Consider the following 71852-nt stretch of genomic DNA (forward strand, 5'->3'; position numbering starts at 1 on the left):
CATGCTTCCTGGCTTAACTTTTCATTGTCTCTCACCTGGTAGAAAAGGCAAGAGAGCTCTCTGGAGTCCCTTTTATTAGGGCATGAATCCCATCCATGAGGGTTCTATTCTAATGACCTAACCATCTCCCAAAGGCTCTATCTCCTAATACCATCACATTTAGGATTAGGATTTCAGCATAGAAATTTTAAGGAGATGCATTCAGTCTCCTTAAATCACTTATCGCTTAAATCACTCATCTAACAGGTGATTTCTCAAAAAATTAAACACAGAGTTACCATATGAAACAACAATTCTACCTCTGGGTATCTTTCCAAAAGAGTTGAAAGCAGAAACAAACAGATATTTGTACATCCATATTCATAGCAGCATTATTCTCAACAGCCAAAAGGTGGAAGTAACTCAAGAGTCCATTGACAGATGAATGGATAAACAAAATGTGGTATATACATACAATGGAATAATATTCTATGCTAAAAAAAAGAAAATTCTGACACATGCTACAACAAAGATGAACTTTCAGGACGTTATGCTAAGTGAAATAATCCAGTCAGACAGAAAAAGGCATACTGAATGAGTACACTCATATGAGGTTTATAAAGTACATACAGTAGTCAAATTAATAGAAACAAAAAGTAGAATGGTGGTTGCCAGGGACTAGAGGAAGGGGAAAATTGGAAGTTAGTATGCAAGAGGTACAGTGTTTCAGTTTTAGAAGACGAAAAATTCTGATGATGGGTAATGCTGGTTGTTGCAAACAATGTGAATGTACTTAATGCCAAAGAACTGAACACTTAAAAAATGACTAAAATGACTTGTTTTAGTTTTGTAAAATATGCTGTTAATATTTTTATAGGGATTGACTTAAACCTGTAGATTGCTTTGTGTACCATAGACATTTTAACAATATTTGTTCTTCCAATCCATGAGCATGGAATGTCTTTCCATTTCTTTGCATCATCTTCAATTTCTTTCATCAATGTTTTAAAGCTTTCAGAATACAGGTCTTTTACCTCTTTAAGTTTACTCCTAGGTATGTTGTGATTTTTGTTTCAATTGTAAATGGGACTGATTTCTTAATTTCTCTTTCTGCTGCTTCATTAATAGTGTATAGAAATGCATCAGATTTCTGTACATTAATTTTGTATCCTGCAACCTTACTGAATTCTTTTTCCAGTTCTAGCAGTTTTTTGTGGAGTCTTTAGGGTTTTCTATATATAATACCATGTCATCTACAAATAGTGAAAATTTTACTTCTTCCCTACTAATGCTGATGCATTTTATTCCTTTCTCTTATCTGATTGCTGTGGCTAGGACTTCCAGTACTATGTTGAATAAAAATGGGGAGAGTGGACATCTTTGTCTTGTTCCTGACCGTAAGGAAAAAGTTCTCAGTTTTTCCCCATTGAGGAAGGTGTTAGCTGTGGGTTTTTCATATAAGGACTTTATTATATTGAGGTAAGTTCCCTCTAAACCTACTTTGTTGAGAATTTTTATCACGGATAGATGTTTTGCTTTGTCAAATGCTTTTTCTTCATCTATTGAAATGATCCTACGGCTTTTATGCTTTCTCTTATTGATGTGATGTAACACGTTCATTGATTTAGGAATATTGAACCTACTCTTGCATCCCAGAAATAAATCCCACCTGATTACAATGAATGAATTTTTTAAATGTATTGTTGGATTCAGTTTGCTAATATTTAGTTGAGGATTTTTGCATCTATGGTCATTCAGATATTCTGGCCTGTACTTCTCTTTTTTTATTGTGTCTTTATCTGGTTTTGGAATCTGGGTAATGCTAGCCTCATAGAAGGAATTTGGAAGTTTTCCTTCCTCTTCTATTTTTTGTGATATGCGTATTTTATCACAAAAAAGAACAGGAGAGAGACAGCAAAGGAGGGAACACAGAACAGAAAAGACAACATGTTGAGACTGAGGCAGAAACTGGAGTTTGCAGATACAAGTCAAGGAACTCCGGGAGCCACCAGAACTAGAAGAAACAAGGAATGATTATTCCTAGAGCCTTTGGAGGGAGTATAGTCATACTGACACCTTCATTTCCGACTTCTGGTCTCCAGAACTGTGAAAAAATAAATTTCTGTATTTTAAGCCACCAGGTTTGTGGTAATTTGTTACAGCAGCCTCAAGAACCCAACACAGTGATGCAGGGATCAAGGCCATCAGCTAAAATTGAGAATGGAAGAGTAAGTGAAGTGGTTTGAAGAAAAAAAAGAGAGGTGAGAGACTGCCCAGAAGTGTGGGGAAGTGAATGGCCTAAGGACATGTAAAATGACTACCTCCAGCATCAGGAGCACACTTTAGGATCATGCACAGGAATTTAAAACTAGATCAGTTTGTGTTTTTCTACTTGGCCTGTTTATCTACACAAGAGTACAGCTAAAGAATCATGGAAACGGGTTTATCCAAAATTATCTTTTCATTGAGACAGCACAAAGTGAAAACAAAGTGAAGGAGTTGATGATATATACAAAGAAGTGACTTTAATGATTATCTTTTTTTTAACTTCCCTAATATCCAAGTACCTGAAATATATTCTGGTGCATCATAGGAACTGAGCAAAGATCTACTTAATGAGTTACTGAATGCCATGATTTTTAACATAGTAGGCTTCTCTGAAATAACCACAACACAAAGAGGATGAGCTCCTATGTGCAACACTTATTTGTCATTTGGCATCAGTTTAATTTCCTCTTATCAGACAGAGGACAAAAATATCAGTTGAAGAAAAATATTCAATCACAGAAGTTATATTGCTATTGTCTCATGATATAATCCTTATGCACTATAAGAGTTTTTATCATTTAATAGCACAATAGGAGACAAAAGCAAAGCAGTAGCATGCCAATTTAATAAGTTACACTGACAAACTTTCTTTAGTACTTATTTTCTGTGAAAAATTCCAACTTAAAAATTTTTTAATGTTCATTTATTTATTTTGAGAGAGAGAGCACAAGTGGGGGAGGGGCAGAGAGAGAGGAGGGAGAGAATCCTAAGCAGACTCTGCACTGACAGCATAGAGCCCAATGTAGGGCTCGAATTCACGGAACTGTGAGATCATGACCCGACCTGAGGTCAAGAGTCAAACTCTTAATCAACTGAGCCAGCCAGGCACCCCTCCAACTTTAAAAGTATAGGTTTGGACATGATGACTATATACAATCTTTTGAAACAGTGAATTATTGAGATCTACTTATGCAGATGCCTAAAATGAAAATATATACAATTTTATCCATATAAAAATGTGATTATTGACCATCATAACTCTTTACATCTTTACATCTTACCTTGTCACATTAGGTTAATTAGGTTGGGACGTAAAAGATAGACCAGAATAGTGGCCAAGGACTGCTACCTCTTACTACAGCCTCTGTAATCAGCTAGTGATAAGAAAAAATAAAATTATTTTTAAGGGTCAGCTTTGTATCAAGTGCCATTCATAAAGTAGGTCTAAGTGATAAAGATAAGGGCCTTTTAGAGTCAGAGACACCTGAGGGGGAAAATGCCATCTTTACCACTTTCAGATGTGAGATTAGGCAAACTATTTAACATCTATGAGTTCCAGTTTCTATTTCTGTAAAATGGGGTTAATTTGTATCCCAAAGAGCTGTTGCAAAGTATTGATTGTATTGCTTGGCCTTTGATAAGTACTGTTTACTTGCAATTTTTATAGTCTCATTAAACTGTTTTTCTATATTGATTATATATTTGTATTGAGGTGTAAATTACATTCAGTAAAATTCACCTTTTTTTAGTGACTAGTTCTATGAACTTTGACAAATAAGTTCTTTGAACTTAAAACCATCACCACAAAATATAAAACATTTTCCCCCAACTCCTAAACTCCCTTCTTGTGAATGCTTGCCTGTCACCACCAGATGCTGGAAACTCTGATTTTTGTCCTTAGAAGCTGGGCATTTTCTAGAACAGCCTATTAATGGAATCACACAACGTGTTGTCTTTTGCCTTTGAGGTAATCTCATTTAATTTGCACATATATTACTATTCTCAGAGAAGGAAAATTACATTCAGAAAGTTAAATAACTTACTCAAAGCTGTAGTTAGAAATTTCGTCCTCGCTTTATTTGTTTCAAGCTGTGTGCTTCTTGTTTGCTACACCATATTGCCTTTTGTTAGCCTACAGCTTACTGAACTTCCACTACCAATTCTGGAATTTATCTTCATATTCAGCCATTATTCCTCTACCTTCCCATAAACAGAGACTTGGAAAACTGAGGACCCAGAGGACATCAAGGCCAAAAGAGGAGTCCTGAGCAAATGGCTTCCAGGTTCTGCTGTGCTGACATTCAGAGACATCGCCATTTTATCTTAATACAGTTTACCATTCAGTTCTTGAATGTACACACACAGTATGGGGAGCATGTTACATGTACTCTCTCATTTAATTCCTACAATAGTCTGCAAAGCTATCGTTAATTCTGTGCACAGATGAGGAAGCTAAGAAAGGTCAAGCAGCAGCTATGTTAGGGGAGCCTGGATTTACAGGCAGGTGCATCTCCCTTCAACATCTGGGCTTTGTTTACCAGGCCTTCTGCCACACACTATGGAAGCTGCCGTTTATTACTAGACACTGTGCTGGGCAGTGTTATACACACCATGTCATTTAATTCTGATGAAAGCCCTGAACATAAATGGTATCAGCTCATTTCATATAGGAGGAAATTGATGCTCAAAGGGTTTAAGTGATCTGTTCAAGGTCACATAACTACCAAGGAGTCAAAATCCCATTTTAGGGGTGCCTGGGTGGCTTCTTCATTCAAGTGTCCAACTTCAGCTCAGGTCTTGATCTCACCATTCATAAGTTTGAGCACCACATCAGGCTCTGCACTGATAGCTTCAGAACCTCTGTCTCCCTCTCTCTATCCCCCCCACTCAAAAATAAATAAACACTCATTTAAAAAGTTAAAAAAAAAAAACAGTATTCCATTCTAAGTCCATGCCACTGTTGACTATTCCATGGAACCCTGTGTCAGAGAAACAGCAGGGAAAAGATGGAAAGGAAGAATGTAACTACGTGTGCTCCTTGTATAGCTCAACATAATGAGCTTCACTAAGTGTTTCTCTGTTAAATAGGAAGAAAATATATGCAAATAAACTAAGATCTTAATATTAAAAGTTAATAATATCGCTTCTTGGCCTTTTGGCTAAGATCAAGTGTAATATTAAAAGTTAATATTTCTGGGGGCGCCTGGGTGGCGCAGTCGGTTGAGCGTACGACTTCAGCCAGGTCACGATCTCGCGGTCAGGGAGTTCGAGCCCCGCGTCAGGCTCTGGGCTGATGGCTCAGAGCCTGGAGCCTGTTTCCGACTCTGTGTCTCCCTCTCTCTCTGCCCCTCCCCCGTTCATGCTCTGTCTCTCTCTGTCCCAAAAATAAATAAACGTTGAAAAAAAAATTTAAAAAAAAGTTAATATTTCTGTAGTGCTTCCATTGCACAAGGTACTATTCTAAGTATTTTACATATATTGACACATTTACATTTCTAAAAACCTTAAAAGGTAGTCACTAGTATGATTCCTATTTTACAGATAGAAACTTCTAACATTTGAACCCCACATCTAATTCTAGAGTCTATGCACTTAAAGCATTCTACAGTACTAAGATTCTTTTGAATGGTACTTTCCCTAAGTGTTAGAAGCAATGACCACTAAATTTTCATTTAAAGTAGGGTTTCCTTTTAAATGGCTATCATTTGGTTGTGAGATTATAATCAAGGCTAAACACTAAGTATATTCATACTGCATGTAGCTGTTAAAAAAGATAAGGTAAATCCATTTCTCTCAACATAAAATAGAGTATCAAGGGAAGAAAAACCAAACTGCCCAAGGAAGTATATAATACTGTTCAATCAATACTCATATATGTTTTTCTATGGGTATACATGCATGTGTCTGTTTGTGTGTAAATGCTTAGTATATTCTGTAAGAAAATGGACCTTAATAACATTAGTTGCTTCTAAGGAGAAGGAAAGGCACCATGACCACAACATGGTGAAACAGCTTCAGCCTCATTTCTAATGTTTCAGTATACACAAAAAGCAGGTATTCATGTCTGATTGAAAATTTATTGAAAATATTGTTTACTTATATTCTTTGTTTTCTTCACATTGATAAATGTCTCTCTCTTGCGCTCTCTCTCTCTCTCTCTCATGTATATATATATATACATGTATAGAAAATATATTTGTAATTCATATTACATAAATATAAATTATAGCATGTGTACGTATCACATTAAGCCATTTTAGGAAAAAATCTGGTTTGATATGAATTTATTTGCACATACTCTCAGAAGTACGTATTTTTTAAAGAAAAATAATTATATATTAATAAATTCACTCTACCCCTGTCATACATGGAGATAGCTGCTATTCAACTAAAAATTAAACATTATTTCTTGAATTATATTATGAATCTAGGTTTTAAGGATACTTGATTGTTTTTATTAAGAGCTTTTATATAAAGATTTCTTTAAGGTATTTGTATACCTACCAATAATCTTCTTTAAATTCTTAATCCTAGCACATTCCTAAAGTATTTCTCATTCAAATCCTCTCAACCAGTTTATCTCCCTTTAACAAAATTAGTCAATACCAAAAGAAACTATGTTGCTTTCTTATTGGGACTATGCTATCTCTGGGCTGTTTTCTTCAAGCTATCCTGCGGGTTGAGGCTCTCTGTTCAGACTTGTCTAACTAGTTTCATTTCAACTATTTGTAATTTGTTTTAATTTCTTTCAGCCATAGACCTCTAATACATCTAGAGGTGACATGCAGTTGATTAGAAAGTCAAGTTCAGTGGGTGCAGACCTGCAAGACCAAATTCTTCCTCTTACAGATGATGTATCGGTAAGTTCAGTTTTGTTTAGCAAATGGCTTATTTGCTCTACTGTCTGTCAGTGTCTAGATTCCCTATTATGTCAGGGCACTGCCTGTGAGATGTCCTCAGTGCATTCAATCTGTATGGATCTTGTGAGATTTCTGGAATTATTATAACATCTGGATTAATTAATCTCTGTAATTGAAATCAGTATCTTTGTATTAAAAATCATTCTTAGCATTATTTCATGTTGCCAGGTTCAATAGTTGGGATTTTAGAAGAAGTTAATGAAGAACTGTATTATATTATGTTCTGATGGAGTCTGGTTTGGGGACCTGTGGAAGGTGTTCCTTTGTTTTACAGAAAGCCTTCTTTAAGTAATCTGACTAAATTTATCTTCTACAGCATTTTCTGTTTGGTACTTTTTCTTATACCTTATAGTCAGTCCTGGGAACTAATAGGATTGGGAGGTCCATAGCTACAGAGATACCTGCCTTCTCATAGAAATCCTAGGATTCCTGTGGGAAGAAGGGAAACAGGAGACCCAAACCTGTCTATTCCCTAAAACTCTCCCATTAAATACTAAAGAAAAAAAACTGAATTCTTTCATTTTATTTCCCAAAAGGGTATTTGCCACATGCAAAGGAGAGGAAAAAATAAGATTCCTTGGAATAACTTTATATGGAATTAAAACCATGATTTTAAACATCCATGATGACAATAATACTTCACGATTGCTTTGATTTATGCCACTTTCAAAGTATTTTTACATATGCCATTCATTTAATAGGACACCCTTGTGAGATCAGAATAGGTATCGTTACTCCCTTTTTGAAATGAGGAATTTGAGGGAAACAGAAGTTAAGGGGCTTCTTTGGATCTATGGAGCTGTATGATGACAGAGTCCAAGAGCTGCCATCTACAACTTCCAAGTCCAGTATTCCCAGCCTGTCTGGGTGGCAAGGATTCTACCTGGGAAATTTCAGAGAGATCAGCCACTAAGGAAATCAGGAAATTCAGAGATCAGCTGCTGAGTTAGTGAACTCCACTGGGCTTCCTTCCCCACTAATAAAATACACATTTATATCAGTCCTATAGTGAATTGCTAAAGGGTCTCTGAGATCCTTGGGCAGCGTCTACAAGGTTTCACACATAAGCAGCACTCCATAAATATTTGTTGAACAAATGAATGAGTACACAAATGGAAATGTCTAGCATAATATTTTCCTTATTCATTAAAATTCATTGAATTTGAAAATGCCTATTTCATGTTTATGGAAGGCATGATATTGTAAAGCAGTAAGTAGTTCCAACTTTTCATATTGCACATCCCCAAAATTATTCTCTTTAAAATATCACGATTATAGACACCAAAAGTCCTCTTTTCTAATGAATATTTGTGGCTTTACAGAAAGTTTTTGGCTTCAGGGAAAAAAATTAGGAGTAATATTGGGGGTCAGTGCTATTGTTCGAGATAGCCATCACATTTGGTAAAGAAAGGAGAAGGTGGGAAACTGAATGTGTATGGTTTCTTTGAGATAACTTCATGGAACACTCACCCAGGATTTGGTAGATTTTCAGGAGATGGCAGGTCACATTAATAGGCAGGCTTAAGGATTAAAGAAAAGCAAATGCTTAATTACTACTATGACACCCTACATTCCACATATAGTACTTCTACAATATGTTTTATAGCCATGCTCACCATTCTTCTCTATTAACAAGAAATATAATGTGGACTCCTTCTCAAACTTTATTTGATCCATATCTTTGCTGTTTCTGCTACATTGAACTTTGGCTACTTCTCTATGTTTCATGACCATCTTCACTGTATTTCAGAGATAGTCCTTAGTGCTCAGACTTTGCTGTGAATACCCATCTTCATTTGCCTTTAGCAATATCCATACCCCTACTCCTTCCTATACGTGTATTAATTGGGTGATTCATTCACTTAAAAATCTCATTATTTTTCATATAAAAGATAAAATATCAAATGACTCATCATATCAACAAACAGGTTACTGTCTTGTTCCCAGAAGTCTGGCATCGTTCTCTTCTTACAGCTCATTATTTTCAATATTGCTTATTAATAAATGTAAAAATTACGTTCTTTCTCTTCATTATCATCCTTAAAAACATTTTTTAATGTTTATTTAATTTTGAGAGAGAGAGAGAGAGAGAGAGAGAGAGAGAGAGAGAGAGAGAGACACAGAATCTAAAGGAGGCTCCAGGCTCTGAGCTGTCAGCACAGAGCCCAACACAAGGCTCAAACCCTCATGAACCATAAGATCATGACCTGAGCTGAAGTCAGATGTTTAACTGACTGAGCCACCCAGGCGCCCCTTCATTATCATCTTTTAGAGAAAAAGGTAGTCCTGGGCAAATCTTTATAAATTTTGATGATTTAAAGTTTAATTTCATTTTGAATACTCATGTCAATCAACTTGTTAATTTGCCAAATTTATTCTCTAATTTATTCAAAAACTATATCTTCAGGGTTAAAACCAAAATAACAAAGTAAAACCTTCATGTTACTTACTGATCACTAAATTGTGTGTAAATTAGTAACTAAATTTTACTGTTTTGTTAGTTTTCAACAACTCATAGTGCCATATGCATGCTATATTATATTAGTTCATTCATTCTCACAATCCTACAATTAGATGCCATTATTATCTCCACTGTATAGATAAAAGTTAATTGGCCCTACATTACAGGCTAAGAGAGCCAGAATCTGAACTTAACTATTAGGATATCCTGCTTTTCTTTCTTTGATAATTTTCAAGAGAAAACAACTTTTTGTTTTTTCATACAAAAACTGAGTAAGAGGGGTGCCTGGGTGGCTCAGTTGGTTAAATGTCCAACTTCAGCTCAGGCCATGATCTCACAGTTCATGAGTTTGAGCCCCGCATTGGGCTCTGTGCTGACAGCTCAGAGCCTGGAGCCTGCTTCAATTTCTCTGTGTGTATGTGTGTGTGTCTATCTCTGCCCCTCCCCGACTTGCTCTCTGTGTCTCTCTCAAAAAGAAACATTAAAAAAAAATTTTTTTAAACTGAGTATGAAATTCATAGTGCTAAAAATGATTCACTGAGTTGGGTTTTTTCTGTAGTCAATAAATTGAAATATGTATTCATATCATTAAGATTAAAGGCTAGTATCTTCTTTGTTTTGCTTTCCTACTTTTCCACTTGTGTGGCATATAGGGAATAAAACACTTATGGATAAAAATAGGCATTCTGGCAGATATGTATATAAAGTACTTGGAAACCAAGATGTTAAGAATTTATGATCAGGTAAGTGTAGGAATCCTTACTGGGTGGTAGTTTATTTGTAATTATTATAATAACATCTGCCATTTATTATCTATTTACAAAATGTGAATCATTTTGCATACATTGTCTCATTCATTATTTACAGTCCTCATACAAGTTAGCCTATTTTAAAGGAAAAAAAAAAAGCTACCCAAGATCAGAGTTAGTGACTTTAACTCAAGCTGTACATGCCATCCTATATTCCCAATTCATTAACAGCTGGGGCTGTGAAACATCTTGGGCAATGACAAGAAACTGACCTACTGGGGATATAGAAATAAGATAGGCAACATTTGAATAATATACTGTGAAAGGCTTCACGTTCATTATCACAGTGGTCTGGTTACAAATGGGACAGACAGCCTTAAAGTCAGACAGTTAAGGACTTCCTTTCCCTTATCTCTGGTACCTGTGTTGTTTGCCTCTCTGATTCTTAGTTTCCTCCTTAGTGAGTCGGTGATAAGGTAACAACGCCTACTCCACAAAGCTGTGTCAACAATTACATGAGATAAGTCACATGAAAACTCCTGAGCCAGAGTAGGAATTTGATATGTGCTAGAGCCTTTCATTTACTCACTTTATTGCCTCACGTCTCTGGGTACTATTTATTATCACCACTTTACAAGTGGAAAAACTGAAATTCAGAGAGGTTTCAAAAACATCTCAAGATATATGTCAAAAAATTAAATGCAAGGACTGAGGCCAAACACTTCTGATCCTAAAAGGCAGAGGATGCCTGGAGAGGATTTGTCTGGGCAGGTAAAGACTTAAAGGAAAATTTTTAAATATTTTTCTCAGAAAAACTCCCTGTGTTTTCCTTTACTAAACCACTAAACTCCTTTCCTATGTCACTACTCATACTTATGATACCAGCTGTGTCGGTTTTTGTCAAAGCAATTCTCCAACATCAGCTGGGTATCAATTCAATTTTGACATTAACTGGAGTTAGCACAGACACCACAGGTTAAGGGCTTGGTCCATAAGACTTCCCCTGCCCCCATTTCAGACAGAAATCCCAAGTCCAGGTTGTTGTTACCTGTGTTCTTAACGACTGGCTATAAATTGGAGCTTCCCACAACTCCCTCCTTTATTTTAATATGCTAGGGTGGCTCACAGAATTCAAGAAAACAGTTTACCTAGTAGATGATCAATTTATTCCAAATGATATTAAAGGATATGAATGAACAGCCAAATGAAGAGATACATATGATGAGGTTCAGAAGGGTCCCCAGTACAGGAGATTTTGTCCTTGTAGAGTTGGTGGTATACCACCCTCCCAGGACAGAGATGCCCAGCACCAACTCAGAAGCTCTCCGAACCCCATACTATTGGGATTTTCATGGAGGCTTCATCGCATAGACATGATAAATTCTGAATGCAATCTTCAGCTTCTCTCCCATTCCCAGAGGTTTATATGGAGGGGTTGGTTGGGAGGGAGAAGGGGAATGAAGCTGAAATTCCAAGCTTGTAACTATAGCTTGGTCTTTCTGGTGACTAGTCCCTATCCTGAAGCTATGTAGGAGCCCACCCAGAGTTACCCCATTGGAACAAAAGACATTGCTATCACCCAGGAAATTCCAAGGGATCTAAGAGCTCTGTGTCAGGAACCAAGGTTAAAGACCAAACAGAACAAATGATGTTCCTGGTGCTCTTATCACTTAGGAAATTATAAGGGATTTAGGAACTCTGTGCCAAGAACTGGGACCAGAGATCAATATATACTTTTTCTATTATATCAAAATTTTTAATGCTCATTTTTGTTACCTTAATGGAAATTTATTATTTGTGTAATTTTAAATATTTATAGAAAAGAAGTTTATAATACTTCATTATTTTCAATCACATGGCACAGATTGAGACAAAAACACTATGGGTTGTACCACGAATTACATAAGGGTAGAATCCATGTTTTATTCATCCACGCCTTTCTAAGCTTTGAATGATGCCTTAAAACAAAATAGAGGCTCAATAAAATATTGTGAAAAAAGAAAGATGGGTGGATAGGTGGACAGATGGACGGATAGTTGACAAAAGGACAAAGGAGGAATAACACTGTAATAGCTAATCAATTCTTAGAAGTAGTTTGTTAGGGCATATTTATGGTATACAAGGCTCTGACCAAGGCATTTGAATACAATTTATTTTTCACACATGCATAGCATCCCAGTGTGGACCTTTGCCTCTTATCTGATACACATTTTACAAACCTTAATAGGTGGGACTGCATCTTATGCCAAAACATGTCAGGACTATACCAAACACACACATATAACACACACAAACACACGTGCACATACACCACATAATGTTTGGTGCTATCTTTTCTATAAAGTATAACATTCCATAATAAGTTTCTGTTTTGTTACTCAATCCCTTATTCCCACATTAATATTGTACTTATAAAACAGCATCTGCATTTTATTGTCACTCTGGGCCAGCCACAGTGGAACATATTTTTTGTGGATTAATACTGCATTAAAAATATTTGGGGTATTTACTAATACCCCTCCTATATAAGCTCTTTCCTGTAGGGCCACTCCAAGATGATCCTAAAATCTAAAATACTACTGGTCTCAATTACCTACCATAAAATTCTCCTAGTAAAATGCCCATTGTCTCAGCATGGCTGATTTCTATCAAGTGTGTAATAATAATAACAACAAAAATCGTGATACTATTTACTATGGGCTGGTCACTTTACATGAATTAATGTACTTAGTGCTTATATAAATCCAATGAGGTAGGTATTAATCATTTCCATTTTCCAAATGGGAAGACTAAGACACAAAAGGGCCAAATACCTTGCTTCATATTGCAGAGCCACCAAATGACAGAGCTAGGACTTGAGCTCAGGTAGTCTGGCTCCAGAGACTCGTTTCTTATCATTTAATGCTATACCACTCTCAATTAGAAGTTAGCTCAATGATGGTGCATTAATTTAAACTAACATGTGACTGTGCTCTACCCCTAATCCAAAGTCTAAGTTCAAAACTATTTAAGAAAGGCTTTGCAGCTATAAGCTAGCACCGTGAACCTTCATTTTGCTGTTATCTGAAGATGGAAGAGAGTTAAATGCCTAACCTCTCAGAATACAGCCAAGAAATCCCTCTTACTAAATCAGGACAGAACGATCTAGAAGGGACAAGAATCTGAAATTGATTTCACTCATTAGGGTTGGGTAGTTGCTAAAGACAGAGCTACAAGGCTTTAGAGTAAATCCAGCTTAGCAAGCCAGACATGACTAAGCAGTGAGTAACTGTGCAGGGAAGTGGCAGGAGGTGGGAGTTTCCCTCCATGGGGATGAGGTATCCATGGGGAATCTAGGAAAGGTGTTCTCAATCCCTTTAGCTTATGCTTTCCTCTTACAGCCTTAAAATTCTCATTCATGCTCCTTTTTTGCCCGTGTGCCCAATTTCCATCCCTGGGACCAGAGTAAAGACATTCCCTTAGATAGGTGAAGAACTAGTCTTCTCTTCTCTGGGTCCTAATTTTCCTTTCCTGAGACCTCTGAATTCAGCTCAGCTTGAATAATTTCAACATTTTCCACAGAAACTTTTCTTTGCTCTGGACTCACAATGGTATTTTATTCAATTCTGCCCCTCGCCCCATTGTCCCTCCCATATCTGGGAGTTAAACACTGAAGGAATATAAAAAGTTTTCTTCGTTTCTTCTTTTTTAACCTCCTGACAAGCATTCCATGGAGCATCACAGTGGCATAAATATATCTAGAGCTATGTTTTCAAAGCTGTGTTCTGTAGAACATCAGAATCCCACAGGATATGAGTAGATATGGTGTTTTTTAAAAAAACGTATATTTGAGGGGGACCTGGGTGACTCAGTCAGTTGAGTGGCCAACTTCGACTCAGGTCATGATATCCTGGTTTGTGAGTTTGAGCTCCACATCAGGCTCACTGCTCTCAGCCTGTCAGCTCATAGCCTGCTTAGGATCCTCTGTCCTCCTCTCTCTGTCCCTCCCCCACTTGCACTCTCCCAAAAATAAATATTGAAAAGGAAAGAAAGAAAGAAAGAAAGAAAGAAAGAAAGAAAGAAAGAAGGAAGGAAGGAAGGAAGGAAGGAAGGAAGGAAGGAAGGAAGGAAGGAAGGAAACGTAATTTAAAAAACCTTTATTTCAGTCCAATTCAATAAATAGTATTCAAGATTCTGCTAAGAATCAGATAATGTATGAGGCACTGGGGTTGTATCAGTGAAAAGAATATATACAAAACCAAGACAGAAATATTGTTCACATTTATTTCCACTTAAAACCAGATTCTGAGACTTCTAGAAGTGAGGGTCCTCTCTAATTTTATTTAACCCATTTTTTTCAAACCTGTTTGAATATGGAAAACCTCCTTTCCCCCACCACCTGGGAACATTTTTGGAGAAATGTCTCAATGCTATATATGATGTTTTCACTATCTTCAAGATCTTGCCCACTTTGGGGTAAAAGGATATTTATACACATTTCAGGAAATAAAATATATAGAGAACTTGTAGGAGTATGAAAAAAAGTGTCAAATTAGATAAAAGCCTTCAACGTTTACAGACAACCCCCAATATGGTTATCATATCTATCCCTACCTCCCCTCTGCCCACTCCAGGTGACCTCTGCCACTGTTATAGGAGATTCTACGGGGAGGGAGAGAAGGGAATCCTAACTTTTTCAGAGTTCATCAAAGTGTAAAGCCAATAGAAAGGAAGATGTGAAAGCAAAATAAATTTCAGACTTAACCACAATGAGGGTGGGTGGCCTCTCTGATCAAACAACCTCTACTTTCACTTCCTAAAACTCTTCACTTGCCTTTCATGCCGCTTGAAATACCACCCATTATTCATCTGAGTTCATAGGAAACCTGTTCTAAAAAAAATGTAAAAATCACTCTCAGAAAGAAGTTTGATATCACAGAGAAAAATGGGCTTTTGAGTCACAGAAGCCCAAGTTAGGTTCTAGTTCTGCATACTGGCTTCATGAATGGAGCAAGTTAGTCACCTATGAAGCAAAGATACATAATTCTACTGACAAGCATGTTTGGAGGATGAGATATGACGATATACCAACAACTCCTACAAAGTCAGCATTTACTACCTAGTAGCTCTTGTTGTCACTCTTAGTATTAAATGGTCACCCTAAAATAGCCACTGTGGAAGACAGTATGGAGGTTCCTTAAATACAAGCATCCTATGATCCAATAATTCCACTATAGGATATTTACCCAAAACATACAAAAACACTAAATTCAAAGGGATACATGCACCTCTATGTTTACTGCAGCATTATTTACAATAGACAAATTATGTAAGTGGCCCAAGTGTCCTTTGATAGATGAAAAGATAAAGAAGAGGTGGGGGTGCCTGGGTGGCTCTGCCAGTTAAGTGTCCAACTATTGATTTTGGCTCAGGTCATGATCTCACAGTTGGTGAGATTGAGCTCCATGTCAAGTTCCACACTGACAGCCTGGAGCCTGTTTGGGATTCTGTCTCCCTCTCTCTATGCCCCTCCCTTGCTCTCTCTCTTTCTCTCTCTCTCTCTTTCTCTTTCTTTCAAAATAAATAAACTTTAAAAATAAAAAAAGAGGTGGTATACACACACACACACACACACACACACACACACACACATACATACAATGGTATATTATTCCACCATAGAAAAGAATGAAAACTTGCCATTTGCAACAAGGATGGAGCTAGAAAGAATCATGCTAAGCAAAATAAGTCAGGGAAGGACAAATACCATACAATTTCATTCATATGTGGAATTTAAGAAACAAAAGAGCAAAAAAAGAGAGACAGATAAACCAAGAAACAGACTTTTAACTATAGAGAACAAACTGCTGGTTACCAGAGAGGAGGTTGGTGGGGGATGGGTGAACAGGTGAAGGGGATTGAGCACATTTACCATGATAAGCACTTAGTAATGTGGAAGTGCTGAATTACTATATACTATGCCTGAAACTAATATACCACTATATGTTAATTATACTGGAACTATAATAAAACACTTAATTAAAAAATTAAATTAAATTAAATTAAATAATTAAACAAAATAGTCCCAGAGTACCCAAACAAATATTCACATGTCAGAGTATATTAGGTTACCACAAAATGTTGCTCTTCTGTAGCAAATATCTGACTTGAGTGACTCAAAGGAAATGACGATTTTCATTGGTAGAAAGACAATTTGGCACTTTGGCTCTAGAACAACTTTCCTCCAGGGATGGGCACCATGCTAGGGAAAGAAGAGCAAAGTTTTTTGCACCAAATGCCTTCTAGGAATTTGATGCACTTAACACCTTTGTTCAGTTACATTAGAAGTTCAGTAAACTTGTAGGTGGCCTGGGAAGCTAACCAATAATTTATTTTTAAATAAGATTGCATGTTTTAAACTTCAAGAAACTATCTTTATGAAGATTTATGGGAACAGAACCTGTCTGCAAATTGGCATTTGAATACTATTCACATGCATTTACATTTGTATAATGATAACATGCATCTACAAGAAAACAGAAGACTGATCCTGAAATTAGAAAATTAGAGTTTATAGATAAAACGATAATGGGCATGTGGTTGACTGTAGAGCAAGCCTAAGTTTCTGCCTTCAGGGAAGGCCTTTCTAGAAAAAGGAAAATCCATGTCGATAAAGAGGTCTATGATGTCTTTTGCTGACTCAAACCTCTTTGAACTCACACATATAAAAGTCCTCAGCTTAGAGTCTGGTTACTGAAGAATATCCCAACTCAGATCATTAACAGTTCAGACTGCCCTATATATTCCTCAAGATGTGTATTTTTCAGTCTGAAAAACTGCAGAAAGCAAAGTCACAAAATTATTCAAATTATCACCATGTTTTCATTGACATCTTTGGAAAAATGATGCCATGCATATGCCCTTTTAAACACTGAATACTCAAACTTAATGAAAGTAAATGAATATGATAAATTTGATTTCATACAGATTATAAATTGTGTTACTCTGAATTAAGTATCATCTGTACTTGCCCTTTCCTTTAAGGAATGCAGAATGCCAAATAGGTCTTAAACAGGGATTACTTTTAGCTGCCTTCTCATTTCAAGTTCCAAGAGTTTATTTTGTATTCCCCCAAATTTTTAGTTGAATAAAATATCCCTTAGTCTTCTTCTAATTGTATATTCAACATAGAAACTTCCTTTTAATGAAATAGTTTTCTACAACCCCCACAAAAATTAGAAATTTTAAATATCACATGCTTTCTCTGAAGGCTATAGAGATTTCTGTCCATTTTCATGAAAGTTATATTTCCAGCTATGATAAAAAAAATTTTTAAATGACCTCTAAGATTCTCATCCCTCAGTGTACACACTCCTGGACACTCAAACACTAATTTAGGTGCTGCTGTGAGGGAATTTTGCAGATATAATTAAGGTCTCAAATAAGTTGGCTTTAAGATAGGGAAATTGTCCTTGGTGGACCTACTCTAATCAGGTGACACCTTTGAAAAGGACTAGGCTCTACCTGGAGAGATATTCAGGATGTAAGAGATTTGTTGGGAGGGTGATTCTCCATTGCTGGCTGTAGAGATGGAATGGGCCACATGCAAAGAATGTGGTGGAATCTATGAGCTGAGAGAGAGACGCCTGTGACAGCCAGCAAGAGAACAGGGACCCCAGTTCAACTTCAAAGAACTGAGCTATGCCTAGAACTTAAGTGAGCTTAGAAAATGATCACAAATGTCAGATGAGATAGCTGCCTCAATCAACACCTTGATTTCAACCTTGTGAGATCCTGAGCAGAAAACTCAGCCATGACATGTACAGAACCGTGAGCTAATAAGTTGGTATTGCTTTAAGCTGCTAACTTTGTGGTAATTTGTTGCACAGCAATAAAAAATTAATACATCAGTGTTTGTTTTCTGATGCAAGTAAAGCAGGAAAAAAAAATGCGTGGGCACAATGGTGCAGTGCATCTCTACTTACAATCAGGCTAGATTCCCAAGGCTTTACTGAGCCTATTTTTCTCCAAATCTGAAGTGATATTATGCAAATCACTAGCAGGACCTCTCCAGAATGGAAAGTCAATGATGCATATTGGCTTTCATGCATCTCTTCATATTATCATATTATTCATAAAAGTTGATACTGAGTTGACAGTTTATTCATACAGGATTAAATAGCTGCAGATTTAGACTATGGCTCCCGAAGCTTTTGTAATGTGGCATTGTACACCTGTTATTCCCCAGAGGTTCTCACAAACGGAGAACCTAACACACCTATTTGTTGGTTGCCATTCCCCCTGCCCAGATGTTCACAGCTCCTGGTATGGGATTTGTAGATATGACTGCCACGGCACTTGAAGCAGTGGGCTATTGGTTGTTGAACAACTCCTCTGCTAAGAGTCCTACCATTCAGTCTGTAACAGTGATGTGATCTTCCTGTCATCTACTTTCTCCATTTGCCCTATTCAGAGAAACTCTGATGAGAAGACAGATTTGAAAGCCCTTAAGTCTCCTTAAGTTCTAGCCTTCCTTCTTTGGTTATCTTATTGATTTTGAATGTCTTGGAAACATACTAAGATTCTCTGAGAAAATGAATGGTCAAATAAATGAAGAATGAATGGAGTGAATAGATGAATATATAAAAAATAAATCAACTTAAGAGAATGCACTCAATGGAGTGGAAGTGTGGCACTGCGGGAAAAACAATGGTGCCCTAGGAGTTAGAAGGCGTGAGTCTGAGATGACCACTAGTTCTGTTACATCAGAGGTCGTTTAATCATCTCTGGGCGTCAGTTTTCTCACCTGGAAAATGTGTTACATTCTACCAAATAGTTTCTAAGTTATCCTTAACTTCTGAATTTAGGTTTTATTTTAAAAAAATTTTTTAATGTTTATTTGTTATTGAGAGACAGAGAGAAACAGAGCGTGAACAGGGGAGGGACAGAGAGAGAGGGAGACACAGAATCCAATGGAGGCTCCAGGCTTTGAGCTGTCAGCACAGAGCCCGACACGGGGCTTGAACTCTCAAACCACGAGATCATGACCTGAGCTGAAGTTGGTCGCCTAACCCACTGAGCCACTCAGACACCCCTGAATTTAGGTTTTAAATCATTCAAGAGGCTAAATAATGTTACACTCCACAGAGCTTCTGTTTGTTGTTATATTCTGGCACCTTAATTCTTGTCCATTGGAAGACACACTGCCTCTCCACAGCCAGCTGTCTAGATTCTTTTTAATCAGCCAATGCATACACTGTCAATATTTTCTATACCCAACAGAATTCAAGCCTCTCAAGCTCCACTAGGTTTATTGGGTAAATGTATTGCTTATGCCAAAGCTATTATCTTCTTAATTATTTAGGTCCATATGACTTGTATCTTTTATGCTTTCATTTACATATAAAATATGTCTATATTCAAAAGAAAAAATTCTTGTAAATCAACCAATATTGATTAAAATTACACTCAGTGCAGGGGCGCCTGGGTGACTCTGTCAGTTAAGCATCTGACTTTTAATTTCAGTTCAGGCCATGACTCATTGTTTGTGAAATTGAGCTTCACATCAGGCTCTATGCTGATAGTGTGGAGCCTGCTTGGGATTTGCTCTTTCTCTCTCTCACTCACACTCTCTGTATATCTCAAAATAAATAAATAAACTTAAAAAAATTAATGAAATAAATAATATAAAAAATAAAATTACACTCAGTGCAAAGCATTGGACTAAATCTTGTAAAGGAAAAATACCTTCTGTCCCCAAAGAGGTTGGTTTAGCAACACACACCCACCCAAAGCTAAATTCTAATGAAAGAGGTAAATAAAGTTGATTATAATGGCAAGTTGTAGAGAAAGAGACTACAAAATGAGTTAGAAGACCAGGACCTTTTTAAACCATTTGACTCTAATCAAGTGTCCTCTCTCTCAGCCTCTGTTATTTCATATATAAAGCTGGCATAATATCTTCCTCTTACGGATTTGTAAAATTCCTACTCTTTACCAGGCACCTTATTAAATCTTAATGATAAAAAGATGAACAATACCAGTCTAGCTCATTGAGGAGTTCACAATTAAATTTAGATTAATATACATGCAAACAAATACTTGACACAATGTCATTAGCACTATTGTTGATAAGAGATGTGGACTGACAGCACAGAGAGCCAGTGCCTCTAGAAATAGAAACCACGAGCAATATTGTACATTCCCAGATCCTGATCTTAATACGTCCCTTCACCCCAAGATAACCTTGATGCATATCCAAGACAAATGTATTCTTGCTGGAAAAGGTAGACCAAAGAAACTTGCTGTTGTCCAAAGGAGAACCAGAAAGCTTGTAACTGTTACAGTGTAAGAGTAACCTGCTGAGTTTTCCTTTTTACAGGACAGTAGGATTTGGCACCCAGAGCAGAAGTTTGAAACCATGGATGATTGCCCTTCTCATTGTGTTATTACTGACAGTGGTGGCAGTGACCATTGCTATTCTGGCCGACTTGTTAGTCTCTGGTAGGTAAAGATTGTGAATTTCACTCAGCTTGATTTCATTTTTCTGCAAACTTTCATTTGTATATATGTAAATGTAATTTTATCTAAAAGTATTTTTGTGCTTTTACCAGCATTTAGAATTTAATTTTTTTCAGTCATTTTATAAAAATAATTATTGAATGCCTATTGTATATGAGTACTTTTCTGGATGACTCAAGGTACAACATTATATAAAGCAGACCAGTTTCCTATCTCCTTGGAGCTCACAAGCTAATATTCTTTTAAGACTACACAAAAGATCAAAAATGGTAACTGAAAGAGGTGCCTGGGTGGCTCAGTAGGTTGAGCAGCTGACTCCTGATTTCCCAGGGTCATGGGATCAAACCCCACGTTGAACTCTGTGCTGAGCGTGGAGCCTGCTTAAGATTCTCCCCTCTTGGGGCAGCTGGGTGACTCAGTCGGTTATGTGTCTGACTTTAGCTCAAGTCATATCTCACAGTTCATGGATTAGAGTCCTGCATCAGGCTCTATGCTGACAGCTCACAGCCTGGAGCCTGTTTTGGATTCTGTGTCTCCCTATCTCTGCCACTCCCCTGTTTATGCTCCGTCTCTCTCTCTCTCTCTCTCAAAAACAAATACTTAAAAAATTTTTAAAAAAAGATTCTCCCTCTCTCTCTGCCCCTATCCCCCACTCACACACTTTCTCTCACTCTAAAAAGATTTAAAAACTAAAAAAAGTAGCAACTTAAATCTACTGGTAATCATAATAAACAACTCTAACCATTCAAGTGAAAAACTATGATAAATTAGTTATTATATTAGTTATTAAAACTGACTCATTTACTCATCATTATGTCCACCAACATTTCAAGGGACAAAGAAAAACACATGTCCAACAAAATAATGAATTTTGAAATAATTGGTAAACTATAAATATGACAAATATTGTTACTTATTTTTAGAGAAAATTTTATCCTTTCCTAAATGATATTCACGTATTTTTTAATTGCCTGATATATTTATAATCACACAAATAATGCATTTCAGAATTCTTTTTAAATTACATGTTTCTCTGCACAGACTGCAAAGCATTAACATTTGTTGACAAATCTCCACAGGGTCACTCACACAGATGTGTTTGATAAAACAACTACCTCAGGCTTCTTACTTGAATGGCCTCACCTATTGTCATCTTCCTCAGACTTGTGGCGGGGGGGGGGGGGGGGGGGGGGGGGGGGGGGGGGGGGCTGGTGAAGACTCTATCACAATCATTAAAGGTTTTAAGAACACACTCCTGGGCTTTTTGTAACAACCCCACCTGTAGTTTATGCTAATGGCAAAAGATTCTCAGGTCATTTCATTTGACTGCCTACAAGCCCCTTAACTAGGAGTATAATGTTTGATAATGATATGGATTGTGCAGATGAGTATCAGGGGGACCAAAAAAAAGCACTACAGAGCCCAGAAACGTACCACCTAGAAGATGTACCATTCTGAGATCCCTCTCTCTTTCCTAGGTCCATAGCTGGGAAACCCATTGTGCCCACTGTGTCCTTCCTAGGCCAGACTCCCTAAGGAGAGATGCTATTCTGTGGCTGCTCCGTTTTTCTATTTTCAACTCTATGTAGGGGCGCCTGGGTGGCTTAGTCAGTTAAGCATCGACTTCAGCTCAGGTCGCGATCTCATGGTTCATGGGTTTGAGCCCTGCCTTGGGCTGTGTGCTAACAGCTCAGAGCCTGGAGCCTGCTTCAGATTCTGTCTCCTTCTCCCACTGCCCCTCCCCTGCTCACGCTCAGTCTCTGTCTCTCAAAAATAAATAAATGTAAAAAAAAATTAACCCTTCGTAAATTTCTTGCCCCCCCACCCCCAGAAGGCCAGACTCCTAAGAATATTAGATTTCTTAGGAGCCCCACTGCTCTGTTTTATCTTTCCCAGCAGCCAAGCAGAGATCTGACTGATTCACCCCACTTACACACTGTTCTTATCTCCCACCTCTGACAGTTTGTTCCCTTTCTTTTCCTGTCTTTCTTACTTTGCCTGGCTCTCCCATTATAAATCAAAATTCACAAGGATGTTCATATACATCTACTTCTAGCAGAGTATAAGGTGGTATACATTTTACCTCAGCAAGACCTAATATAGGAATTAAATGTTTCAGCTTTAGAGCTAGTCTCTCTAGGTTTAAACTCAGGCCAACTCACTAGTTATATCGCATAGAGCAAGTTACTTAACACCTCTGTGCCACACTTTCTTCACCTGTGAAATGGAGGTGACACCAATCTCAGGGAGCTAGAGTGAGAACCAAATGAATTAATACATGTAAAGTGCCCAGAACAGTGTTTGGCAATATAGTAGACACTCAATAAATTCCAGTTATTATTAACATAAAAGTTAATTATTATCTTCATTATATTTATTAAGAAAGTAAATTAGAAAAAAGTCTCAATAATAATTCAAGACTCTATACTAACGCCATTATATCTGTGCCTTAGATCCTGAAATCTAATCATGTACTTTCCTACTTTTCCTTTTTATCACAGGACAGAAAACGGAGTATTATCATGGAACATTTAAAATTTCAGATCTACAAGTCAATAGAAATTCTAGACAAAACAACACATACAACCTTAAGGACTTAAAGGAGATGAGTGAGAATTTGGTAAGTCAAATGTATTCTTTCTGTTTTAAAACAATGTTGAAGGAAGAGATTTGTGGATCATTTCCCTGAATATTTCTCAAAAGACTATTTTCAGACCACTTGCATTAAATCACCTTGAAAATTCCTAGGCCCCATTCCAGACCCACTGAATCAGTGTCTAATGGGATGGGTTGGCAGGGACGGGGGAACAAGGAAATCTCCATCCTGATAAACAGTGATTCTGATAAACCACCCTTTGTGACTCAACCACCTTATCTAAAGGTAAGAGAATTGGGGCATCTAGGTGGCTCAGTTGGTTAAGGGTCTAACTGTTGATTTCAGCTCAAGTCATGGTCCCAAGGTCATGGTATCAAGCTGCATGTTGGGCTTTGCACTGAGCCTGGAGCCTACTTAAGATTTTCTCTCTTTCTCCCTCTGCCCCTCTCTCTTCCTTGCTCTCTCTCTCTCTCTCTCTAAAAAAAAAAAATAAATAAATAAATAATAAAAATCCATAAATGGAAGTGAACAAATGCAGAATGCATTTATGATAGTAATACTGTGTTTGAAAGTGGACTTTTAAATATCAATAAATCATGTATTTCTCAGAGTGAAGGAGCTTCACATGCAAAGACTGAGATAGGTAATGACAGATTACAATCATGAGCACATGCAAGGCCCTTCGCTGGCTGTCATTATTTATTACTCTCATTTTTTCACAAAACGTACTCCCATTCACCTCCCTCAGCAGGCAACCCTTCTTTGTGCCACATGTATTCTTTTGTTTGTATTCATTCCTGTAAAAATGTATTTTGTTGTTTTGTGTGCACATGCTTTTAATTTATTCTTTGTGTTATAAATCATTCATCTTAGTCATTTTGGGCTACTACATCAAACTACCAGATACTGAGTGGCTTGTAATATCAGATATTGATTTCTCAAAGTTCTGGAGGCTGGAGGTCTGAGATCAGGGAACAGCCAGGTCAGATTCTGATAAGGACCCTCTCTCAGGTTGCAGACTGCAGACTTCTCAGTGTATACCCACATAGTGGAGAACAGACCTAAAAAGCTCTCTGGGTCTCATTATAAGGGCACCACCAACCCCACTCATGACCTAATCACCTCTCAAAGGCCCCACCTCCTAACACCATTACATTGAGAGTTAGCATTTCAACATGAATTTGGGGGCAGGAAACAAATATTCAGTCCATGGCATCACTTTTTGTTTCATGCCTTTTTACTCAGAACTTTTTTTAAAGCTCTGTCCATGTTGCTAAATGTACACATAATTCACTGCTATTGGCTACTACAAAATGGTTTATAGTGTGTTTTGCCATATTTTACCTCCTACCTATCATCCCAAGAAATGCTGCACTAAATAGCCTCCTACTTGTCCCCTATAGACCTGTGCAAGTTCTTCTGTGAGCAGAATTACTGGGTCACTGGGTGTGTACCCACTTAATTTAACTAATTAGTGTGGATTGCTCTTCAGAATGGCTGACCCAGTGTACACGCCCATCTGCAGTGCATAAGGATTCCTATGTCCCCACATCTTTGCCAACACTTGGTATTATTTGGCTTGCTGACTTCTGCCAGCCTAATAGGCAATAAGTTATGTCTTTTTGTGATTTAATTTACATTTTTCTAATTACTGAGTTTGTGCATTATTAAATATGCTTGTTAGCCTTTCGAGTTTTCATTTTTATAAATTGCTTGTACCTATCCTTTACCTGTTTTTCGGTTAGAGTCATTTTGTTTTATTAGTGTTATTTTCTAGAAGTTCCTTATATTTTCTAGATATGAACAGTTTGCTGGTTGAGGAAATTATAATCATCCATTCTATCTTCTATTAATTTGGACCATGTTGTCCTTCATGAAATAGAAATCCATAATTCATCAATTTTGTCTTATGTTTGTGTTTTTCAAGTTTTTTTAAAGAAGGTATTCCCTCTTCCAAGTCATAAAAATATTTTACTTTATTTTCTTCTATTAAGTTCAAAATTTTACCTTTTATGTTAAGCCTTCAATGTATCTAAAGTCTACCTTTGTGTGTGATGTTAGGTAGGAACCCAGGTTGTATTCTCCAAATAAGTTTTCCCAATTTAACTAAACAATCTTTCCTCCCAATGGCATGGTTGTTCAGCTCTTTACATTTCTTCACACCTGAATCTTGCAGAAAAGGAAACATGATCTATCTCCTCAAATTGCTTCATATCTCTTTGGAGATATGAGAGTAATGAGCATGAAACTGAACACCATGACATAATTAAGGACTAAATTGTATGCTGAGGACCATAAGGGCAGAAGAACTTCAAAGAAAAGGAAATTCAGCTAGGTTTCCCATGGTCAGGAAAGGCTTTGTATTATTTAGCCTTGTTTAAATGAAACAAGTGTCCTTTTTCCTCCACTCACCACCCAGTTACCTTCAGAAGAAGTACGTGAATGGTTCATGCCTCATCCTGCCACTCCTGTTTATTGTTGCTGAATCCCAATGAATGAAGCCAGATTCTTCTCTCTGCCCTATATGGGTGCTAATTAGACAGCCAAGAAAGACAGGTTGCAGGTCCTGCTCTTCCTCATAATTTGGGATTTACTGATTTGAATGCAAATGGAGATGCAAAAGTAAAATGAGCTCATGCTCAGATACTGCTAAAAAGACTTCAGTAACCAGACACCTGTAATTCATGACACTCCCAAATAGGTAGGTCACTTTCTTCATTATTATAAGTTCGGGTAGGATCACTGTCTGATGTAGTACTTCATTTGAAGAAACATATTTCAGAAATAGCAAGAAATACTTTTAAATTACAGGGTCATTACAGATGTGAAAGTCATAACCTTGTAATTCCATAACAATAGCTAGCATGTACTGAGTGCCAAGCACTATGCTAAAGCACCCTACATGTATTTTAGTTAATCCTCAAAAACAACTTTATGAGGTAACTACAATTACTATCACAATTTTACAGATGAGAAAATCAAGGTACAGAAAAGTTAATTTACTCAAGATCATAGAGCTAGCAAATGTAGCTAGTAAATGATTACATATTCTTAATAAACTTCTGTCATCCATAAGAATAATCTGTGTGACTTTATTTCCCACCTACTATGCACAAAATTCCAGAAATCAAGTAATTATCCCCGGTACATTAGTCTATTTCAATTACACTGTCAACATAGGCCAGTAACCACCGTCTCATTAAAAATGGGAACAGTTGGGAATTTTCTTAGGGATGTCTCCCCATAAAAAAACACTCCCCCTGTGCCCAAGGAGCACTCAGGGACACCAGAAACGGGCTTAAAATGATCCTCCAAATATCCTTAATGCTATGTCTCTAGAACTGTAGAAAAAAAAGAGCTTGGAAACAGAAAGAGATGCAGAGATAAACTAGTTAGAAACACTCTAAAGGAATTAGAAAACAAAAGTGAGAAATTGGGCTCTGATCAACACTGAAGCAGGAAGTGCTTCTACTGAGAAAAATTAGTCGAGATAAATTTAAACCTAGCAAAAGTATTAGTCCCAAAGTTTGGATTTGCAGAAGGTAAAAGAAGTAAAAGATGCTCCATGCTTGGTGTAGGATTGTGGCCCTATGCCTGGAGAGAAGATATTGGATTTGGAAGATTTAAGAAAAAACTAAGCAGACATTATCAAGAAACTTCATGTTCAGAGGTTAGAAAAATTGAATGGAAAGTATGGCCAAGTCCTTTCCTGAGAACACAGACCTACATTTATTTTGAAATTAAAGATTTCAAAGGCATGTTTAAAAGAGGAAGATGTATAACACCTCTACCTTAATTTGAATCCTGGAAGAAAAAGATAATTGTTGTATATTTCATGTCTAATCTGCAATGTAACACTGCAAAGGAGGCATTATTATCCACACTTTAAGGATAAAGGAACTAAACCTCTGAAGTTAAGGTCCATAGCCAGTAAATGACAGAGGGGAGATTTGAAGCCATATAGGTAATTTGAATATGTGCTCTTTCCACTAAATTGTTCAACTTGTCAGGAAGAAACTCAGCTAATATAGGAAGCTCAACTCTGTGTCAATTCTTCTCCCATTTAATATTTAAATTTATAAAGATTATAAATCCCATATGCTGTGCTAGGTAATTTAAGCAACACATTGGGTTTACTTGTTATAAAAGTGTGTCCTCCTCCATAGTATCCTCACTTTCCTGTTCAGTTTTTGGTCCAGCTTTATTGAAACACAATTTACAGATAACATTGTGTCAGTTTACAGTGTAAAGCATGTTGATTTGATGTATTGCAAAATGATTATCACTGTAACACTTCCATCATGTCACATAATTACTATTTTTTTGTGGTGAGAACATTTCAGATCTTATACTGTTAGCAACATTCAAGCAGCATTCAGTATTATTATCTATAATCACCGTGCTGTACATTACATCCCTAGAACGTATTCATCTTATAATTGGAAGTTTGTACCCTTTGATCAACATCTCCCTGCTTCTCCCACCCCTCCCCCTCAGCCTTGGTAACCACCATTCTATTCTGTTTCTATGAATTCATCTTTTTAGACTCCACATATAAGTGATATCATACAGTATTTGTCTTTGTCTGATTTATTTCACTTAGCATGATGCCCTCAAGGTCCATTCATGTTGTCCTAAATAGCAGGATTTCCTTCTTTCTCATGGTTGAATAATATTCCATATGTATATATACATATATATATGACATATTATTGTATTGTGTGATTGTGTGTATATATATATATATATATATATATATACATACATATATACATATATACATACACACACACACACACACACACACACAACATCACATCTTCTTTATCCATTTATCAATTGACAGGCACTTAGGTTGTTTACATATCTTAACTACTGTGAATAATGATGCAATGAACATGGGAGTACAAATCTCTCTTCTGTATGCTTGCTTTCATTTCCTTTGGATATATACCCAGAAGTATGATTACTGGGGCATATTATAGTTCTACTTTTAATTTTTTGAGAAACCTCTATACTATTTATGATAGTGGTTGTACCAATTTACATTCTTCAAAAGAGTGCACATTCTTCAAAAGAGTTGCATCCTCTCCAACACTTGTTATCTCTTGTCTTTTTGATGATAGCCATTCCAAAAGGTGTGAGATGATATTTCATTGGGTTTTAATTTGCATTCCCTGATTATTAGTGATGTTAAGCCCCTATTCATGTACCTGTTGACTATTTTGCTATGTCTTCTGTGGAGAAATGTCTATACAGATCTTATACCCATTTTTAATCAGATTTTTTTTGAGTTGTATACGTTCTTTATATACTTTGGATATTAACCCTTTATCAGATGTATGATTTGCAAATATTTTCTCCCATTCCACAGGTTGTCTTTTCATTTTGTTGATGACTTCCTTTGATGTGCAGAAGCTTTATAGTTTGATGGAGTTCCACTTACCAATTTTTGCTTTTGTTGCTTATGCTTTTGGAATCATATTCAAATAATTGTTGCCCCAACCAATGTCAAGAAACATTTTGCTCTATTTTCTTCTAGAAGTTTTATGGTTTCAGGCCTCTTGTTTAAATCTTTAATCTTTAATTTTGAATGAATTTTTAATTTAATTATTTTCAGTTTAGTCTTTAATTTTGAATTATTTTTGAGAGGAGTAAAGGGGCCCTATTTCATTCTTCTGCATGTGGTTATCCAGTTTTCCAACACTATGTATTGAAGAGATTATCCTTTCTCCATTGAGTATTCTTGGCTGCCTTATTAAATATTAGCTGGTCATATATGTGAGCATTTATTTCTGGGCTCTTGATTCCTTTCCATTGTTCCATGTGCCTTTTTATGTCAATACCATGCTGTTTTGATTATTATAACTTTGTATTAGACTTTGAAATCAGGAAGTGAAATCAAGAAGTGGCTTTGTTCTTCTTTCTCAAGACTATTTGGCTACTCAGGGTCTTTTGTGGCCCCATACAAATTTTAGGATTTTTTTCTATTTCTGTGAGAAATGCTACTAGAATTTTAATAGAGATTGCATTGTTCTATAGATGCTTTGGGTAGTATATGCATTTTAACAACATTAATTTTTCCAATCCATGAACATGGAATATCTTTCATTTATTTTTGTCTTCTTTGATTTCCTGCATCAAAGTGTTACAGTTTTCACTTCCTTGGTTAAAGTTATTCCTAAGTATTTTATAATTTTTGATGCTACTGTGAATGGGATTATTTACTTTCTTTTTCAGATATTTCATTGTTAATATGTAGAAATGAAGCCATTTTCTGTATGATTTTGTATCTTGCAACTTTACTGAATTCATTGATTACTTATCTGCTTTTTTGTGGCAATCTTTAGGATTTTCTCTATATAAAATCATATATCTGTAAATAAAGACAATTTATTCCTTTTTGATTTAGATACCTTTTATTTCTTTTTCCTGCTTGATTGCTTTGGCTAGAACTTCACTACCATGTTGAATAGGAGTGGTGAGAGTGGGCATCCTAGATATCTTGTTCCTGATCTTAGGAAGATTTCAACATTTCCCTGAGGTATATTGTATAATCTGTGGACTTGCCATAGATGGCCTTTATTATACTGAGGTATGTTCTTTCTATTTACAACTTGCTGAACGTTTTTAATCATGAAAGGGTTTTTCATTTGTCAAATGATCTTTCTGCATCTATTGAGATAATCATGTGATCTTTATCTTTCATTCTATTAATGTGTGCATTACATTTATTGATTTGTGTATGTTGAAGCATCCTTACACATCAGGAATATATACTGCTTGATCATAGTGTGTGATCCTTTTAATATGTTGCTGAATTTGATTCACTAATTTTGTTGAGAATTTTTGCATCTATGTTCATCAGAGATTTTAGCCTATAGTTGTTTTTTTAAATTTTTTTAATTTAATTTATTTTTTAAAATTTATATCCAAATTAGTTAGCATATAGTGCAACACTGATTTCAGGAGTAGATTCCTTAGTGCCCCTTACCCATTTAGCCTATCCCCTCTCCCACAACCCCTCCAGTAACCCTCAGTTTTTTCTCCATATTTATGAGTCTCTTCTGTTTTCTCCCCCTCCCTGTTTTTATATTATTTTTGTTTCCCTTCCCTTATGTTCATCTGTTTTGTCTCTTAAAGTCCTCATAGGAGTGAAGTCATATGATTTGTGTCTTTCTCTGACTAACTTCACTTAGCATAATACCCTCCAGTTCCATCCATGTAGTTACAAACGGTAAGATTTCATTCTTTTTGATTGCTGAGTAATACTCCAATGGAGTAATACTCCATTGTGTGTGTGTGTGTGTGTGTGTGTGTGTGTGTGTGTGTGTGTGTATATATACCACATCTTCTTTATCCATTCATCCATCAATGGACATTTGGGCTCTTTCCATACTTTGGCTATTGTTGATAGTGCTGCTATAAACACTGGGGTGCATGTGTCCCTTCAAAACAGCACACCTATATCCCGTGGATAAATGCCTAGTAGTGCAATTGCTAGGTAGTAGGGTAGTTCTATTTTTAGTTTTTTGAGGAACCTCCATACTGTTTTCCAGAGGTAGCCTGTAGTTTTCTTATAGTGTCTTTATCTGGCTTTGGTATGAGGATAATGTTTACCTTGTAAAATGAATGTGGGAGTGGTCATTCCTCTTCAATTTTTTGGAAGATTTTGGGAAGAATTCGTGTTAATTCTTTTTTAAATGTTTGGTAGAATTCATTAGTGAAACCATATGGTCCTGGGTTTTTCTTTGATTACTGATTCAACCTCCTTACTCCTTATTGATGTATTCACATTTTTAATTTCTACATGATTTAGTCTTGGTAGGTTGTATATTTCCAAGAATTTATCCATTTATTCCAGGTTATCCAATTTGTTAGTATATAAATTTTCACAGTCATCCCTTATGATCTTCTGTATTTTTGTAGCATCAGTTGTAATATTCTTTCATTTTCTGATTTTATTTGAGTCTTCTCTTTTTTTTTCCTTAGTTTGTCAAAGGTTTTGTCAATTTTCTTTAACTTTTCAAAAAAACAACTCTTAGGTTTTTTTTTAATCTTTTCTGTTGTCTTTTAGTCTCTATCTCATTTATTTCCACTCTGATCTTTGTTATTTCCTTCCTTCTGCTAATGCTAGTTTTTTCTTCTACTTCTTTCTTTAAGTTTTAATTCCAGTTGAGTTAACATAGTGGTATATTAGTTTCAGGTGAACAATAGTTTTTCCTTCTTTTTCTAGTTGCTTGAGGTGTGCAGTTAGATTGTTTATTTAACATCTTTTTTTCTTAATGTAGGCATTCATCACTGTGGACTTCTATCTTAGAGCTCTTTTGCAGCATCCCATAGTTTTGGTATGTGTTTGCACTTTCACTTGCTTCAAGATATTTTTTTTATTTTTCTTTTGATTTCTCCTCTAACTCATTGGTTGTTGAGAAGTGCATTGCTTAATTTCCACATATTTGTGAATTTTCTAGCTTTCCTCAGTTCTTAACTTCTAGTTTCATACCATTGTGGTCACAGAAGATAGTATGATTTCAATCTTCTTCAATATTTGCTAAGACTTGTTTTGTATCCTATGATGATCTACCCTAAAGAATGTTCTGTGTGTGCTTGAGAAGAATGTGTATTCTCTTGTTGGGTGGATTGTTGTTTATATGTCTGTTAAGTCCATTTGATGTAAAAAATGGTTAGGTCCAAGGGTTACTTGTTGATTTTCTGTCTGGATGATCTATCCACTGCTAAAAATGGGATATTAAAGTCCTCTATTATTATTGTATTATTGTCTATTTCTCTCTTCAGATCTGTCAGTTTTTGCTTAATTTATTTAAGTACTCTGATGTTAGGTACAATATTTATAATGGTTCTATCTTCTTGATGAATTGACTCCTTTACCATTATATAATGACATTCTTTGTCTCTTGTTACTAGTTTTGGCTTATGGTTTCTTGTTTGTACCAGTTTTTGAGGAGGAAGACAACAGAAAAACAACTATAATATGGGAAGGAGGTGGATGGAAATATCAGCATATATTTATTTAGCATAAATAATCTATGACTGGAGGGAAAATGTGGATGGTTGTTTTCTGAGAGAAGTTTTTTTGAGAAAGGAAGCAATATGAACCTTCTCAAAACTTCCTGATAAAGTTATGAATATAGCACAGTCTTCACTCTACTGGATAATCTATTTAGATGATGGCTCATCATTCAGGAACTGTACAAGAGTCTAAGAGTAATGATTCATACCCTCTCTTTCTCACAGATTAATCAAATTTAGAGATTTCAAAGACAACACACCTGGAGAGGACAGGAACCTTCTAAAGAAATGACCTTTCCTTGCCTCAGGCATCTGGTTTAACTATCTTTAGTGCAACTTTAAATACACACAAATTACATATTTTCCTCTTCTAAAATGGTAATTCAGAGATCTAAGCTTTTGTGGTATACTGAAAGTTAATAATTTATCCTTTATCACCCTTCACTGCAAACATTTTAATTTCTTGAATTTACTTTGCCTCTCAATTTCAGGAATACAAACCAATTTGGGATAAGGTTATCCAATATATTGCTACTTACTATGTGTGATTAAACAGTCAGAGATGTCCATCTGTTTCTTTCTGACATTCTACAAGGAAACACTGAGGAAGGACCAGTATAGTCAAATAAATAACTTTGATAATATCCTATAATGTCACAATCCATTTGCTGATACTATTACCTCATGGTTTAGAGTAATCATACTTCCATAGTACTCCAGTCACACACCCTTATTACACAGGATCCAATTGCCATCTCTAATAGACACAGCACTGGGTTCACAGCTGTGGGAGGTTTTGGTTTTTTTTTAAAGGATTTTTGTGAACACAAAGTGACGTGATACCCAAAAAGCCACCAAAGCTTCAAAATCCTGTAGATACCATTACTGCTCAGGTTGGCCATGCCATACATAGGTTTAGAAAGATTATTCATAGCTGACTTTTTGATTCTTGGGTTGTACCAAAGATCTAGAGTTTTAAATAGATAGAACTTTTAAAAATTGCAATAAGAACTATAAAGATTATAGTCCTAATTTTAAAGGACAAAGAAAACAGACTGCCTTTGGAGGGGGATGTAACAGTTTCTTGATCTCTTACATGCTGCCTGCTACACATCAGTGAGTAGGAGTTTGTTTGTTTTATTTATTTATTTATTTATTTATTTATTTATTTATTTATTTTAAGTTTACTTATTTAGTTTGAGAGAGAGAAAGAGAGCGTGTGCAAGTGGCGGGACAGCAGCGAGAGAGAAAGGGAGAGAGAGAATCCCAAGCAGGCTCCACATTGTTAGCACACACCCCAAAAAGGGGCTTCAACCCACGAACCACAAGATCATGACCTCAGCCAAAGTTAGATGCTTAATCGACTGAGCTGCCCAAATGCCCCAATAGAGGCTTTTACTAAAAACACACTTGTGTGCTCATCCCAAGGTCAATTGGCTCATTACTTTTTCACCTTGGGCAAGTCACTTCCTCATCTCTGTAATGCAGATAATAATAGTATTCACCTCAGAGGGTTGAGGAAAAAAGCAAAGGAGCTCATAAATACAGTGGACTTTGTGCTTGCTGCATAGGTGATCCACAACAGTGATGACTATTCCTACTATAATATCTATTGTAGTCTCACCTGGGAGGGGTTTTCCACAAGCAATGAAATTACCTGAAAATGTCCATAAGGCAAAAGACTTCCCATCAGTAATTCATAGTCAATTTGCTTTTTTCTCCAGAAGCATTGATCTAAATCTGATGAAAAGCTCATTAAAAACTCTTGCAAGTTTCCTGGTAATGGCAAGGCTTTCTGATAAATTCTCACTTTTTTTCATGCATTCATTCAACAAAAACATGCTACATTTCTACATAGTATGGAACAAGAAAAGATCAATCACCACACTTAACATAAAGGGTTTGCAGTTGAATAAAGGAGATAATATATTTGCATAAATAACTATATTAACGGAATAGTAGTAAGTATAAGATGGATTAGAAAAATCACAACAGAAAGAGGAAAGATTAAGGAATAACCACAAAGAAGCTTCAAGGAATAACCACAAAGAAGGTATTATCTGAAATAGACATTGAAGGAGAGATATGATTCAGAAAAGCAGAGCCAGCAGAATGGGGGAGGGTGCTATAGATTCAAGGAATAGCCTGAGAAGGGCAAGTATAAAGGAAACAAGGGCCAGGGCTGACAGGTACACATGGTTGAAGACTGGACAGGATGGAAAATGGGCAGAAGGGGAAGTCCTTGAATATCTGACTCTGTAACCAGAGGCCCAAATGAATTCTGCTTTACTCTTTGTACTTAGAGTTCAGCTCTTGTAGGAAGGCAATCTCAATTAGGACTTATTTAAGGCAAAACAAGTGTTTTTTTCTAAAGCATCTCTTATACTGTTCTTTGTGTGCTAATGTTATTGTAATTAGGAAAAAGCAACAGGATCTGAAGTTTTCTTCATGGCACATTGGTGAGTCCTTTAATTTTCAGGGCTCATCTGCTGTGACAGTGGAAGAAACTGCTTTTATATTCCGTTGGCCAATCTTCAGTGGCATATCTATCTTAAGTTTATAGTGTCAACCCTGAAACACCTCCTACATAACTACCAAGACTGCTGAGAGGAGCCCAGTTGGGGAGCATCTGACAGTGAAAGGCTGGCGACATGTGTAAACAGGGTTCTTTCCGGAATGAGAGCTGAATGGTTGGGCGAGGCTGTGTGTTGGAGTTAACAGCCTCTCCCTCACTCTTTTATTAAACACCCAACTAACCTTCAATTGCCCTTTTAGAACTTAATCTCAGGGCAACTTCCAGTATTACAAAATCATCAAGCATAACGAGGTACTAGCCTGAAAGGGGGAGGCTCTCTGTTAAATTAAGAGACTAATCCCAACTATCAGACTCTGCCAATGCCCCCAGAAAGGAGTTGGGATAAATTTATTAATCACTATCTCTATTAGCTTCTGTGAATAATAAATTTATAACAAACTGGCACGCAGTTAAAAAAAAAAGCGTCCTTTGAAACTTCTACAAATTTAGAATGCCAAATTATTGGCAGAATGTTTCTTATAAGGCAAGCCTTATCTTCTAGGAAAGATTAATCATTATTTTAGGGTCTAAGAAAGCTAGTTCATACGTAAAATCCACTCAGCAATAAAGTTTATGTTCATGTTTTCCCTGATTTTCCCTTGCTGAAAATCCCTTTTTGGTAGAAACCCATTTAGCCAGTCCCTATGCCCTAGTATTTCTCAGAGTGTTTTCCTCAGGCTACCAGGATCACCTGAAGATCCTGGGGCTCACCCCAGGCTAATCAAAGAGGCTTTATAGGGGCAGGGTTTTGAATTTGTATTAGAAAGAAGAAAACTTCTTTATTTCTATGATTACTAAAGTCACTTAAGCCAAAGATGGAATTGATGCTGGGTGCAGATATTCTTCTCAGCAGGCATGTGGCCAGATGAATGATGTCATCTAAAGCCAAAAACTTAATCCAGTATCTTCACCAACAAGTTATGAACAGCCAGCAGAACAATTGTGGGTGGAATTTCAGAGCATGATTACAAATCAAACTTCTATAAATATGCAACTGCTATTTCCTTTTCTTCCTTTTACTACTTGACACTCCTCTCCCTGTTTTTGTTGTTGTTGTTTTGTTTTGTTTTTACCTTTTTTTTGCTTTTGGATCTCCCCCCAGATACTGAGTAAAAGACTAGCTATGTGTTGTGTAACAAAAAAAGAAATTAAATTTAAACAGTTCCATTTCTAGCATATGAACTGCACATTTCCTCAGTCCATTTAAGCTTTTCTTATGTAAATACAAATAAATGTATATTTTGGATACTGGCATTTTTTTTTTATTTTCTAAATACTACCTTTGATCTTCAGGTTTATAAATATTACCAATTATAGCTTGATAAATGTTATACTTTCAATCAACCAACTGTTTATTTTATAACTTATTGTTATGGGTTCTGTGAAAGAACCTGAAGCAACATGTACATCATATTTATCAAGGAGGCTGTGTGATTGATAAGAAGAGATGAAATCACAAGCAGAAGATCTAAACTTAAGTCCCAGTTTATTATCCACCTGATGCCAGGGAAATTTATATAATGTCTTCAAGTGTCAGCTTCCTCTTCAAATAAACTAAGAATCAAAATAATTTTTATTCCATACCGTTATTGTAAGGGTTAAATGCGATTAGGAGTATTTTGTTTCCCAGTTAAGCACTTGGGAATGCCTGACAGTGCTAAGGAAGTCATGACTTGTTCCTTGATCTCTGAAACAGCTTTCCATTTATTCCATTTATTTTTTCCATTTATTCCATTTATTTCCATTTATTTTTCCATTTATATTTGTGTTTTTCAAAATGAGAGTTGGTCTTCTTGCGCCTTAGGGATTTGGGACATTGCTTTTACACATTTGGCTCATCACATTCATCAAATGTGAAATAGAGTGCTCAAATTTAGATGACACTGTCGCCACCAAGTGGTCATCAGGAGATATTGCAATCCAGTATCCAGGTGTGCTAAGCCACAGCCACATGATGTCAGATCAGGCAATTAAAATTCTGTGCAATAAGGCTTATCTTCTTCTTCCTTCGTGATATGAAATGAGTGATAAAACTCTAATCTAAATCTTCAACACCATCTTACTCTTTATTCCTCTCTGATTTACCCTAGGGCCCACAATCAAAAACAATTAAAAAATCGTTGGCTCTCCCATATCCCTAATGCCTCTTTATAACTTTTCACCAAAGACCTACAAAGAAATCTGAGACCTGAAACACCAGGATGGGGTCTAGGGAACCACCAGAACTTCATTGCCAAAATATACTTAGCATTTTTGTGTGTGTTTAATCTTTATAACCCTATGAGCAGTATATCAATATCTCAGTTTGGAAACTGAGGCTCAGGTTGGGTTCGGTCACTTACAAGGTTGCCCAGTTCATGAGCGGCAGGATAGGCTTCAAATCCAGTACTCAACCAAGGTTCTCTCCACCATCTCTCAAGGTTTCCCTGGATGTCCCACCTTGGCTCTATATCTTTTACTTTACCTTCTATATAATTTTAGGAAGATATCTTCTATTCTGGATATCTATGTCAGCACATTAGAATCACCTGGGGAGATTTTTAAAAATATGAATGCCTAGATTCCCTCCAGATCAGTTATAACCAAGACTCTGAGATAAGGGCTCCAGCATCTATAATTTTAAGGAAAAAAATGCCAATGATTCTGCTGCACTGTGAGAGTTAAGAACCACTGGTTTAAATAATATTACTCATGTTAAAACTTCTTTTTATTGTTTTAGCATTTAGTCAGGGGGATATCCTTACTAAAAAATATTAACACAGAGTTTCTGTCTTGTAATAACAGGTGGATGAGATATTTATAGATTCGGCCTTGAACAAGCATTATATCAAGAACCAAGTAGTGAGACTGACGTATGTATATTTGGGCAAAGGTGGAGTCACAGCCTGGAGGGACATAGGGCAAAGGAGATGGGAATTCTTCACATATTGTTGCCTCTGTGAGCTTGGCTCTTGCCTAGGATTTCTCATGAATAGCATCTCTACAGTGGTTTGGAGATATACTGCTGGCCACCATTTTTAAAATGTAAAAACTAAGATGCAGGGAGGTTAAATGATACATTCAAAGTTCCCCAAGTGACAGAACAAGGATTTAAACCCCATCAGCTGATTATAAGGTCTGGGACTAACAGAACCTGTGGCCTTGGGAAAACCCAGCAGCATGTCACTGCATACACCAAGTTCTTTCTTTCAGACATGTCATTTCAAAAATAAGAAGGCCAAGTTGGCTACATAATGGGATCATAAGTTTTACTTGTAACAAAGTCCCAGTAACAGGAGGCATGCCCAAACAAAAAGATGTTCCTGTTTTAATAAGTTTTCTGTTTGTTATGGTAGAAGGGGGAAGTTCATATCAATTGCTGAAATAGCTCAGAGGTTTCAATTGTGTTATTTGGAAATCATGTAGCAGAACACACACATAATAAATACAAATCTATGGACCTGTATGACTCATCTTCTTAAAAATGTATATATTCAAAGAGATTTATATTAAGAAATAATCACTTTTATCACCAATAGACTAATGCCTTATTGGAAGACTTATTCCACGTTCCTTATACCTTTACTAAATAGCCAGTGAACTCCAGAAGAATTTTATAATATTAATTGTATAAATTGTATAATATTTAGGAGATAAAAAGCACATATTTGTTGAAATTTTCTAGAGTTCACATCCTCTATTTTCAAATTCTGATTTGCCATACCATTCTAGCAATATTATTACAGTCTTGTGAACAAACTCCTTTGAATTTATAGTCATTATCATTATGTAAGTTTTTGTGTGTGTCCAGAGAAACTCCACCTTGTAAACAAGGTCTTCCCTTTGATTCAAGAGGGAATACATTTGACAATTGGACATAAAATTCTGGTTATTATATCTTCACATTCTAGAACCTAAATGGACCACAATATATAAAAAGCCTCAAAATCAATATGATTTCCTCTTTTTTTAGTCAAAAGATTTGGGACAATAAGGCCTATAGTGCTTTTCAGAGCTTGGGTCTTTTTAGGTGTAAAAATAAGAGATATAACAGATCAATACATAGATTTCAATTTTTTAAAGACCTTTAATTGTTTGGCTTTCCTAATTTAAGAGGAAAAACTGAATACTATAGGTAAAGGGACTTGAACTGGTTCATATGAAGAAAGTTCAAATAACTGGATATGTGTAATCTAGGGTAGACTCAAAACCAAGAATGCTATTGTCTTCAAATACTTTATGTGGAAGAGAAAATTAAGGTTCTATATATGTCCCAACTAGACCTAAGCTTAATGTAATGGAAGATATAGGAAGACATATTTCAACTCAAAATGAACAATTCTCTTAAAATCAGAGCTGACCAAAGAGAAATAGCCTCTTGAGGGAAGTAAATTTCCCATCAGTTTAATTACTGTACTGGGATTAGAGGGCCACTTATCACAAATGCTGTAGAGGTGGTTTAGGTATCAGATACATGAGCGATTGGCCAAAGAGACCACCAAAGTTTCTTCCAATTCTCAGACTTTATGATTCTGAGAAAATATTTTTTGATATCTGAGTCTTACCCAACTGCTATAATAAGCCTTCAAATTAATGGGGGAAATTTACCAAAAACATAATGGAAACTCGAAGAGACAACATATGAAATGACCTTGGGTCAGAGAGTGACATACAGATGAATGTCAATGTGAGAGGATTAGTCCTTGACATTTGCAGCAATTAAGATATAATTTAGGAGCATTAAGTATAGGAAAGAGTATGATATCCAATGTATTCTTGGAATAAATACCCTTCTCTTGTATGTTGTAGGCCAGAGGAAGATGGTGTGAAAGTAGATATCATTATGATATTCCAGTTCCCCTCTCCTGAGCAAAGAGCCATGATAAAGGAGAAAATCCATAGCATCTTAAATCAGAAGATAAGGACCACAAGAGCCTTGTCAATAAATGCCTCCTCAGTTCAAGTTAATGGTAAGTAGGTGCACCTTCTATGGGATGTGAAGTTTTCTATTAGGTCCATTTTATGTCTAATCTTAACCTTACTTGCCATTACTTCCTTTCCAAATAATAGAATTTAGATGGAAAAAATTCAAGTTAAAAATATGACATTTTGGGGCGCCTGGTGGCTCAGTCGGTTAAGTGTCTGACTTCAGTTCAGGTCACGATCTCGTGGTCCGTGAGTTCCAGCCCCGCGTCGGGCTCTGGGCTGATGGCTCAGAGCCTGGAGCCTGCTTCCAATTCTGTGTCTCCCTCTCTCTCTGCCCCTCCCCGTTCATGCTCTGTCTCTCTCTGTCCCAAACATAAATAAACATTAAAAAAAAAATTAAAAAAAAAAAGAGCTGCCCAGTCGGAGGGCAGTCAACTTGTTAAAAATATATATATATATATGACATTTCAAGGTTTTATTTTTCTCTGTTGAAAACATGTCTGAAGTTAGTTGTCAAGTGGTTTATCCTATAGGTATTGACTGGTACTTATCATAAAATAAGGAGACCTTACCACTAACAGAGAATTAATCTGACTCAGCCACTGCCTTCATGACTAAGCAAGTGAAAATACCAAGCATTTAGCAACAACTACTTTTCTAAGTGGGACCTTCCTAAAACACAAGGTCATTTGTTGCCTTTTAAAAATATGGATAGTTTCTGTATATAGTCAAGTTATGAAGTTTCTGTTTTTTTCCTATGGGCATTTGGGAATATGGTAAACCAACTTTGTAGCCACTAAAGCCATCTTCTAAGTGATGCTTTAAAAATCACTGAGCTAGAAAAAAATCATTAGAACCATTATAGTATACCATTATCACTTCTATGAACAGGAAAATCAGTCTTTATCAAGGCCTTCTCTATGCCCTTCACGTGCAGTATCTAATTTCTATATTCTTATGAAATAGGCAAATTTATCTTTTATAGATATAAAAGATAAAAAAGTAAGGACTCTAATAATTAAAATAAGATTCAAGTCTAGATCTCTAATTTCTTGAGAGACTCTATATAAAAAGGGTTCTGTGGTCAAACACATCTTAGAAATTCTGTCTATGATATTCATTTCTTACGTTAGCATATTAAAGGCTCTGACGAGTCCAGCCAGACAGAAACCTGTTTACCCTTGTACATTAAGCTGCTTCCACAAGCACCTACTTCTGGCAGACAAGTGCAGATTTCCCCTACAAATTACAATGGACACCAGACTTAAGAGAAGCACAAAGGAAGTGATTAATATCAGAGGTGAAACAGGATGCCCTGCCCTTGTAAGGGTCTGGCTGACTCTTCAAGAGGAAACCTGACCAGGAAGTGAAAATCTGAGGGAATGGGATGGGCAGGAGTCTGCTGAAGTGACAAAGAGTCAGCTACTCCGGGAATAAAGCCTGGGACCTCTCCCAACCCAGGAGGGAAGGGCTTAATCCACCTTCTTTGTTAGGTGGGGAAACAAATGAATCAATGTTGTGAAATAGTGGCAATTCTGATAAATTATATGATGTGTTACAATTATAATTTCCAATAACCAGTTAATTTGGCAGAAATTTAAAAGCCTGAGCTATCTGAAACCAGAAATGAAGCATGAAATGGTTATCAGTTGCCTACCTTTTGTTTTTTCACAGGGTCAGTTTGTGTGCTATAATTTATTTTAATGACTAAGAAATTATTAAAAGGCAGGGTGTGCTGATTGAGAACCTATTTTGATCCCACTGAGTCACTGGAAGACCACCCAAGTAATTGGCCCATGACTTCACCTCCATTCTCTCAACAGTAAAATTACACTAATAATGTTTGTTCTTCCTACACCATAGAAATAGCATGAGGATATATAAGAAAGTAGAACATATGCAACAAATAGGCCATTACCACTTAGAAAGCTAGTAAGTTGTACATGTGCTTTGTACACAATGCATGTGATTAGTAGTAGAATAAGCCAGAACCTTCATGGTTTCAAAATTTCCAAATGTAAAAGGATCAGTGTTTACTAGCATGTAGGAAAACCCATTTAGTGAAAAGCTCAGTATTATCCTCAAGGCAATTTTTACAGGCAAAATCATTGCTCTCTAGGAACACTCAATCTGGGGGATTCCCAATGAATGGAAAACTGCCAAAATTCTAAACCAAGTCTAGAAATAACCCTGCAGCCCAAGATTATCTGTCATTTGTCAAGAATCTGTGTTTTGTTTTGTTTTGTTTTGTTTTCAGGAAAAAACAAAACTATGTGGTGTGGGTCCTTTATGGGATGCAATGTGTCAAAGCAAAGCTAAAATCAACTTCTTTGCATTGCAAACACCATAGTTATGAAAGAGCAGCTCACTGTTCACATTTGGTTCATGTGTGCTCCAGTTCCTCTGATGTTACTTACAGCGTGCAGAGCCCTAATTACTAGATTACTCTCAACTCAAAGCATGTTAGAGGGTCACTCTCATGTCTAAGGTGTTAGTTTATTTCTCTCCTACACATGAAAAGTAAAATTCTTTGGTAAAAATTAGGTATGTTCACTGGTTGAAATAAATAAAATACTTTATCCTCATTCTGCTCATAAGCCTTTTTACCTTGAAAATCATCACAGTTTTCATATAACCTTCCACTGATTTCAATTTAAATGCTCATGTTTCCTTTGTCAGAATCCTAACTGTTGGAAATTGATAGAATTTAACTTTATATTCTCTCCAATAATTGGTTTTTACTAATACTTAGCAGATGTTGGGTAAGAATACACAAGTTTATTCTTCAGAAAAAAAATCATTTTGATACTTTAGAAACTGTGTTTTAGAAGTATTATTCAATATAGTTTATTTGGGTGGTTTATTTTTTCATTCCTAAACCCTTTGACCAAAAAAATGATTATGCGAAAGCTTAAACAGAAGAAATAAAAGCAGAGTTGTTCTGACTGAGGCTGGATTTGAGCCTGGAGATCCTGTCTACTTGCTGCCTCTTTCCCCATTTCACTTCCCCCCTGAAATGAAATCCAAAGAGGTTGTATCCTGCACAATTAGAAAACAACTGTTCTGTATTAACACAAACTATTTATGAATTTTAATCATCCACTGTTTGTGCCTTAATCACCCACTGCTTGAGGATTTATCCACCTAATTAGAGGTTGCCTACAAATCTCTATAAAAATTGTATACATATCCTGTTTTATTGGGTAGCCATTCTCCTGAATATTTGTTCAACTGTCTAGAATCCATACATAGTCAATATCCTCTGGTAATTTCTGGTTATTGAGACCAACTGAGAGAATATCATATTATCATTCTATGTTCTCTTTTGTTTTTCAGCAATGAGCTCATCAACAGGAAAGCTAACTGTCCAAGCATGTAAGTCTAGTTAGCTTATTAAGAAAAGTTCAATTTCCACATCAGAAGAGAAAATATCTTCAAATATTAGCTCATAATTTCCCATCCATGTCATACATTTTCTTTGGAAGAGAATAACAATTGGACAATAAACAAGTATTTTTTTTCTAGCTCTGAAACCAATCTTTACATCATGTTCAAGAAAAACATTTTACATGGTAGGAATTTGGGGGCAATTTGAATAAACTATTTCTGGCTTGGAATAAATGGGCTTGCTTTTCTAATTTTGAAAAATGCTATGAAATGTTCTTTCTTTTGAGAAAGGAAATAATGAGAAAGTGATAAATGGGGAGGAAATAGACTCCATTATTCGTGACTGAGCTATAAAATGTGCTTATTATGTTCATTTTCATGATTGACACCAGCTCCACTCACTCCCTTCATATCACTATGGCCTAAATTTTGAAAGATTTAATCAAAGTGGTGATGACTTTGAGCAAAAGCATTCATGCATTTGTTTCTGTGTCTTACAAACAAACTATATGTATCTATTCATTCATTCATTCATTCATTCATTCAACAAATATCTTTTTCACATCTACCTAGTGCCAGAAAGTGAATACCACTATGAATAAGACAAGATCCCTCCTCTAAAATTAAGAGTTCAAAGGTAGGGGAAAATATAAATAAATCAGGAAATGTTAAAATAGGGTGATAAATGCTACAACAGAGAAAGTGCACAGTGCTATGAGAGCCAATCACAGAGTCAGCTTAACCTGGTCTCACAGAGTCAGAAAGTGATCCCTAAGACAGGAGAGACCATGAGTCAAGTGACAAGTGGGATGAGTGTCCTTGCCAGGGGGAGCAGTATGTAAAAATGTCATTAGAAAAGCAGGAACATGGTCATTTATTGTAATTGAAAAATGTCAGTGTACCTGGAACATAGAATGGGGGGTGGGGAGCATGGGAAATGGATATGATTAATAGTGATCAAGGACCAGAATGATGCTGAAACATTTCAATTTCATTTGGAGGGCAGTGGGAAGTCACTCACTCAGATTTCAGTATACAGAATGGATTAGAAGAACAGTACTAGAGGCGGGGCGATGAGCTGGGAAGCTGTTGCAACCCTCCAGATGAGAAAAATGGTTGTCTAAACTAGAGTAATGGCAGAATGGTGGAGATTTCTACAATGACTGGCCACAATGGAGTGTAGTCAGTATCAGTAAAATGAGTTTTCTTTTGTGATACCCAATTAGTTGGAACAAGAATTGAATCTACTATATTTTCCTTATTAGCACCATGTTCTAAACAGGCTTAATTCTTAGGAACTTAAGCAGCAAAGTAATCTCTGATCTGACGCACATAATAGAGTACATATTTAGTCCCACCAATAGTGAATGGGATGTTTGTGTGGAAACATGGAACTCTTCACCCTGAAGAGTAAGAAACTGGTCATTATATGTTAACCCATGCACACCTTAGGAACTAGTCATACAGAAAAATGTATGGGAGAAGGAGTTTCAGCAAATGGGCAATTACTTGTCTGGTGAGTTCTACGGATAAAAACTTGTACTTTTACTGTGTAAAAATGTGTCAAAGTAACACGCTGGATCATCTGAAACTGGGAAGCAAAAATTATAGTAGGAACTCCCAGGATATCTAGATAATTGATACCAAAAGTCTTCAGGAAACATAACTTTGTGATATATCAACCCTTTGTAGTTTAACATAACTTTAGTAGACAATATATATACCCACATCTATAAATGCAGGGATGAGCAAAACATCAGCATATCAGGAAACACAGAGGATAGGTGTTAATATTGTACATGTTTACATAATGATAGATGCAAATATTGCATTCTAGTACTCTATTAGGTACTCTGAATCAAAGACTATGGAGATATTTCTTATAACTTAGTGATTTAATCTCTTACAGGTTGTGGTAAACGAGCTGTTCCATTAATAGTCAACAGAATAATGTCTGGAGACATTGCAGCCAAGGCTGCCTGGCCATGGCAAGCTTCCCTTCAGCGAAATAACATACATCAGTGTGGGGCCACCTTGATTAGTAATACATGGCTCATCACCGCAGCACACTGCTTTAAGAAGTAAGTTATTGACTGTTAGTTGGCCCTCAATACTGCTAAAAAACTGAGTGTTATGTTCTGATTAATAACCAACGTCCCCCAATATTACCGACGTAAATGAGAAAATTTTCTTTCAGGCTTTTTTCTAATGTGTTATAGTTGCATACGTATTTGCAAAGTCAGTGAGGGTAGTAGTCCTTATCCTAGCATTCATTCGTCATGTCCTCACAGGTTTTGGTGGCTTTTTTGGAGTATAGTTGACACAAATGTCACATTAATTTCAGGTGTATAACATGGTGATTCAACTTCTTTATGTTATGCTATGCTTACCACAAATGTAGCTACCATCTGGCACCATACAACGCTATTATAATACCATTGGCTATATTTCCTATGCTTGCTTTTATTCCTGTGACTTATTTATTCCATATTTTCTCCATCCCTCAATACCTCTCCCCTCTGGCAACCACCATGTATGCATATATATATATATATATATATATATATATACACACACACACATATATAAACACACATATATGTACATATATGTATATATCAATATATATCAAATCTTTCTTATCTATTCATTTATCAGTGGACACTTAAGTTGCTTCCATATCCTGGCTATTGTAAATAATGTTGCAATAAAACATAGGGGTGTATATACCTTTTTTGTTTTAGTTTCTTCTTTTAAAGTTTTTATTTAAATTCCTGTTAGCTCACATACAGTGTAACATTAGTTTTAACTGTAGAATTTAATGATTCAGCACTTACATACCACATCCAGAGCTCATCACAACAAGTGTACTCCTTAATCTCCATCACCTTTTAAGCACATCCTTCCACCCACCTCCACTCTGGTAACCATCAGTTTGTTCTCTATAGTGAAGAGTCTGTTTCTTGGTTTGCCTCTCTCTTTTTCCCTTTGTTCATTTGTTTTGTTTCTTAAATCCTTCAGATGAGTGAAATCACATGGTATTTGTCCTTCTCTGACTTATTTCACTTAGCATAATGCCATCCAGCTCTGGGATGACTGGTGGCTCAGTTGGTTAAGCATTGGACTCTTGATCTCAGCTTAGGTCTTGAGATCATTGTCATGAATTCAAGCCCAGCACTGGGCTCTGCACTGGGCTTGAAGCCTACTTAAAAAAAAAATAGTCTCTAGCTCCATCCATGTTGTTGCAAATGGCAATATTTGGCTTGAAATTAGCTCGGAAATTGGCAAGATTGGTTTGAAATTTCTTTGGCAAAAAATGGCTAAGTAATATCCCATTACATATATACTATATCTTCTTTGTCCATTCAACAGCCAATGGACATTTGGGCTGTTTCTATAATTTAGCTATTGTAGATAATGCTGCTATAAACATCAGGGTACATGTGTCCCTTTGAATTCATATTTTTGTGTCCTTTGGTAAATATCTAGTAGTATGATTGCTGGATCGTAAGGTAGTTCTATTTTTAACTTTTTGAGGAAACTCCATACTGTTTTCCAGAGTGGCTGGAAAACCAGTTTGCATTCCCACCAACAATGCAAGAGGGTTCTCCTTTCTTGGCAAGCTCACCAACACCTGCTGGTGCTTATGTTGTTGATTTTAGCCATACTAACAGGTGTCAGGTGATATCTCATTATAGTTTTCATTTGGGGTGTATAGATCTTTTTGAATTAGTGTTTTTGTTTTCTTTGGAATAAATACCCAGTAGTGGAATTACAGGGTCATATATGGTAATTCTGTTTTTATTTATTTATTTTTTTAAAGTTTATTTATTTTGAAAGAGAGAGCCCACACATGGGAGCAGGGGAAGGGCAGAGAGAGAGGGAGAGACAGAATCCCAAGCAGACTCCCCACCATCAGCACTGAGCCTGCCACAGGGCTCAAACTCACAAATTGTGAGATCTCGCCCTGAGCCCAAATCAAGAGTCAGATGCTTAACTGATTGAGCCACCCAGGCATCCCAGTAATTCTATTTTTAATTTTTTGAGGAACCACCATATGATTTTTCAAAGTGGCTGTACCAATTTACATTCTCACCAATAGTGCCTAAGGGTTCCTTTTTATCCACAACCTGGCCAACATTTGTTGTTCCTTATCTTTTTAATTTTAGTCATTCTGACACGTATAAGGTGATGTCTCATTTGGTTTTGATTTGCATTTCTCTGATTACCAGTGATGTTGAGAATTTTTTCATGTGTCTGTTGGCCATCTGTATATCCCCTTTGGAAAAATGTCTATTTGGGCATACTGCCCATTTTTCAATTAGATCACTTGTTTTTTTGGTGTTGAGTTGTACAAGTTCTTTATATATTTTGATTATTAACCTTTATCAGGTATATCATTTGTAAATATACTCTTCCATTCAGTAGGCTGCCTTTTTGTTTTGTTTATGGTTTCCTTCACTGTGCAGATGACTCCAAATAACCAAAGCCATCTTGAGAAAGAATGGGGCTGAAGGAACCACAATCCCAGATTTCAAGATACACCACAAAGTTGTGGTAATCAAGACAGTATGATATTGATACAAAAATAGACACATAAATCAATAGAACAGAATAAAGATCCCAGAAATAAACCAATAATTATATGGCCCATTAATCTACAACAAAGGAGGCAAGAATATACAATGGGACAAAAGACAGTCTCTTCAACAAATGGTGCTGGGAAAACTCGACAGCTACATGCAAACGAATGAAACTGGACCACCATCTTACACCATACACAAAAATAAACTCAAAATGGATTAAAGACCTAAATGTGACACCTGAAACCACAAAATTCCTAGAAGAAAACACAGGCAGCAATCTCTTTGACATTAGCTGTAGACATTTTTCTAGACATATCTAGACAGGTAAGGGAAACAAAAGCAAAATTAAACTATACCAAAACTATACTACTATTCAAAAACTTTTTCACAGTGAAGGAAACCATCAACAAAATAAAACAAAAAGACAACCCACCAAATGGGAGAAGATATTTGCAAATAAAATTCCGACTTTTGATACCATGGTAATTCTGTCTACTGGAGTCTAAATCTGAATATAGAGACTTAGATTCTTAAAGTTTGAAAGACATCAGAGCTCAACAGGCCAATATGTTAGAATGCAAAGAAATCCCTAGTTTCCTAGTTGGGAATCGAATATCTCAAAGTAAGGAGAACTTACTAGCTCCAAAGTCAGCCAATTTTGTGGTAGATGGATCCACTTTTGCAAATATCCTTATAACAATGAACATCAAATCTGCAACCTAATAACTTTTATCCACTGATATTTGTTTTGTTTATCTGGAACATCAGGGATCAAATTTATTTCCTTCTCCATAGAACCATGGAGAGAATTAATTCCTTATTTTCTCTTTTTCAGGCCAGATAATATAAAATAAATGAGAATCTCAAAACCATAGGTGAAAATAAATATCACTACTTTATTTCACAACATCAGCTTCAGAATATCCTACAATCTTACTTTTTCTCCTCTACATGTTCTTGATTTTGTCAGTGTCTTCCTTAAATCATGCTTCCAAGAACCAAAACACTCTTCAAAATAGATAGTATGATTGGGGTGGGTGCCTGGGTGGCTCAGTCAGTTAAGTGTCCAACTCTTGATTTTGGCTCAGGTCATGATTTCACATTTCATGCAATTGAGCCCCACATCAGGGTCTGTGCTGACAGCGCAGAGCCTGCTTGGGATTCTCTCATCTCCACCTCTATGCTGCCCCCTCCCAAATAAATATAAATAAACATATTTAAAAATGAGATAGCATGACTAATGTCATAATGACAAAGTAAAATGCGAGGGCTTTTGAAAAAATAAAATAATATAAATTGAATGGAAGGTTATAGTTAGCTCAGTAACTGAACAACTCTATCTAAAGGATGATGATTAAGAATTGCTATTGAAAGACTGCAGATGTTTTTTATGGCCCACCAAAGATCTTTATTCTGCACTGTGTCCTAGACAATGTATTTTCTAGGCTTGGTAGGTGATGTGGAAGTTATAATCAACAAAGTAGTTGATGATAGATGCTGGAAAGGATAACAAATGTGGGTAAGAAAAACAAATTTCAGCAGGACTTTAATTATGTTAGAATCATAAGCAAGAACTAAATGATTAATTTTGGTAAATATAAATGTAAGGCTCTACACTGAGTCAAAAAAATCTAAGTATATCAGTACCAAAAGCATATTTGTGCTTTAACATGTGCAAATTGCTTAAAATTTTTTTCAGAAAATAGCCTACTATGAGTTAGTTGTTCACAAAACTACATTATGATTTAAATTGAATTAAAAGAAATGCAGATTTCAAAATAAAGGAGACATTAGACTCTTTGTTGGTCAAATCCTGACTGGGATAGTGAGTTCTGTCCTGGACAACACACTCAAAGAAAAATTGAGAAAATGAAATGTTCTCAAACTATAGAGTGTTGGATGGTAAAGAAAGGTGATAATATAACTGTATGGTTTACTTTGCCATTCAAAGCCTATGTCTGAGACACTTTCCTGTGCAAGAGAATTAGGGAATCAAGGAAGAACTTTCAATAGTTAGAGCTGCTCAAATATGCAAGGAATTCCAAGGTGAAGAAAGAGATTCTAAGGGAAAGGCGATGTTCCCATCTGCAGAAGGGTTCAAGCATAGACAATTGCTACCTGAGACTGTGTTCTTACAACAACTATTAGCACTTATTAAGCTCCAGTGTGGTACAAATTTTTGATTAGATCCTTAAGATTGGTTTTACATAGGGGCACCTGGGTGACTCAGTAAGCCTCCGACTGTGGCTCAGGTCATGATCTTATCTTATGGTTGGTGAGTTCGAGCCCCACGTTGCATCAGGCTCTGTGCTGACAGCTCAGAGCCTGGAGCCTGCTTCAGATTCAGTGTCTCTATCCCTTTCTGCCCCTCCCTTGCTCATGCTGTCTCTTTCTCTCTCAAAAGTAAATAAACATTTAAAAAATTTTTTTAAAGGATTGATTTTACATAATTCTTACACTCACACTCACCTCATTAAGTAAACAATGCTTGATAAGCTTTTTTTTCACTGAGCAAAATAAGAAAAGTTAAGTAACTTGCCCAAGGTCACAATGTTAGGGGAGGGTGGAATTGAACACAAGCCTGTATGTCTGCCTCATGCAAAGTTCCATTTTCAAGCACTGGATCAGTGAGAGGACCAAATGACTTTTTATGGCCTTCCCTAGTTTGAGATTGTTTGATATCATTGCACTCTTATACTGACTGAACCCTTTAAGAACTCTTATCACATGGATCGATTTTCAAGCTAATAATCAACAAAATTCCCAGATCCTTTTTATAGGGATAGTTTCCAACCCAGGAATCACACTTTGAATTTTTACAATTTAGTCAGGGATCTGAATTACTGTTTTATACTCATTATCATTATCATTTTTTTTTATTTGGGCCCAGTTTAAAATTTTTTTAAGTTTATTTGTAATCTTCACTTAGGATCTTTCATGTCAGGTGTTTCTTTCAGGTTTTCTGTCCACAATGTAACAAATACAAGTTGTATTAAATAGTATCAGGGTTTTGTTTGAAAGTTCTGAAATGATCATTTAAGTAAATGCAATTCAAGGTCTGTCCTTTGCACTTCCAAGTTTGAAATACTTGATTTATATTAAGTTTATCTAGGTATGACTAAGGTGAGGGAGCAGATTTGCACAAATAAAATTCACAAGAGATTTATTTATAAACAAAAATGTCAATATATTTATGCAAATGAACAACTGTGTTCACAAACCATTTTTATTTAGCTTCTCTCATTATTTTTGCACATCAAAACTGTGTATAAAAACACGATTTAAAATTTAAATTTAAGTTCCCGTAAAGATAAAAATAATAATCCCAACACAATTACAGCTGTCAAATTGGACTTAAACCCTATGATATGTTTATATGCTTCTTTCTATGACTAAAGCTACCTATTAGGAAATAATTAGGTTGAGGAACAAGTATCTATATGGGCAGTATCTGTTTCTGCTTATCCCTCATGGACGGTGTTAGTTAAGTACTTAGTTAAGAATACTAATCTTGCTACTAATAAATAGATTTTGATGGGAGACCATGTCCAATAAAGAGAAGAGCAGAGAGAGGCAAGCAGACATGATACATGGCAAATAGTTTAACCTATCTAGGTTTTATTTTCCTTATGTATAAAACAAAGGCTTTACTAGATGATCTTTTATTACTAAATGACCTTTCCAATCTCCATATGTACCATGATCTGCCAGTTGCGCAAGCCCACAAGCTAAAAGTTGCTCACAAGCTAGAAGTCATCCATACTTGGTCATCTTTCACAAGACTTCTGACAAATTTTTTTCTTAAATGTTTATTTATTTTAGATAAAGAGGATCCAAAGCAGGCTCTGTGCTTTCAGCACAGAGCCCAATGTGGGGCTCGATCCCAAGAACTGTGAGATCATGACCTGAGCTAAAGTGAGAAGGTTAACTGACTGAGGCATCCAGGCGCTCCTACTTCTGACAACTTTTACCTCATTCACTCTTACCTTCCAACAATCTATTCTCCAGAAAGAACTTATGTGATTTTTTTTTAATGTAAATGAAACTACATTACTCTTGTCTTAAAATTATCCAGTGAATTCCCATATCACTTGAATAAAATCTAAACACACTATTCATGACCTATAAGACACTCTAAAATCTGGTTCCTGCCTACCTCGCCAGCCTCATGCCCCACCACTCTTCCCTTGGGTCTCGAACTGCAGCCCATCTGATGTAAGCCTTAGGAAGTTTGTCTGGAAATTTGTCTCCCTGCCTTCTCACAGCCAATTCCCCATAAACCATGTCTCAGCCTAAACATCCTATTTTTAAAAGAAAATTCTCTAACTACCCCCCTGTACTCTATTCCACTACCCTATTTTATTTTATTCATAGCCCTTATCACTGCTTGGATTTATTTATCTGTTAATTCATTTTGTTCTTTTTCCTTCACTGGAATTGAATACTGCCACCAGCAGGGACCTTTTCTGTCTGGTTCACCACTTCAATCCCAGCACTTCAAATAAGACTTAGCATACAGAATTTCAACAAATATTTGCTGAAGAGATAAATGAATGATAGCTTATATGCTTTACAGTTCTAGAATTCAATAATTCTTATTTGGATTTCAGCTCTAAGATGCTGTTTGTATACAGCTTATCTTTCAAAATAGCAATAGTCTATATTTAAAGGTCAAAGGAAACTATCACTACAACCAAATATTTTTAAGATGGAGTTTTTTATTAGCCTTCATGCAGTTATTATAGTGCTGCAGTTTATATGTTCAGTTTATATGCATTTCTAACCTTTTCCAGTAATGCAAATCCACATCAATGGACTGTTAGCTTTGGAACAACAATCAAACCTCCATTAATGAAAAGAAATATCAGAAGAATTATTGTCCATGAGAGATATCACTCCCCAGCAAGAGAGTACGACATTGCTGTTGTACAGTTCTCTCCCAAGGTCACCTTTACTAATGACATCCGCCGGGTTTGTTTGCCAGAAGCCTCTGCATCCTTCCAACCCAATTCAACTGTTTATATCACAGGATTTGGAGCACTTTTCTACGGTGGTAGGTATCTCAGAAACGACACAGAGCTCTAAATCCAATTTAGGACAGTGTGATTTAATCTAATCTCCATTAATATATCCTGCCAGCCATTTCCACACAGCTTGATTGGATTAGTTAGAGCTCTTACTTTGTCAGTGACAGAAACTCAACTCGAACTAACTAAAGCAAAAACAATAATAAAATGGCAAATTCAGCCCTTGTGATTTGGAAATCGAGAGGAGATGAGTCTTGTTTTAGACATAGCTGGATTCAGGAGTTTGTATGTCATTAGATGCTGAATCTCTGAATCTTCCCATTTCTGGCTCTGTTTTCCCCTAGATTGCCTTCATATGGAGGGATTCTAGTTCCACATAGTGTCAAAGGTGGCCAACAACATCAAGGTTTACATCATGTTCCCCTAATAGATGCGGAGGGAAGAACACGTCCTGCTCTTTGCCAGAATCTACATTAATCCTTGAAAAGGTTTCCTTTGGCCCCGTTTGTGTCCAGGGCACTTGGGTTGACTCACTAACTCAGGTACTCACTCCTGTGCCTATACCAAGAAAGGAAGGTGTGTGATAGACAGCCTGGTCAGACTCACATAGAATAGAGAGAGGCAGCTCCAAAGGGGTAGGCTTCAAGGAAGACATAAAAGTGAATGTTCCCTCAGCAACACTAGAGTCTATTTCTATGTGCTGTTGTCTATGCAATGCCAGGTGTGCATCAGATGTGTTGTCATCTTCATGCCCACTTTCCCTCCAACGCTCCCTCCCTTTATGCCTCATCTCTGTGAGCCCCCCTCTACCCTTTTAATCTATTCATCTCCTTGGTTTGCTCCACAACTCATTTTCACTTTCCTGGGTCACTTCACAAGTTTTTCTGTTTCTCAGCTACAATGTCCAATTACAGCCAAATCTGCTTCAGAATTACAGAGGCTAATTTAGAGATCGTCTCTGATAACAAAGCTTCCGTGGCTCTCTCTAAACTGATTTAACTTGATATACTACCTTACACTTCTAATAAGTAAAAATGATTTTGTTTTTGAATGCTTTTTTGGCATAGTCAGATACACTCTGGATTGTAAAATCTGGTCTAGGTACTTACATATAACAACAGCAAGGGAGTTTCCTTAACTCTGGGCATAAGAAGATAAAGAAAAGCCTTTCTGGGAATGACAAAATCCATTCACAGAGCTCTGTACAATTCCTTTATATATAAAAACCCTAAAGAATAAACCATTAATTCTTAGTCTCCACTAAGGAACTAGGAATATCTTTCACTAATGTACCCAAGAATAGTCTTGATGGTCTCTAGATTTTTTCCAGGTGTCTCATATGGTTTCATTACTATTATACAAGCTGAGATATGTATGGCTTTCTTTACAGCCATATTACCAATCACAGAAATTATTCATATCTTACTAATCCCAGGGCAGCTGAGTAGAGCTGTAAGCATAACACCTCTATGTCTGCACTCTCTCTGATGGGTTTTCTTATAATATAGAATTTGCACTTCCTGCTTCATGATGATGGGAGGGGCACTTCATTTTCCCTTTGGTTTGGTGGGAAGAATCAGTTCTGGCCTGGAGTTTGAGGTTGGCAGAAATATACCTGCTGTAATACTTTTTGAGTAGCAATGGAATCTAAATGGCATGTATAGAATCCAAAGCTGAACCCATTTTTTTCAAGCATCCATAAAATATTCACCAATACTGACCAAAAGTAGATCATATCTAGCTCCATAATACAATCTTCAACAACTTTAAAGAACTGAAATCATACACAGTATCTGTCTGATCATAATGAAATCAAACTAGAAACCATTAGCAGAAAGAGAACAGAAAAATCTCTGACTGCTTAGAAATTAAACAATACCCTTCTAAATAATACATAGGTTAAAGAGGAAGTCTTAAAGAAAATTTTAAGTATACAAAAGACTGAAAATGAAAAAGAAAACAACATCAATATGCACAGGATGTAGCTAAAACAATGCAGAGAGGGAAATTTATAGCAACTGAAGACATTAGAAAAGAAGAAAATTCTCAAATCAATAATCTAAGTTCTTACTTAAATCAGAAATAAAGAGCAAAATAAGCCTAAAACAAGCAAAAGGAAGGAAATAATAATAGGTATAAATGAATAAAGTCAAAATTAAGAAAAAATAGAGAAAATTAGTGAAATAAAAGGCTGAGAAATAGTTCAGGGATGCCTGGAATTTATGTGCTGTATTTTTTATAAATTTTGCCAACCAGTTTTCTCAAAAAGTTATAAATTTATATTGTCAGGTACAATATGTAGATTGTCAATTTCACTTTACCATTCCCGACACTGGATATGAATTTTTTTAACTGACAATGCCATAGGAAAAAAAAAAAAGACAAAACACCAATTGATTCAAAGAACAGAATAACTTAAGCACTTTTTAAACACTTCAGTAATCACCTCTCCAGAAATAAATCCTGAACTGGTATTCTACTAAAATTGGTATGTCTATTAGTTTCCCATTGCTGTGTAACAAATTACCACAAATTTAACAGCTTCAAACAGCAAGCATTTATTATTTCACAGTTTCCATGGGTCAGAATTTCAGACCCAGCTTAGCTAGGTCCTCTTTTCAAGGTATCACAAAACAGCAAGCAAGGTGTCCACTGGAGTTGTGGTCTCCATCTGCAGCTCTGGCTTCACCTTCAAGGTCACTGGTTGCTATGGAATGCAGTTTCTTGCAGCTATAGAACTCGTAGCAGCTTGCTTCTTCAAAACCATTAGGAAAAAGTCTCTGAACTCAGGGAAGGCCTAAACCCTTTTGAAAATGAGGTTCACCTCATTAGGTCAGGCCCACCTTGGATAATCTCCCTTTTGATGAACTCAATGTCAAACTGATTACATCCTGAGAATTCCCTTACCTGTGCCATGTAACATAACCTAATCATGAGAATGACATCCATTATATTCACAGATCCCATCCACACTTGGAGGCCGAAGCAGGGGAGGAGATCACATAGGGATCTTGGAAATCATTGTAGATTCTGTCTACCACATGTCAGTTTCCTGACCAATATGTGGTTTGATATAAAGAATCCCCGAATGCTTGTGATATTCTTTGTTTCCACCAGAGGCAGTTATCTTCCTGTCATAACATTGGTTTCTACAACTCAGGATCTAGTTTACACTCTGGAGTCCCAAACTGGTAATACATTAGAAATTAAATCATTGACTTTAAATGTCATTATATATGTAAAAGTTCTTCATAAAATGTAAAGGATAAAATAAATATACACAGTATTTTAGTTATTTTATCAAGCCAAGGGAGGAAGCTATCTAAACCTGACAAGTTTCTAGAAACAATCTGGAATCCACAAATACAAACTGTATTTTTAAAAATGAGTGCTTTCCTACCTATATATATATATATAAATGGATTGGTTTAAAGAAAAAGTACGATGCTAAGCCAAATAATTCTGTCAGAGAAAGACGAACACCATATGATTTCACTCATATGTGGGATTTAAGTAAGACACACACAAACAAAGGAGCAAAGGAAAAAAAGAAAGAAACAGACCAAGAAACAGACTCTTAACTGATGGTTACCAGAGAGAGGTGGGAGAGGGGATAGATAAAATAGGCAATGGGGATTAAGAAATGCACTTGTTGTGATGAGCACCGGGTGATGCATGGAAGAGGTGAATCACTAAATTGTGCACCTAAAACTAACATAACACTGTGTTAACTATACTAGAATTAAGATAAAATAAAATAGGGGCGCCTGGGTGGCTCAGTCAGTTAGGCGTCCGACTTCAGCTCAGGTCATGATCCTGCAGTTTGTGAGTTCAAGCCCCTCATCTGGCTCTGTGCTGACAGCTCAAAGCCTGGAGCCTGCTTTGGATTCTGTGTCTCCCTCTGTCTCTGCCCCTCTCTGCTCATGCTCTGTCTCTCTCTGTCTCTCAATAATAAATAAACATTAAAATAAGATGAAATAAAATAATAAAAATAAAGTAAATGTACAAAGGTTTTCCAGAAAAAGACACAAAATGTTTTTCTTACAAGTATAGGTATTTACAAAAATATGATAAGGGCAATAATTATCATTTAAATGTGCCAGATTTTAAAAACAGATTTATTCTCTAGAAACTGCTTATATTAACTTCATTTTGTATTGACAGTTTTAATATGAAATAGGTTCGATTAGGAAAAAAGTCCACTCACTTCTTTCTAGCTAAGGACGTTGATTGTAAACACTAAAATTACTTTGTTTTCCCTTAAGGGGAATCCCAAAATAATCTTCGAGAAGCCAGACTGAAAATCATAAGTGATGATGTGTGCAAACAACCACACATATATGGCCATGATATAAAATTTGGAATGTTTTGTGCTGGATATCTGGAAGGAATTTATGATGCCTGCAGGGTAGGTAGAAATTATTTTGATATCATTAACTCAAAATATTTTTTATCTCTTTCAAGAAATATTCAATGTTCTTTATGTTTGTACCAATATAGATATTTTGTCAGTTCAGTAATTTCTAAATGCATATTTCACAACACAAACATTTTTGGATGTTTTATTAAGCAAAATTATATAAGCAGAGTTTCTTTAAAGCTATCAAACAAACTAACTAACCAAATTAAATTTTCTTTATACCAGAAGTCCAAAGGTTCATACAGCAAAGTCCCTTTTCTTAAAGGGGTCTCATCTAGAAAGGAAATCATCATGAACAATGAGCTATGATGAGATGTTTTAAATGATATAATGGAGAGCAAATATCTTTAGTGTGAAGGGAACAATTTTGCAGCAAATATCAGAGAAATCACACTTAAATGAGGCCTGAAGCATAAATGGCACTTAGCAGTTATACAACAAGAAAATACTATTATTTTTCTATACATAGAAAGAGCATAGCAAAAATAATGAAGGTATGAAATTATAATTCATATTTGAGGGAATTCTAAGTAATCTGTTGGCTCTCAGCATAAGGAGAATGAGGGGGCAAGAGGCAGTTAACACTGAGTGAGAAGGTGGATTAGGCCTGGTGCCCTTTCCAGTGCCTTCCTCTGCTGTCTAATAGCTATCCTGGATGTACGTTTTCTGATGAAGGTATAAAGTATGTTTCTTCCTGTAGGTACTTGCTTTATAACATGAGATTCTTGAAAACTTCAAGGAGATGATTGTACATGATGAAATAATGGAAGTTGTTTTGATGTCAGGTGGCAGAAAGCTCTGCCCTGAGTCCCATAAATTACACATGTAAACCTCTGTCAGAAAAGGAACAGGGAGTTTTGTAGCATATAGGCTGGGCAAGAGCGAAATCGGGTACATATCCAGCCTCAGTTGCTGAGAAAGAGGAGAGAGGCAGCTAGAATTCAGAGAATGCACAGAGAGGTCCAAGCCATGATGGAGAAGGGGAAGGTGGTGACAGGAGTCCAGGAGCAGACAGGATATGAGAATCTAGGCAAGTGGTGAGATTCGTGATATGCCTCAGGAAGGAGGTGGTCATAAGGAGATTTCACTAGATTGGGAAGCAGAGGTAAAATTCCTGCTCCATGACTGAGCAAGTGAGTAGTAAAACAAAGCTCTAGACACAGAAAAACTGGGAAAGTTATTGAGAAAAGACTCAAGGACAGGGTCCAAGACATGAATACAGCAATTATAACTGAGGTACATGATGAGGGGGTTAGTCTGTCTGATAAAACAGAGATCCAAGAACCCTGCTTCGAGCCAGGAGAAAACCAACACCAACTAGACTTTCTGTGTTGTATATTTGAAATTTGCCAGTAGACCTTAGGCATTCTACACACACACACACACACACACACACACACACACACACACACACAGTAACTATGTGAAATGATAGATGTGTTAATAAAACTGATTGTGGTAATCATTTCACAAATTATATATATATATATATATATATGTATGTTAAATATCACATTGTACATTTTAACTATATACAATTATATTTGTCCATTATATGTCTATAAATCTGAGAAAATTAAAATGTGGAAACTGAACTTTAAAGCTTTTATAACTTTTGAAATCCATGTTTCAATTAATTGTTCTGTAATTGGTAATCAATAAATATGCTGTCTATAATAAAATATGTGCTTCATCAGAATATTTTAAGTAATAAGTTCTATATTGAGGTAATTTTATTTCTCTTTTATTTTCAGGGTGATTCTGGGGGACCCTTAGTTATAAAGGATTTTAAAGACACCTGGTATCTCATTGGAATTGTGAGCTGGGGAGATAACTGTGGTCAAAAGAACAAACCTGGAGTCTACACAGAGGTGGCTTATTACCGAAACTGGATCACTTCAAAAACAGGCCTCTAATTCTCTATAAAAGTTAAATATTGACAGCTTTAAGCAAGCTATACATGTATGAGAATTTAAATGTTTAGTGAATACAGTACAATGAAGTGAAATTAAATGACGTGATTTATTTTAAAATCACTTTAATCAACCCATAGTCAATTTATAAGGGATTTAAATTCTTATAAATTTGTAAAGTAGTGGGTCAATTTATCCTGGCTGGAAGAATACAGCAGAGATACTCAACTCTTTACATCATGCAAATTGGAATATAAAAGAGGTGTAATGCAATGTTATATAATTATATAATTACATAATTATATAATGTTATAAATGTTATATAATTTCTCATCATTTCTCCTGAGCTCACAAATACTTTTTTCTGTTTCTTTATTATTCCAAGTTTTCCAAAGAGATTTTTTATTTAATACATTTTCTACTTATAAACCCTTTAGAAGGATCCTCGAAAAAAAGTTATATCTAGGAAACAAAATATGGTGATAAATCAGGCCAGAGATCTTCTAACCATTTTTACTATGAAACCTCCCTATTTTTGGTGATTTTTTTAACACACACCCACCCACACCCACACCCACACCCACACACACGCACACAGAAAAAAAGAGAACTATCCCCACCCTTAGATATATCCAAAGAAAGCCTGATTAATAAATGAGTGCACATAATAATTAGCTAGTCACAAATGTATCTTTGTTACAAAACCTGGGGGAAAGGTGATGGTAACTTCATGAGTCATTCCAAAACAATGGCACAAAAATTTGACGTTTCATAGATGCATTTACATGTTTGAACCTCTAGGAGGTAGTTCTTTACATTATTGTAAGGTTAAATGCCTAGAAAAACGAGAATTCCCTAATATGTTGAAGAATCAATGAGTTTGTCTTTCTACATAGAAAGAAACATTTATATCTTTGAATTGATGCAGCCAATTATCTCCTAGGGCTTGTGGCGGTAGCCTAACTATTGCAACCATGAAACACTAGTTAAAAAAAAAAAAATGAAATGTAAATTTCAAGGACCTACTGCACAGAACACATAAACAAAGTAATCTGAAAAAAGCCCCTTAGTGTCTCATGAAGACATTAGGAGAGTCAGGCTTGGGTATTCCATGGTACAATTAAATGAAGGCTTTGTGGAAACTGACTCCCTGACAAGGTCAGCGGAATATCAGGTTTGTGGGCAGAGACTGTCATTTTTTCATATAAATATAATTTATATTCTATAACTATAAGTCAAATATAAGTCCAAATATAAGCCAAACCATGGAAAAATTGAGTTACTTTATAATAATGTCTCCCCATGGGCTATTGATAAGGCATGAAACTAATCCTACAATAATCTAAAAGAGACTAACAATTTATTCACACACACACACACACACACACACACACACACAAATCCATAAACTAGACTCACAGAATTTTAAAGGTTGAAGAAGACTGTGAGTCATTCAGGCCAATACACCTATGGTTCAGATAACTGAAGACAGGAAATGTCAATGACGTGGTAAACCTGTAGGTAGTTTGTACGCCCAGTGGGCCTAGAACTGAGGTACCAATTTCACATGCCCTTTTCCTTACAAAGTCTCTTTATGATCACATATATTTATTGGAATAATCAGATCTATAAGAATTTCAGTGACTTCTATTGAATCTATTTTAAATTAGAACTCTTATTTTTCACTTAATGTTACGCATTTATGTTCCTATGTGTCTTTTTGTGGCTTGATAGCTCATTATTGCTGAATGATATACCATTGTATGGATGTACCACACAGTTTGTTTATCCATTCACCTATCGAAGGACATCTCTGTTGCTTTCAAGTTTTGGCAATTATGACTAAGCTGCTATAAACATTGTGTGCAGGTTTTTGGTAAAAGAATAGATAAATCAATTCAACAGAATAGAGAGCCCAGAAGTAGAGTCATATATATGTAACACCAATTGATCTTCGACAAAAGAGCAAAGGCAGTTCAGTGGAGAAAGAATAGTCTTTTCAACAAATGGTACTGGAACAACAAGACATCCACAAACCAAAAATGAATCTTGATGCAGACCTTACACCTTTCACAAAATTAACTCAAGATGGGTCATAGACCTAAATGTAAAAGTTTTAAATGATATGATTCACTTGGGCAGCTGACTGCCAATTCTCTGAACTTACTTCAAGATAAAGTTGCTTCTTCATATGTAAAAACATACATAGGCTTATACGTTAGTCAATATTATGGTAGTAGTATATAATTCTGACTTTCGATGTTAAGATTCAAGAAATGATATTAGAGTTACAAACTTTGTATTGCTAAACTGTTTTGGGCAGCATATCATTCTGGCTTACAAATAAGCAAATGTTGTTATATCATTTTAAATTTAATAATAAATAATGGTCAGAGCATTCTACGAATAATATCACTGAATCTGTATTAGGCCAAATCTTAGCATGAATCTTTCAACTGCTCTTACAAATTGCATTTCTTTTAAATAACTAGTTTGAGTGATTCTGAAGCAGAATTTCTCAACCTTGGCACTTTTGACGTTTCGGCCCAGTTCATTCTTTACTGTGAGGGGCTGTCCTGTGCACGGAATATTTAGCAGCTCCCCTGGCCTCTGTCAACTAGATGCCTACAACACACTCCTTCCTCCCAAATTGTGATAACCAAAAATGTCTCCACATGTTGACAAATGTCCCCAAAGGAGCAAAGTGTTCCCTGTTGAGAACTGCTGTTCTGAAGGCATTTGGTCACGTTAGAAACTAAGAGATACCTCAAAATTATGACATTGAGTATTCAAAAGTTATGGTCTCCTGATCAAACTGAACATTCACTATCATGTTTCTAAAAGAAATAGCAGAATATGTCAGTGGCTATTTCAAATACAGACTGAGCTCCCTACACACAATGTGCTTGAAGGATTTCTCTCATACCCCTGCCTAGACTATATTTGTGGAGCCCCATTAACCATTACCATAAAGACAGACTTTTATAAATACAGCCTCTTGTATAGTCTCTCTATCTTGACCACAATCCACAGTAGAAAATATATTTCACATCACAGCTCCATAAATACATAAATAAATACATACATATTAAAAATTGACACAGAAGTTTCATAAAATAGTAGTTGCCTTAGTGCAATAAAATCCAATATTTTCTATTCTATTTCAATTTTTTAAAGGGTATGGACACTTAACATTTATTTTATTTCTTAAAATATTTGTTTATTTTTGAGAGAGCTCAAGTGGGGAAGGGGCAGAGAAAGGGGGACAGAGGATCTGAAGCAGGCTCTACCCTGACAGGCTGACAGCAGCAAGCCCCATATGGGGTTCAAATTCACAAACTGTGAGATCATGACCTGAGCCAAAGTCGGATGCTCAACCAACTGAGCCACCCAAGTGCCCAACATTTTATTTTACTTTAGTTTAAAGTTTATTTATTTTGAGAGAGACAGAGACAGCACAAATGGGGGAGGGGTAGAGAGAGAGGAGACAGAGAATCCCAAGCAGTCTCCACACTGCCATTGCAGAGCCCAGCGTGGGGCTTGAAGTCATGAAACCATGAGATCATGACCTGAACCAAAATCAAGAGTCAGACTTGCCTGACTGAGCAACCCAGGTGCCCCTCTATTTCAAATTTTTTAATATTTACCCCACAAAGTAAGTTAATTTTAAAACCTAGCAGGCCATGACCTGCAGGGCCTATAGCACTTTCTAGAATAATAATCCACAATTATTAACATCATATTATTATCTCACCTACCCCCACTGCTCTTCCCACCTTCAGTTTCTCCCTACTCTGTCCATTTAGCAAATTGCAGCTCAGTTATGATGCTATTCAATGACATTATCCCCACTCACTCAAATCATCACTGATTTTCTCTTTCCCTGACAGACTCTAAATCCATATCACCTTTTACAATCTGCTAACAACCAACAGACTTTTCGTTTTGCTTGTGTTCAGTGTCCATAACTCTGAATGTTAAACTTTATATCCTGAATACATTCTCCTCTCTGGTCATGCAATGTTCTCTTCGCTCTAGAAGGTCTAACCCAAATATCACCTCTACCAAGAATACTTTTATTATTACAGATAAAATTACTCTCCATTCAAAAGCTTTTGGAGTTTTTTTGTTCCCCCTCTAAAGCATTTCTCATACTTTACTCTGCATTGCACTTTTAATATACATGTATTATCGCTAAAGTATAGTGCCAGTAGTTCCATAAGACTAAAGACTGATCATTCATTTTTGTATCACTTACAGTATTTAGCACATTATTCAGTATATATTATGTTTAGCGAAAGAATAAATTAACAGAGGCAAATTATGATTTCTATGAAGGTAAGAGACCTCAATTCTCAGTTGTTAACTGCTTCCCCCATGTCACTTTCCTGTACACGGCCTTCCAACCTGCGCTGGTCCTGCTTTTATATTCCTGAATGTTCCTAAAGGCTCCCCCCTCCCTGCCTACACCAGAAGTAATCAAAATACAATAAAGCATGCATAATTGTGGCCTTTCAGGAAGCCCTCTAAATCAAAACCTGTTCTCTATATTCCCTTAAATGAGTACATCCCAAACCCATAGGAATATTTGGAAATGAGGCTAAAAATCTCCCATTCTCTTTCATCATTTTTATTTTACCTACCAGGGACTGTCCTTTCTTCCTCTTTCTGCCATGGGCCTCACAAATCTGGGTACTTCCCATGGCCCTGTTAGATATCCATGATTATATTCTTCTGATTGAGGTCCTTCTCTGTTGAATCTGCCTAAAAGGAAAGAACAAAGATAAAACTAAAACATACATACTATATACTTTTTTAAAGTTCACAGAAATAAAGGAATTTGAATGTTAAAAAATATTTGGTTTATTGATTTTAATTATCCATGTAAGATTGCCCTTTTCATGTCCATTAGCAATCAAGATTTAATTGATTAATTTTTTAAAACTGTTTTTGTTGTTTTCCAAGTTCAGAAGACTCCTCCACACCAGTAGTCACTAAATTAAATACAGGAAGGAAAACCCAAAATGCAACACTGAAATCCAAAAATATGCTTAATGGAAATGATTCTGGGGCTCTTACGTTAATGAAGGACTGAGAAACTCAGCGCAGCGAGAGTGTTAAGACCTTTGCTATATAAGTATATGCCAGGAATATCCAAGCTGGAATAAAAATACCACATTTTAGACTCAGTAACTGAAAAACCACTTGTCTGTAACTGTGGTATTCTGAGCTAAAGTCAGAATTGCTGAGGTACAACTTTAGAGAGAAAGCTGTGTCAAAACCATCTTACAAGATGTTTAACCTGACGATTAAAGCCAGTGGAGAGGGCAATCTAGATACAAAGTCACTTAAATGGAAACAAGAAAAGTCTGAAAGAGTAAGTTCAAAGGAAAGTTTGAAAATTCAGAACCTAATTCTTAGAAGAACTAAAGGCAAAATGAGGCAGATTTTAATAGAGTAACAGTATTGTTATTTGTAAAACTAATGGTAGAGGAGTTAAAGGTATCATTTCAATTTTACTCATTGAAAGACCCAAATTGCTTGCTACATTTCTGAGGTGGGAGGTGGGTTACTACAGTAGCATCTTCAGCCTATACACTTCTCAGTAGACAAAAATAGGAGTTAGCTGGCAACCTCTTCATATACTTAGGTTTTCTGCTTCAGGTTAATATAATTGGGTTATGTAGATATAAGTTAGAATGGGGTCTTAATTAATTGGCATAGGGGAGAGCTGAGGAAGAAGGGAGTGATGGGGATGAATGGGAAAATTAAAGCTGAAAGTTAGGAGATTAATATTAATAGTTACTATCACCTCAAAAGGACCCATCAAACCTCTAGACCCTGGCACTGGCCAGTAACAACAGTCAAGAGAGTATATTCTACATAGTAGTCTTCCATATGGTTGGAAATTCAGCATTCTTAACAATGTCACACAGTTGACATACTGTTGGCACCTGATCTTGATACCCCAGAGACAATACTGGTGCTACTTTTGTATGTACATTTCCCAAGTGCTAAAAAACTGCCAGAGGAATGCAGAATGGTACAACCACTTTGGAAGAAAGTTTGGCAGTTTTCTACAAAACTAAACACATTTTTATCACATGATCTAGTAATGGTGCTCCTTGGTATTTTTACACAAGCAAATTGAAAACTTATGTCATTGCAAAAAGATGCACGTGGATGTTTGTGGCAACTTTATTCATAATCGCCAAAATCTGTAAGCAATCAAGGCATCCTTCAGTAGGTGAATGGGTAAATAACTGTGGTACATCCAGATCATGGAATATTACTCAATGATATAAAGAAATGAGCTATCAAGCCATGTAAAGACATGGAGGAAACTTCAATGCATATTACTAAGTGAAAGGAGACAATCTGAGAAGGCTGACTACCATATATTTCCAAGTATATGACATTCTGAAATGGTAAAACTATGGAAACAGTAAAAATACCAGCAGTTTCCAGGGATTAAAGGGAGGGATGGATGAACAGGTAGAGTATAGAGGATTTTTAGGGTAGTAAAACTATTCTGTATGTTACTATAATGTTTGTCAAAACCCTCAGCATGTCAATGTTGAGAGTGAATCCAAATGTAAACTCTGGGCTTTGAGTGATAATGATGTTTTATAGTTGGCCCGCTGGTTGTAACAGATGTATTACTCTGGTTGATAAGAGTGGGGGTGGCTCTGCGTGTCAGGGGCAATGGATGTATGGGAATTCTGTATTTTCTGCTCAATTTAGCTGTAAACCTAAAATTTCTCTACATGTAAAATCAATTTTTTAAAAAAGCCATTGGAGCCTCAGAAGCCCTTGAGATGTGGTTGAATAGTATAGAGGCATACTGAGTTTTAACTCGCAACGTAGTTAGTATAAGGGAATTGTTCTTCTGGAGGTAAATTGTGTTGTTGGCAGAAAATATAAAACATATTCTTCTAACGATCAAGCTTAAACTCTTTTTGTCAGTAGAATTAAGCAGAGAACAAAAACTAAAAGTATTTTTCTTCAATGAATAACTGAATATCATGTAGTCTAAAATTCCACAGAAACTGATGGTAACAGTGTGGAGTGAGGCCCCGCACAGGGACCGACAACCTCATGAGGGTACTGGAGACCTCCAGGGCAGTGTTACTACTGTTGGCTGGGAAAATCAAAGATAAAATGCAGGTTTCAGGAACGAGACAAAGAAACAAACAACCATTCCTCAGATCACCCTAATCTGTCCTCAGTCTTAAAATAGGTGTTACAGGTTTAGACATACTAGATGATGTTATGTGGTATGCAGTGTCACTGAAAATCCCTGCATAACCTGTTGAATATTTTGCATGGGCTATAATCATGGTAATATTATCGTGGTAATATCGTGGTACAGAAAAGGCACTAGGTTGAGCACCTCCCTGACCGAGTTATGCAGCCCTCATAAAGTGGACTACATCTGCACTCTGGGCCTCCCAGGGCCATCTCAGAAGGCTCTGGCATTCAGTTACACTCTTATCCACAGGAATTCTCCTGCTTTCCATTGAGAGATCATCTGCTTTAGCTGGAAACTGACAGCTAGAGGACTTCAAAATTCTCAAAATCCTCTGTTTACTTCAGCGAACGTAACACATTCAAAGAAAACGGAGGCAGTAACTATGATAGTACAAGACGTGGAAGTCCAGGCACATGGCTCCATGACACTGGTTCCCATCAAAGGAATATTTATAAATCTTAAAACCATGCTTAATGTTGAGGAAACAATATTTCTTCAAGGTATTTGATTTGGGGGAATGTTTCCCTGGAGAATTGGATATGAATGGAGATCCCTGAGAAAAGACAGTTTCAGTTTCAGTGATTAAAGGTAGGGTTAGTGTATAAGAGATTGGAGGAATTTCTGTCATTATCTATATGACTATCTATAAACTACACAGCTACCCTGGGGTTCCAAACTAACCTCCTCCAACATGAAGATTTGTTTTACTTTGTTTAAGTAACTAAGACATTAAAGTATGAAATGAATCACTGGGGAAACTTACATGTTTGTTACTAACCTAAACGATTCTCACATACAAAACTGTTGTGTCATTTATCTTGCTGGGATTATGTCTAGATGAAGAGATCATTTGCAGTTCCTCTCAGTGCTCTTCTTGAAACTATACTAAAAGTGGTAACAGTCTGGCTTCATCACATATGCATGATGGTGGTCCAGCACAAGCCTCTGGCTGAGCCTCCAACTCTCAAAGCCCCTCATGCTTTCCCAGGAGTCTAGACAGGCATTGAGGAGCCCCTTCTAGGATAGGAGTCATGCCCACAGCCTAGAACAGCTCTGTCTCCTTTCTCCCACTGCGTCTGATGCAATGAATATTGCCTTTGGTGCAAAAGCACAAACATTACTCCTGGCTTTTCATGAAAACCATTCTAGACACAGTCTTTCCCTCATACTGCCTTTCACTGGGCCATTTTTAAAAAGAACTTAACAACATACTCTGATTATGCCATCTCCTATTTAATCCAAAATCCTTTTTAGATATCTCTAAAAAGATCAGATCAACAGATTAGACATAGGACAAAAAATACACAGACACAAAAATACAGACTAGATTCCAAAGTGAGCTGGATAGCTTCTCCCTGTTCCATAACTATAGACTATCCCTAATCCTAGACAACCATCATAGTATTAATCATGGTATTAAATGGCTAAAAGCCTTGGAAAACAAATAAGGATGAATCAGTGGAATTGCATCAGTATCACTGAAAACAAAAACAAAAAAGAAGAACTTGAGTACATCTTCTTCTGACAGTAATTGAGAATTGTTATCTTTGTGTCAGAAGGGTATTATATTGCACTTTCATGGTTACAAATGACCTCAAGCTCTGTTTAAGTACCTCTCTACAGTCATATATTTCATAGTTTGGTGAAAGAGTGAAACACCAATACAAAACCTGCCCATTGGTGCTCATTCGAATCAACTGGACTATTGAATAGAGGTTCAAATACTCTTAAAACTGTTGTAGGGGCATCTGGGTGGCTCAGTTGGTTAAGCCTCGGACTTCAGCTCCGGTCATAATCTCACAGTTCCTGCATCAGGCTCTGCACTGACAGTGTAAAGCCTGTTTGGATACTCTGTCTCCCTCTCTCTCTGCTGCTCCCCCCTCCTCTGCTCATGTGCTCGTGTGTTCTCTGTCTCTCAAAAATAAATAAATAAACATTTAAAATATTTGTAAAAGATTACATCACCAAATCACACATTTGCTGAATCGTGGATAGTATAACACAGAGGTAAACAATATGAAGTTCAATGGAATGTATTTGAATCCCAGCTCCACAACCCTCCAGCAGAGTGACAATGGGTCTATTATTTGAACTTCATGATGGTTACTTTTATGTGTCATCTTGACTGGGCCACAGTTCCCACATATGTGGTCAAACATTATTTTGAATGTTTCTGAGAGGTTGTTTTAGATGATGTTAATATTTTTTTCCAGGTTTAAGATATAACTGACGAATGAAGTTGTATATATTTAAAGTATAGAACATGATGACTTGATAATACACATACATTGTGATATTATTAGCACATTAAGTTAACACATCCATGGGGCACCCGCATGGCTGTCAATTGAGTGTCTGACTTCAGCTCCGGTCACAATCTGATTCGTGGTTCGTGAGTTCAAGCTCCGCATCAGGCTCTCTGCTGTCATCACAGATATTTCAAGTATACAATATATTTCAAGTATACAATACAGTATTATTAACTGTAGTTACTACTGTGTACGTCAGGTTGTCAGGGGCTTAATGGCAAGATGGTGGTTAAAGAGTACAAACTTTCAGTTAGAAGATGAATAAGTTCCAGGATCTAAAGTGCAGCATGGTAACAATACTTAATAATACTGGGGCGCCTGGGTGGCGCAGTCGGTTAAGCGTCTGACTTCAGCCAGGTCACGATCTCACGGTCCGGGAGTTCGAGCCCCGCGTCAGGCTCTGGGCTGATGACTCGGAGCCTGGAGCCTGTTTCCAATTCTGTGTCTCCCTCTCTCTCTGCCCCTCCCCCGTTCATGCTCTGTCTCTCTCTGTCCCAAAAATAAACAAACGTTGAAAAAAAAAATAATACTGTATTATATACTTCAAAGTTTCTATGAAAGTAGAGCTTTAATGTTCTCATAACAACAACAACAAAACGGTAATTGACATGAAGGACAACATTTCTCAATATCACATTATACACATTAAACTTTCATAATATTATGTGTCAATTATATCTCAATTAACCTAGAGGAAAAATCAGTACATTACCTTGAATTTAGCACTAAACATCTAGAAAAAGAAATGGGAGCTGGAGGAGTGAAGATGGCAGAGAAATAAGGGGACCCTGGGCTTTCCTTGTCCCTCAAACACAGCTGTACTGAAGTCAGATCACTTGGAACACCCAGGAAATTGATCTGTGGAGTGGCGGAAGGATCTCCACAGCTGGAGGGAGAGAGCATGGCAGATGCAAAGTGAGAAGTGAATTAGGGGAGAGAAAAATGGCAGTGCCATGGAGGGGAAGGAACACTTTCCATGGAGAGATGAAAGGGAGAGAAAGAGAGGGGTTGAGAAAGTGCAGCATCAAATTTGCACGAGAGGAAAACCTCTCTGGACCACGGACTGGGGAGCAAGAAGTACTTGCAACCTGAATGTCGCAGTTTTTTGTTTTTTGTTTCTTGGGTGTTTTGTTTTTGTTTTGTTTTTGTCTTTTGTTTGTTTGTTTTTGGCAAATAGCATTTGGAGCTCAAACTCTGAGGTTTTGGAAGTGTGCACCTTTCTCCAGAGTGGAGCTGTGGCACCTGCTCCTGAGCAGAAGGGAGCTGGCCCCATAGTGCATAGGGTGGTGTAGGAATCTCCAGGGCATATAGGGAAAGAACATTCCCCTTCCTGGAGTACTTTTGGAGTATATTGCCTCCCCAAGTACAGCAGACCCTGTAGGTGGTCTTTCATCAGCAGGGGACAGAGGTGCTCCCAGAGGGAATACAACCTTTGCTGCTTTTAGCAGTGCTACATCATAGATTCCACACACTGTGCATGCCTGAGACTTTTTTTTCAGGAGCGAAGAATTTCAGACATAGCATGGAGAGGCTCTATTCTGGAGGAGAGGGGTAGGATCTGTGTGGTGCCCGGTCCTTTAAGACTTGAGCTCTGAATCGCAGCCACAGGCCAAAGAATAAACACAGGAAAGTTGTGGCCCAGGGCAAGCTGACTGACTGAGCTATTCTGTGAGGGCCGCCTAAACAGTGTGAAGTATGAGATCCCCAGTCCGGGGGTTGAGAAATTGGGGTGGTGCCATTTCCCCCCAACACCAACACAGTGTGACTTCAGAGAGCAGTACAGCGGCCCCCAGTAGAAGCGGGACCTGCTTATACCAAACCCTAACCCCTGTGCCTGGCAAATGGTTAATTATTGGGAGGAGACTGACCCTGAGCCAATGCAGCAGGCCCTCTTCCAGGAGAGCAGCACCGCCAGCACCCCACATGGACCAAGTATACTGAAAATCAAGTGCTTCAAAGTGTTACTTACAGTTCTGGTGGAAATAGATTCAGACTTACTTTTTTTTTTTTTTTTTACTTTTTCCTTTATTTTCTTTTTCTTTTGGAATCAGGCTCATAGTTTCTTGTTTGTTTTGTTTTTTATTTCCCTTTCTCTTTTTGGATCAGGATTTTTTTATTATTATTATTTTCTTCTACTTCCTTTTTCTTTTCCTTCTTCATTTTTTCTTTGGAATCAACATTACAGTTTTTTGATTCTCTGGGGTTTTTTTGTTCCCTTTCCTTTTCTCTTTTCTTGGAATCAGGCTCCCCTCTGCCCTTTTTTCCAGGAATTATTTCAACAAACCAAAGTACACCTAAAGACCCAAACAGTCCCCACTGCAAGCAAGGAGGAGCTCTGCACAGGACTGACCAGTGTCAAAGAGCACCCAGAATGCAACATCAGAGTGCATACAGTACGTACCAGAAACACTTCCTGAAGTGCCAGACCCTGGAGAGTGTATGACCTTTTTTTAATATAGCAGTACTCTCAGGTGCAGGAAACATAACAAGCTTTAAAAAAATGCAAAAGACAGAAACTTAGTCAAAATGACAAGATGTAGGAATACTCCCCAGAATAAAATATCCATATTGTACGAGTTCCAGAAGAAGAGTGGGAAAAAATGGCAGATGGTTTATTTGAGCAAATTATAGCTGAGAACTTCCCTAATCCGGGGAAGGAAACAGGCATTCAAGTCCAAGAGGCACAGAGAACTTCCCTCAATATCCAAAAAAAAAAAAAAAAAAAAAAGTCAACACTACAACACATCATAGTGAAACTTACAAAGACAAAGATAAAGAGATTTCTGAAAGCAGCTAGGGACAAAAGGTCCTTAACCTACAAGGGTAGACATATAAGGTTAGCACCAGACCTGTCAACTGAAATTTGCTGGCCATAGGAAATGGCAGAAAATATTCAATGAGCTGAATGGGAAAAATATGCAACCAAAAATTCTTTATCCAGCAAGGCTGTCATTCTGAATAGAAAGAGAGATAAAGAGTTTCCCAAACAAACAAAAACTAAAGGAGTTCATGACCACAAAACCACCCTACAAGAAAATTTAAGGGGTACTCTGAGTGGAGGGAAAAAAAAAAGACCAAAGCAACAAAGATTACAAAGGACCAGAGAACATTACCAGAACACCAACTCTACAGATAAAACAATGGCACTAAATTTGTATCTTTCAATAATCACTCCTAATATAAATGGACTACTTG

At 36.6% G+C, this 71852-nt stretch overlaps 1 protein-coding gene across 1 annotated transcript; it reads left to right on the top strand.

Moving 5' to 3' along the window:
* The first annotated feature begins 6717 nt into the window (after window positions 1–6717).
* Window positions 6718–59363, top strand: TMPRSS11A (transmembrane serine protease 11A). Its single transcript, XM_015074485.3, has 10 exons — window positions 6718–6887; window positions 20518–20639; window positions 23159–23277; window positions 37643–37710; window positions 39647–39807; window positions 43100–43138; window positions 45060–45231; window positions 52530–52789; window positions 57029–57171; window positions 58938–59363. The coding sequence occupies exons 1-10, from the start codon at window positions 6877–6879 to the stop codon at window positions 59097–59099; spliced, it is 1257 nt and encodes a 418-aa protein (XP_014929971.1). The 5' UTR covers window positions 6718–6876; the 3' UTR covers window positions 59100–59363.
* Window positions 59364–71852: the final 12489 nt, after the last annotated feature.

The sequence above is a fragment of the Acinonyx jubatus genome, chromosome B1 (genome assembly GCF_027475565.1).
Source record: "Acinonyx jubatus isolate Ajub_Pintada_27869175 chromosome B1, VMU_Ajub_asm_v1.0, whole genome shotgun sequence".
Lineage (NCBI taxonomy): Eukaryota > Metazoa > Chordata > Mammalia > Carnivora > Felidae > Acinonyx > Acinonyx jubatus.

Bases quoted from the DNA above. Each gene is read 5' to 3' on its own strand.
- TMPRSS11A (XM_015074485.3), top strand. The intron at 43,139-45,059 runs GTAAGTCTAGTT...AATCTCTTACAG, and splicing joins AAAGCTAACTGTCCAAGCAT to GTTGTGGTAAACGAGCTGTT. The intron at 45,232-52,529 runs GTAAGTTATTGA...AACCTTTTCCAG, and splicing joins GCAGCACACTGCTTTAAGAA to TAATGCAAATCCACATCAAT.